The following is a 72,089-nucleotide window of genomic DNA, read 5'->3' on the forward strand; positions in this document are numbered from 1 at the left end:
CTCATTATAATCATTAACTCCTTTTATACACCAGCTGAGCTCAGAAGAAACACATGGGAGAAAAATATAAGGGCAAAAATGGTTAAATATATTTATCATTATTTTCTGTTCCTGGTAGGTTTTGTTGTGGGTTTTTTGGTTTTGGTGGGTTTTTCTGGTGGTTTGTTTTTTTTTTTTTTTTAATTCATAGATACCTTAATACATAAAACTTACTATTTATTAGGAAGTCTTAAAATTAGCTTGATCATTCAACTCCATGAGATGACACTTACATCGCTAAGGAAGAATAAAATGGCTTGACTTACATTAAGGAACATTCAACACAGTGCCTAATTTATTACATTTGTTCTCAAAAGCTTAGAAATTCCTTAAGGTTCAAACGATCACACCTCAACTACATGTGTGAGAGAACAGTTTCAGGGAAAGGAAAAGCTTTCTGTTTGTCCTGTTTGTGTGTTTTCTGGGTAACACCTAGATTTGGATGGGACAGGACTCACTGGTTTTTAGCCATTGAAAGGTCACATTTTTCATTCAAAATAATTTTCTAAGCTCCTGCTAGAGTAGGTGTGTGTGAGCAGCACCTCCAGACAGTAATTTCTACCCCATACATTGGACATCAGCATCACATAAATGACCTCAGGAAGGCACTTTTCCCTCTCCACTGACGCCAAGGCCAGCCTAGTGAGTACCTTGAAGCAGACCCTACCTTTCCGCTAGGTAGGTGAATCTGTGCATCTGTGTCTTTACACATAAACAATAGTTAAGAATTCATATGAAAGGATCCTTTCTACACTACAGATTCATTCAACCCCATTGAGGAAAAAGAGGTACTATTCTCTGTTACTGCAGCTAACGGATTGGTTTTGTGTGTGTGATGTGTATTCGAATTTTTTATTACTGTAGATTTATGTGGTTTTGTTGATCATTAACAAAAAAAAAAAAAAAAAGAAAAAAGACAGGGCCCCAATCTACAAATACATCCCCCATACTTGGGATCTTAAGACTTTAAAAACTGGTCTGCAAGAAAAGAATTTACAGCACTATTAGATCCACAGTCCTGATTTCAGTTCCTAAACCAGGGAGCTCTGACAGCTTTGACTATATTTCTGATCTTTACATCAAATGGGTTAAGTTTGAGAGGGAGAAAGAATGATTCTCCAACTGCTTTATGAGAAAAGTTTAAAACTTTTAAACCTGTCGTGAATAAGCAACCCTAAAACTCTTAAAAAATGGAAACAAGTGCGATAGAGAGTTTTAAGGTTACATACAGTGAAATATTTATTGTATCCACCTGAATTAAATAACATTAGAGAAACAAGGAGAAAGAGCTATGAAGTTCACCTGGCTACAAAGCCACGAAACTAAACCATACACGAACGTTAAAAACAGCAGAGAAACGCAGACCTGCCTCTCCAGGTCTACGAATTTTCTCCAACCGAAAATTCGCGGAGGCGTTTCTCATGCTCTTCAGCTGCGGGACTGATGTTCTGACCCCCATCTCCTCAAGGGCACCCCTGCGCTGCACGCTGCGCTCTCACACGGGAGCACCCCTTTCCCCTGACCATGCCCTCGGCCCCGCAGCGAGGTGCGCTCAAGGGTTGCTCTTCCACCCGGATGCGCACAGCTTCCCCCATCACCTCCCACCCCCTGCTCCCACCGCCCGCGGTCCCCGTCGGGATGCGAGGCTCCCCCGTGCAGGCCAAAGCGCTCCGCTAGCCCTTCGCTCTCCGGGGAGCAGCGGCGGGCAGCCAGACCCCAAGACGAGGGCGCCGGCAGCAGCGTGCGGAGCGCCGACAGGTGCAGAGACGCTCGGGGACGGAGGGCCCCGCGCTGCGAGGGCGCCGGCAGCGGAGCAGTGGGTTCTGCCGGCGCATCCCCGCACGGGCAGGCCGCGGGCGGGGGCGGAGGGGAGCCGGGTGAGCCCATCCCCGCACCGCGGGACGCGCGGCGCCACAGCCACAGCCCCAACCCCAACCCCAGCCCCAGCCCCAGCCCCAGCCCCGGCCCGCTCGGCCCCGCCACGCCGCCGGGCGGCGCCTGCGCACTACGTGCGGCGGCGCTGCTCGCCCGCCTCCCCGGCGCGCTCGCGGGAGCCGGGTCGAGCCGCATCGGGCTGAGAGAGCCCGAGCGGCGGGGAGCGGGAGCACGCGCGCAGCCCACCGCACACCAGCCCCTGCCGTCCCGCTCCTGCGGGAGCCCGCACGGCTCGGGAGGCAGGAGCAGCCCCGAGGGGTCGGTCCCGCCGCTGCGCCCGCCGGCGCCCACAGCAACTTTGCCAGCTGGCTCCGGCCGTTGTCGCCTGTCTCCGGCGCGGTGCGGGCGCTCAGGCGGCGCGGTGATAAGCCCGGCAAGAGTTTCGCAAAGCTCTTAAACACCCTAAGCTGCGCGCAGCAACCCGTGTTTGCCGTGGTTGCAGGAGAGGAGGAATTAGTGTTTGCGATCACTCGAGGAGGGGAGGTGTTTTCCGCAAGGGACCTTTCCTCCCCAATACAGCCACCAACTGTCCGCAGCGGCGGGAGGATGTAAATAGGCAGCACGAGGCCGGTGCGGCTGCTGGCGAGGAGGCAGCGGTCCCGGGAAAGGGCGGAGCGCCGGAGAGGGGTCTTCCCGGCGCTGCACTTGCCACATTAACTCGGCGCGTCGGAGACAGCGGCACAACTTTCCGGGTCTTCCCCGGGAGGCGGCAAGAAGAGGTTCCGTGCTGCTCCGCTCACCGCAGCCCCAACGCCGGCCGCTTCCCGCGGCGGACCCCGGCGGCAGCGGCGTCGCGGCTGCCCTGGCCGCGGCGAGGCGGGTTGTCCCCGGGACCCGGGCGGGCATGCCTCCCACTCCCAGCCCTGCCGAGCGGTGCGGCTGCCGCTTCTGAAGGGAAGCAGGCGAGCCCCGCTGCCTCCCGGCTATGCAGCCACTCCGCGCTCCCCTCGCCCTGCTCTGCCAGGTGCTGGGCGCCTGGGCTGCCTGCGCCCTGGCCCCCGCTGCGGCCGCAGGGCTGCCTGCGTTCCCGCAGCGCGCCCGCTCGCCGCCAGCCCCGACGCCCCTTGCTGCGGGCCGGCGGTGGGCCGCGGCTGTCCCCGGCGCGGCTCTCCCCGTGCCCGGCGGAGCAGCGGGGCAGGGCGGCAGCTGCGCGCCTCGCGGGGCGGCGATGGCCGGGCGACGGCGGGCGCGGAGCAGCGAGCGCGGAGCCGGCGCAGCGGCGGGGAAGGGGGCGGCGGGCGGCCCCCGTTGGCTGCCCCTGAACGGCTCGGCCGGCGGCGACGGAAGCGCCGGGGGCCGCGGCAACGCCACGGGGCGCCGCGCCCGTCTCCGCAACCCCTTCTACCCGCTGACCGAGGAGTCGTACGGCGCCTATGCCGTCATGTGCCTCTCCGTGGTGATCTTCGGCATCGGCATCATGGGCAACATGGCAGTGATGTGCATCGTCTGCCACAACTACTACATGCGGAGCATCTCCAACTCCCTGCTGGCCAACCTGGCCTTCTGGGACTTCCTCATCGTCTTCTTCTGCCTGCCGCTGGTCATCTTCCAGGAGCTCACCAAGAAGTGGCTCCTCGAAGACTTCTCCTGCAAAATCGTCCCGTACATCGAGGTAATGGTGGTGGGTGGGCATGGCTGTAGGGGACGCGGCTCCGAGCACCGCTCCCCGGCGCTTCTCCACCGGCCTTCGCTACCTGCGGGTGACCGCCCTTATCGCTGCCAGCCCGGGAGCGTCCAAGGCGAGGTTGGTCTGGGCTTCCTGGTCTTGCCCGAGGCCCCGCGGGGGCCGGAGGCGGCTGTAACCGCGGCAGGTCCGTAGCATCGGGGGATTTCTGTAGCCTCAGGCTGAGCGCGACTGGCTCTGCCTTCCGTTCGCGCGAGTTCTACCAAACTTTCCCTGCTCCTTGTGATCCTGAAAGGCGAAGATCCTCTCAGAATGAGCTTTCAAGCTTTTTTAGTTTATGTCTTCCGTTTTTCTAAGGTGAAGTGAGTCAGGAAAGCGGATGGAGGGGGTGACTGGGGACAGCTTGTAAGGTAGTTGTAGACAGGACCAGCAATCGGATGTATGTGCTCTTAAGTTGTACTTAAGCGTTCAAAACTTACACTTACTGATTTAGCTTATCTTAAATAATAATAATAATAATAAAAAAGACCCCAGCACGATTTAAATGGCAGCTTCTAGGCAGTTGTTCAGAGGCTCTGTCAGAGAAAGCTCTCAGCCAGCTGGCCGGAGTCCTGCCAGCAGCATTAAGGTTGTCCACCTTATTTATTTGCAGGGTGGTAGCCCATAATTCTGGCTGGCTCTGCTATATTCCCAAAACTTTATGTTCAACATTATTCAGTAACTGAAAGCTGAGGAAATAACTGTTGATTCTCCTGTCCCAAGAATGAGATATAAGGGGAAAACCCAAACAAAATCCACCCCCCAAAACAAACCCCAGGTTATTATTAATACAGAATATCAGTTTCAACAGCACATTGGTACACAGTAATACGTAATTAACTGTCAACCGATATTTTTAAGAGTTTAGAAAGATGTGTGATGTGTGTAGCCACTAAGTTGTCATTACTCCTTTCATATGTGATGCACTTTATTACTGGTGGTATCGGACAAAGGGTGGAGCTGTGCTACGCTTAGATGAATGCAAGGCCAGTAGTATAACACTAAAAACTCAGAGTACACTTAAGCCATTTGCATTTAAGAAGACAAGAAGTAGTAAGTATGTATTTGTTGAGAAACAGGTGGTACTAGGAGCTTTTAAAGTTTCTGAAGTGAATTCTGGGACTGCTTTTTAACCAATAAAATAAGTAGCACTGTTTCAGTTAAAGTGTAACCATTTCAATTAAAGTAGGTAATGTAGATTAAGTGTTCTCAGGACTTTTGTGTAGTTATGTATTTGACACTTCCCAACCTTTTTTTGGGAAAACACATACAAAATAAAAATAATTCTTTGGATGCTGGTTCTAATTAAAGATCAGTAATTGAAATGATGTGCATGGCCATGCTGTTCTTCAGAATTAGTTGTTTATGCTGTGCAGCTTTGGGCACTAAAGATTTTGTCAAACTGAAAGTAATTTCGTGAAATGGAGTTTCTGAAATTCAAAGCTGTAATCTAAAAAACATTCAGCTGCTGCTATGCCCCCTTTGTACTTCAATGACACCTTAATTTTTCACTTTAAAGTTCTGTAGATGTTTAGAATTGAAGTCTTGTTCAAGAACTGGCAGCAATCCAGTCATGATGAACCAGTTGCATGGTGTCTGTCTTAGATTTTATTATTACTGGGGTGTAAAAGTGAAAAATTCTTGTCCCTGAGGAAATGAAATTAATTTATATCTAAGGTACAGATCTGAAAAGATGCAGCCTTGGGGGTTCTGTATTGCTCCCAGAGTTGTATATTTTTCATTCAGTAGTCATTAAATACAATACTCAGGTATGTAAAGTATATTCATTACTCTGGGTGCAGTAAGTAAAAGGCTGGATTTCCCCCTTGAAGTTGTAGCCATGAGTAGCAGATACTGAACACCACTAGTGGATTGTGACCCTCCACAGCTCGCCTCAAGCTTTGCAAGAAGGGCATGGTCCTGCAAATCAGGATTGACCCTGCTGAGACGGCGAAGGCTGTTAAAGCAAAGGTGCCCCACTTTCCTAGTGATGTTCTAACCTCACAGGCATTACACAGAGACACTGACACCACCAGCAGCAATGCAGCTGCAGAGCACATCATGAAATCTGCCCCGTGAGCAGCTGCTGCTCCGTGCTCTGTCAGGGATTGTTCACAGCAGCATGCTCACCTGGCAGCTGAACAACTCTGTCTTCTCACTTGTAACTCACCTGGGCAGGCTCAGCCCCTTCTCTCACAAGTGGGAGGAGGATGAAGTCCTCTTAATGCCTTGAGAATTAAGCTATAGACAGCTTAACCTCTTTAGGAGAGGTTTCTAGACTTTTGTGGAATACAAATAGAATACGGACAAATTTTAAGCTGTTGCCTCTGTTTTCTGTAAGTTAGCCCAGTGTTTTGTTCTTTTAAGTGTCTCTTTGTTCCATGCTTTGCATCTCTTTTTTTCATGCCAGTTCTCCTCTCCCTACACTGTCTAGGGAGCTGTGTCAAACCCAGAGTTGTAGATCCAGAAACTTCTCCCTTTCAAACATCAGAGACCCTTATTGGACTGAGCACTCTGCCGTACCACTTTGTACTTTCACAACTAGGGAACAGAGGGTGTCTGATTATCCAGAGCAAGTGATATGCTGATCACAGCATTTTAACATTATTTAAGCATGCTTTGTACTGTGTTTGAAGGTTTCAAGTGATCTCAGTGAGGAACCTTGAGTTTTCTTATTAGCCTCATGTGGCCAATTGGTTTTTTATTTGTGCTGTTCAATGGGTATTGTGCAGAATTTCAACAAAACATCTGTTGCCAGTGATAACGCATATGCACATGGTCTGGGGAAAATGTTTTATGATACCTTCAAGCACATTTCTCTAGGTAAATGTTGAGCTTCCAGCAGCGGAAAGTCTCCACAGTACTTAATTTATAGGGCAGTTTTCCCATACCTAGTAAAGATCTGTTATGACCAAGTACATTAAGCAGTCATTTCAGTCATATATTATATCACAGTTTGGTCACTTCTAACTACCTTTTAAAGCTGTGTCATGCCTGTGCTTGTGTAAGGAATGCTGTACACATGAGTGAGGAAGAAATTGAGTAAATCAATTCTTCTGTGCTTCTCATGAGGTCTTTAAGTGGTAAGAGTAAACTGATAGAGAATGAAGCTAGCAAAACACATGGCTAGTGGAAGTGGATGAAGTTATCTCCACCAGGAACTTCACTTGACCCTGATGTTGACACTGACCCACAGGGGCAGTTTTAAATGCACTGAAAGGGAATGAAAGGGAATTAGAACAACTGGGGCAGCTACTCAGCCCATAAAGATGTGTGGAGACGTGCTTCTCCTTTGCAGTTTCAATCCTCTGCTCAACAGTCCTTAACATTTTGCCACTTTTCTGCAGGTGGTTCAGCCGCCTAGCTTTAGGCATGCATGGCTGAAGTGTTCACCTGCATACTGTGTTGATGACTTCCATACACTTTGCTCAGTATTGCTCAGACTCGGGAGATACAGGGTAAATGACAATATGAAGACAATGGTTTTGTCTAATTCTGTTCCACAAGCCCTGCCAATGTGGAACCCTTTTCTTTCAGTCTTTCCAGTCTTTCCAGTAAAAGACTGGGGGAAGCAGGGGGAGAAGAGGGGATAAAAAAAAAAAAGAGTACAGAACAATATAGTTCCAGTTCTCCTACTCTCCTACTTGGAGATTTATGCTACACTTTAATAGAAAGAAGTGTGCATGTAGACAAAATCAGTAGTTTTTCACAGCTGTTAAATACAGCAGTCCTGCGAAGTAGTATTTTTATTTTTTATTTAAATGCTGGAAGCCACTAGTGAAGGGGTTAAGTAGATTGTTTAAGGCCCAGAGCAGCTTGCTCAAGATGACAAATGGATTGTGTCAACTAGGACTAGAAATGGCCTTTTGGGCTTTAAAAGGAAGCTTGCTTGAGTTGTGTGCATTCTGCTCTTAGAGGTTACCCTAGAAGCTTGATGAATTTGAGGGGGGTAAATGGAAGTAGGCATCACTTTCTGTGCTGGCAGATTGAGACAAGCTACTTGTAGTGGAGTAAGGATTTGGAATTGGGGGATGGTTTAGAATGAGGGTTTGCAGAGGCTGATTTACTATCCTGTCTAGTCCAGCACAGAGCAAGAATTTGCCAAGGCCAGTGATGGTACTCAGCCCTGCACTGGCACTAATAAATATGAGGTCTTCTGCCTTTTTCGTACCTCTGACAAGGAAGAGAAAGATGAAGTTTGTGGTGTCCTCGTATGGACCTTATCATGCATACGGGGCTGGCTTGACTCTGGAACTGACTCTGAAAGCCTCTGAAATCAGATGCCCAGTCTCTGCATATGCTTTTGGCAATCAATCTGTGGCATCACTCCTGTTTCTGGTGGGTAACTTCCAGCTCAGGAAAGCTATGAAAATTAGTATTCTTAGTGGAAAGCATAAGGATTGATTTGGCCTGGAATATGAATTGCTTTCTTTCCCTGGAGCTGAACCTCCAGGGCAATTTGAGGTCAGGCTTTTTCCTCTTTCTCTCTTTTCCTTGGTAGAGGCAAGTGAGAAGCCATTCTCTGCCTGTTCCAAAGCTGTCAGAGGAGATCCTTATTTCAAGTTTCACTTTAGGGAAGCAAATACTTTTTTTTATGGGAGTTTATAAAAGCTGTGTATTATCTGTCTTTTCTGTATTTTGCTGTGCAGCATCTTCTTTATGTGTCTTCTTTGACTCTAGTCAGAGCTAGGCTCCTGAACTTCTAGTAAGTCCTCTGGGTTGTAGATGAGATCCTCAGAGAGGTATGCAGTTTCAAAGCTTCATACTAGGAGTTTTGTAGGGCAACAGCTGCATATGTCTGTTACTGAGCAGAATATCTTCAGGACTTATTGCAGAGTAAATAATTATTTAAAACAGGAATGTTAATATATCTCTGCCCTTTAGGTATTAATGACATGGTGACAGTTGCTGCCATACTGGCAGTTCTGTCAATCTTCTTTCCTCTGCAAACCCTGTTCTTAGGGACTTATAAGTTGTCCATAAAAATTTGCTTTTGGCTTAAACTTTGCATGTGGCATTTCAGCATGGAACTGCATTTGTGTCAGACTAGGTTTAAAATTGGGTCAGTAATATTGAAGTTACATATGTGTGGGAAGGAAAAAGCAACATCTGCTATCCCGGCACCATTGACTCTGCTCTGAGCAGTGGGATGTCATTTCTCCATATGACAGGATTTTTCTTGCAAAGGAGGAAGAGGCAGATTTTTAGCAGTAGTTCCATGTTGTTAATAATTAGTGCAGGAGTCCCTTGTGTAGCTTGATGAGAATTTGGAGAATGACACTCATTTATTTATTAAAAAAAAGAAAAAGTAAATTAAATTTACTTATATGGTAACATGGTAGATTGTAAACAGAAAAATAAACCAAAATTAAGTCCTCTTGTGTTTTGTGAGTTTTCCAACCCTCTGGATAATAATGTGATGTAGTAATGAGTATTTCCAGTGTCCTGACGACCTGATTGGCTTTTGCTTCCAACAAAATTCAAAAGCAGCTCTTGGAAGTGGATTCTGATTCTGAACACTATCACTCTTGAGTGATAAGGATAAGGATAAGAAACACTGATTTGAGTGTTGATAGTACTACAAAGAAAACAGCCATATAGTACACATTGTTCCACAGGTGTAGGTAATCTCTGTGATAGTAATATCAAGAACTACCATCTTGTCTTCTAGATAATTAAGGTGATGTAGATTTTCGTCCAGGATGCTTAAGCTAATTGCTAATGTCAGAGACATACCCTAGCTCCCATGCTCCTTAGCTACGGAATTACTTCTGCCTCAACTGGGTTGTTTTAAGTAGTGTTTTAACTGAGTAACCCTTACCTATTTTGAAGCATAAACTCATTAATGTTTAATAGCACTTTGTGTAAGAAAAATAGAGATATTTATTTATTTTTGTTCTTTTATAGTAATGACTGTTGTTCTTGGGTTTGGGGGGTTTTAAATGAAAGAACAGAAAACAGAAATCTAGATAAACAATTGAATGATTTCTTTTGCAGTGGGTTGACCTCATATTTTGTGGTAGTCCAATCTTACTACTGGATGCTGGATGCATCCAGTAGTATGCAGTAGGATGCATACTACTGGATGCAAGTGGAGGGTAGCACAAAAATTGCAGGCTATACTAACTTTATCTTAGGCAAAACTGACAAGTCTGCAAGAGCCATCGTGGTATGTTGCATTAACATGCTCTAAATCTATGAAGTCTGATGTGGGTATAGACCAGCTGTAACAAGATGATAGACTATAATGGCTTGGGGGAAGAAATTAGTCATTTATACAATAGTAATGGATATAAAGAGTCTATAGGGTGACACTGATTGCTCAGAGCTAGCAGTCATCAACTTTTTCTGTAGTTCAGCTTTCCTATTACAATGGGAAAATTTTGTGAATACCCATCCTGCTTGTAACAAAGGAAGGAAGAGTGCTCTGTAGTTTAAGAAACTGTTACCAACGTAAAAAAGATTCTGTTTTAGAAAATCCAGCTTCAGCTGGTAGAAGCAGCCATTTCTTACAACTCTTATTTTATCTTGTTCCATATAAACTCAGTCTACATTGTTTCCCCTCACTTCTCCATCAGAAGGTGTGCTCAAGAGTGTGATGCCTGAGATGATTAATGGTCCGTCTCATTTCCAGCTTTGAGTTGCTCATGGCTGGTTGATTCCCATTCTGTTATATTCACTGTCCTTTGGCTTAAGCAATTTTTATATCTCAAGATAGACTTATTTGTAGGTAGTAGTTATATCACTTCTTGATCTTCATCTTACTGAACTGAGTGACCCAACCTCTCTTTTATATATTCACTCACAGAATTTGGTCCTCCTCAACCTTTTCACCCACGTCACCTTTTCTGATCTTGTTTCTGGTTTTGTTTTCATTACCTTTGTCTTGTCAAGCAGATATTAGATAAAATTCAGAGTGTCATTTCCATTGGTGTTGCTCACCATACTGCATCTGCACAGCTTCCCTCGTCAGCCAGAGGCTCTGCTCCTAAAAGCCAGGGCCAAGAGCTGTGGGACCACAGCCAGGAGAAGAAGGAGGACAGGTCAGGGAAAGCCTGGGAACATTTCGGTAATTGTTAGCATTTGTGAAAGGGGAATTGGGTGTGTTGGAGGGACGGAGAGAACTGATGCAATTAAGCTGAGCATTTCATGAGTTTACTGTTGTTCTCTCTGGCCTCAGTTCCCCAAATGAGTTTTGACACAGTTGACTAACAGCTGCTAAGCTAATGACCAAAGGTTTTTGCAGTGTCTCGAAGGAGCATGACGGTGCCCACTAATATCCTTGTCAACGCTTTTAAAGGAGCAACAGTATCAAGAAAGCCTCTTGTAACAATTATGTCATCTTTTGTGGTATATGCTGTAGCTGGTAATCCTTTCAACAGCCCTTCTCTGCCAAGATAGTGCGGGCATCTCCTCAAAGCAAGGGTTACTGCACCACCTCCTCAAAGCAAGGGTTACTGCACCGCTCCTCAAAGCAAGGGTTATTCCACCACCTCCTCAAAGCAAGGGTTATTCCACCACCTCCTCAAAGCAGATTGGTGATCATTCAGTTAGAAACTTGCGGACTTTCTTCATATCATCTAGTAAGAGAAAGGTGTAAACTGGTCATCTTGAATGTCTGGAGTCTGAAGTAGAATCCTTATAGGGACCGTATGGAAATAAATCAGACAACTAAGTGATGAACAAAAACTGCTGAGCCTAACTCCCCCTTGCCTTGCCTCATTTCCTGCCAGGTTGTTGGAATTCAGACTTGTCCTGGGTTCAGCTATAGCAGTCATTTTTCTCCTGCTTAGTAGCTGGTGCAGTGCTGTGTTTTTTTAACTTTCAGCCTGGGAACAACGCTGATAACACCGATGTTTTTAGTTGTTGCTAAGTAATGTTTATTCCAACCAAGGACTTTCTCAGTCTCATGCTTTGCCAGGGAGGAGGGGAAGCCGGGAGGAAGCAGAGACAGGACACCTGACCCAAACTAGCCAAAGGGGTATTCCATACCACAGCACGTCATGCCCAGTATATAAACCGGGGGGAGTTACCCGGAAGGCCCAGATCACTGCTCGGGTCGGGCTGGGTATCGGTCGGCGGGTGGTGAGCAATTGTATCCTCTCCCCTTGTTATTTCACTAATCGTTATTATCATTGGTGGTAGCAGTAGTGGTTTTGTGTTATACCTTAGCTGCGGGACTGCTCTTATCTCAACCCGTGGGAGTTGCATTCTTCCCATTCTCCTCCCCATCCCTCCGGGAGCAGGGGGAGGAAGGGGGGGAGTGAGCGAGCGGCTGTGTGGTTCTGAGTTACCGGCTGGGCTCAAACCACGACAAGACTGCAACAGCATATCAGAAACTCAGCTGTTACAAACAAGAAGAGCACCATTAAACTCCACTCAGCTTCACACTACTTCAGGATTTGTTAATTTGTTCTTTACCTACTCCTCATCAAGTGAATTATCTTCATTCTGTGGTTATTTCAGGGCAGTGTAACAGATTAAAAAGGAAACTTTTCTGGCTTCTTCCACGTTTTCAGCTTAAGCCTAATTATTAGTATGACTGGTATGAAGAAACACACCTAAACTGAAATTGTGTGAACATGCAGAATGCATGTCCCAATTCTCACCCACATAAGCTATGAGCAGCACCCATTGATTTTTCTGACTATTACTCATAGTCCTCAGAATGGAGTAGGTAATCAGACTATTAAATATGCTGCCTTTAATGCAGTATATATCCTTAAATATACTGCCTTTAAGCAAGTCAGCTGGAGTGAATCCCTGTTCATCTGCGTGGGAGTATTTGCTTGTTTTTTGCAAGCTTTTCCATAGCATCACTAACTCCCTTAATCTACAGAAAATAAGAAATCTTTGCCTGTTCCAGAGAAACACTGGCTTTGTTTAGCTTGTTTCGTCAGTAAATCCACAGGAGAGTTTTCAAAGCCCTCTTCCACCGTTCTTAGTTATTTCTTCTTGCTCTGTTTCACGGTCTTAAACCTCCATGTTGTTGGTCAATTAATGTGACAGAACCCCCTAGGTTATGTTTGTTCATGGTAGGCATGTCTTCTTTCATTAGTCCAGCCTTAACAGCTGCAGAGTTTTAATGTCTTAACCACTGTGTAACAGCCTGTTTGCAATGAAATGCTAAAGCAATAAAAGCGTGTGCGTTGGGGGTGGGAGGAGAGGCTCACGTAAGAGCTGAGAGAGAAAAACCTCAAATTTTCATCTGTTCTGCTGATTTTTATTTCAATCCCTGTTCATTCCTGAATCTCAGTTATTTTCCTATCTCCAGCAGTTGTAGAGAACTGACCCTTTTGTTATTCATGTTGGATGTTCTGGCTAAAGGTTTTGCTGTCACTCTAAGGAGTTTGGAGACTGCACACACATTTAAATGTTTTGCAATGAAGTCAATAGTTTTTAATTTAAAAATTTGACCCTGGAGCGATATCTTCATTAGCTAAATTTATCACTTCATTAAGATTTCCCTGTAACTGTAATTTTTCTTTAATGTTATTTATTTTTTTACTATATTTACCAAGCTTTCTTTGAATCTTGTCAGACAGCTTAACCTCCTAAGTGAATAGGTTTGTCTATTAAAAATGTTTACTGTACTGCTTTGTCATCATTAAATATTCCTGCAAGTTAATTAGTAAGAGATTGCATCTTACTCATTCCATCTTTTAGGAAGCTGCTTCAAAGAATTCTCCAGCTAAGCCAATGTCTGACAGTTCTAATCCCAAGAGCCTAATATTTTTCAGTGATATTCAATTTTAGCAGTCTGATATGGCCATTAAATATTGAAGGCCGAAATTAATGATACATTTATATAATTGTGCATAATTGCAGAACTTTTTACATGAGATGCATGAACAGGAATGTTTCAAATTATGGTGGAAATGAGAAAGTATTTTATTTTTTTTAAATTTACCTATACAATTTTTTAATACATCATTGCACATCAAATTTGGGTAAGCAAAATTATAGTGAGCTGCCTAATATTAACCTTGATTTCCCAGTTAATTGCGCAGGCATGTTTTATTCATGATAAAAGTAAGCATTCTTTACATTTATTAGGAATATTATTTATTTTCTTGTGCATCAACACATTTTCAGCACAACACAAGCATGCAAACCCAAGAAAATAAATGAATTAGAATGCAACAGGGCACCAAATCTTTCTTGAATTGAAGTTAATGGGAGTTCTGCTTTGAATTTGAACTGTAGCTCAATTTATTGGAAATAAGATTAGGCCAAAATGTGTATAGTCTTCTTGCAAATTTCTTTTTAGGAAATTCAATTATAAACAGGATAAATGATAGGAAATTATGTTTCATGACAGTACAACATTTCTATTCATGCATAAAATGATGGTTATTAAAGCTAGAGAACATATGCATTGCTGTGTACTTGCTCCTGAACAGTATATAATTGAGAGCTCTGTCCAATCCATTTAAACAACGTTATCATTTAAATCATTTAAACAACAAAATCTCTGCCATTTCTCCTGGCCTGCAGTGTATTGTCCCACAGGATGTTTCATATGAAATTAAACCTAGATTTTCCTGTGAATTTTTTTCTAAAGGAAATGTTGAAGATAGATTATCAAAGCCTGAGTATTATAGTGAAGGTTGGTTTTGCACAGCCTCTGGAAGTCTGAAGATTTTGTATACAGTCTCTTTGAACTCACAGTATGGGATGACTTTATGTGCCTACATCCCATCATAATTTTACTTAAAAGCCTAAGTCCACAAAACCAGCTGTTGGACCCTACTCCATTCAGTAGATGCCCAATGCACAGGGTTCCTAAATTTTGTAGATTTGGCAGTTTTCGATGTTATGGTCCCCTGCATGCTTGATGAGCATGTTATGTGGGCCTAAGTCCATACTTCTGAAGGAAGACTCTCCCATCTCTCCCCTTTTGACTTAAATTCCAATCCCTGTGGTGGAAATGATATTTCTGAAAAACACCTCTTAGAAAAATGAGGGGAGGAAGGGGTTTAGTTTTACCCATTGGTCAGTTCCTCAATTTTTTTTCCACTGGGTGTTGCACAGATTCTTGCACGGGCCTCCGGGAGAGGGTGACACCAAGCTGAAATGAATATGTGCAGGCAGAAAACCAGGAGGATGTATTCTTTTGGGGTGCATGCTGGATAGTTCAGCACTGGAAGCTAAATTCCACCCATGATGCTCCTTTTGATGGTGCTCAACACCACGGTGCTTAACTGTGTCCTACACTAATGCCGCTAAACTAGGTTTTCCTTCACGTTTGTCAGTCAAGGGGCTAAACTTGACTAATGTTCAGAGTACAAATTGAGCTGTCTTGAACTATGAAAGAGCATAGCTTCCTCTTCCAGAGAACAGCTCAATGGTAAAAGCCTTCGCCCAATGTACGATACATTAAAACCCTCTCAGCCTGAGTGAGTTCAGGCCTTCATCTTCCATCTCTAGGATGACTGCCATCAACAGGGGACCAGGGGACTTTTGAAGGAGATGAAGGAAGTTTTCCCACTCCACTGATTAATGGTCTATACCATTATAGCTGTCCTTTTTTTTTTTACCCCTTTTTCCTTTTTTATTGTGGTGGTTATTTTTCCCAGACAGGCTGGATGGGGCTTTGAGCAACTTGGTCTACTGGAAGGTGTCCCTGCCCATGGCAGGGGGGTTGGAACTAGATGATCTTTGAGGTCCCTTCCAACCCAAACCATTCTATGACAGCAGACAGCATCTGTATTAACTCGCATCCCCTTTTCTCCTTCCCAGGTAGCCTCTCTGGGAGTCACCACCTTCACGCTGTGTGCCCTCTGCATCGACCGATTCCGTGCCGCCACCAATGTGCAGATGTATTACGAGATGATCGAAAATTGCACATCGACAACGGCCAAGTTGGCAGTCATCTGGGTGGGTGCACTGCTGCTGGCGCTGCCAGAGGTGGTGCTGCGCCAGCTGGCCAAGGAGGACCCTGAGTACAGCGGCAGCCCGCCCGGGGAGCGCTGCGTGGTCAAGATATCCACCGCACTGCCTGACACCATATATGTGCTCGCGCTCACATATGATGGGGCAAGACTCTGGTGGTACTTTGGCTGCTATTTTTGTTTGCCTACTCTTTTCACTATTACCTGCTCCCTGGTAACCGCGAGGAAAATCAGGAGGGCGGAAAAGGCTTGCACAAGGGGGAACAAGCGACAAATTCAGCTGGAAAGTCAGATGAACTGCACAGTGGTGGCTTTGACCATTTTATATGGGTTTTGCATCATTCCTGAAAACATTTGCAACATTGTAACTGCCTACATGTCCACAGGGGTCTCTCGGCAGACTGTGGACCTCCTCCATCTCATTAGTCAGTTCCTTTTGTTCTTTAAGTCCTGTGTTACCCCAGTTCTTCTTTTCTGTCTCTGTAAACCTTTCAGCAGGGCCTTTATGGAGTGTTGCTGTTGCTGTTGTGATGAATGTATCCAGAAGTCTTCAACAGTGACAAGTGATGACAATGACAATGAGTACACCACAGAACTGGAGCTCTCCCCTTTCAGTACCATCCGTCGCGAAATGTCCACTTTTGCCTCTGTGGGGACTCACTGTTAGTTGACCCTAGAACTTTATTTCCTGTATCTTTTTCCTTTTTTTTTTTTTTTTTTTTTTTACTTCATGTTTTTCTTCTTGAAGCAAAATGATTCCTGAAAACTACTCTGGGAACCAATCTGCTTATTAACAGTCGTGCTTTGGAAAATTGTTTGGTTATTAAAATGAAAGAAAGTGAGAGAAGGGGAGCCAGCACTCAGTTTTAAATCATGGTATTTTGTATGGTGCTAGGATTTTATTATCTGGGAAGGAGAATCCATATCAATCCACTTTTATTTAATTCCATAGTATCTTTTTGATAATCACTGTAAAATGATTATATAGACATTGTGGGGTTTGCAAGATGTTTCATGTGAAAGATGTGGTGGAAAGTATTTGAAGGTAGTTTTAATCCAATTACCGTATGCTATTGTGAGAGGACTTGGACTTCAGAAAATTTATAAAGTAGCATAAAAATAAATGAGGTTTTATTCTTTAACTTCATTATCAATCTGCATTTAATAAAGACACCTATAAGTAGTATTAAATTCCTTTAATAAGTAAAAAAAAATTCTTTGCTTTGCATACAATAATTTAAATGGCCATATTTAATTTACTATTTGTGTACTTACCCTTGGAAGCTATAATTACGGTGTTTAAGGAAGATGGTTATAATGGTATTAGATTTACATGAGTGATTTTTTTTAAATGTACATTACGAAGGTTCAGTGTGCCTCATTGAAAATTTCCTTCTTAACCTGCAGGTATACAAAACCTGAGCTGTTTTGTACTTCTTACAAAGAAGGATTACTTTCTCACTTAAGTTTTGTCTTGTGTGGTTTCAAAATCAAGTTTCTTTCTGATTTGTTATTGGTTTAACATTGAGATTATGTCCTCAGTCTCTGTATGTATAGCTCCTATTGGCTTCAGCAGGAGCCCTGTTGCAGAGAAAAGCATTCTTTTGCCAGAGGTTTGCTGACAATAAATGCAAGGGACTGAAACATGTGGAGAGTGAATTCCTTCTTTTTTAAAAGGTATAAACAAACTTGTATGCTTGGGGCTTGACCCAGAGCCACTGCAGTCAATGGAAAGGTTTCCATCAATTTCAGAGGGCTTTGGATCAGACTGGCATCTCCTATTTATTCTGGGATGTAGCATGAATATTAATCACAAGGGCTCTGTATACCGATTATAAATCACACTGCTCTCACAGAGGCTGCTATTCATGAGCAGCACACAGCTCTGAAGCTGGTTTTGAGAACCACGGTGTGTTTTGCGGGTGGCTTCTTGCTGTCCAGAGGGTTATTAAAATGAGGGTATGTCAATGCTGCCAGCAACAGTGTGATACAGTGAAGTCTAAAGTTGTTATAGGCAAGCTGGGTTGGAGACTGGAAAGTGCCTATCTCTACCAGTGGAGCTTATTTGCTCCGCTTCTTGGCTGAAGCAGACAGGCTGTTCTTGGCAGGCAAGCTGGCTTATATTTACAGGGCACCGAGCTGAAGTGTGGGCACATGCTAAGGAACTGAATTTGTTATAATTAGCTTATATGTTAATATGATTAAATAAATAATAAAATTACAATAGTATGGGCAGAAGTAAAATCACATGCATTTGTCCTTTGAAATTAACAGTGATCATAACTGATGTAGTCTTGCATCCTGATACCTGCCTCTAAATATGTGAAAGAACTTGCTGTAACTTCTGGAAAGGAGTCCTTTTTAATCATTATTTGTAGATTCTGGACTTAATATGTTTAATCTTTGTATCTACTTGGGCAAGCAGTATTTCTTTTTCTTCACCATTTTAACATACAGAAATTTCAACTGAAAAGAATTTGAAATTAATTAATCTGAATATGAATCCAGCATATATGCACTTGAGTTCTTTTTCTGACTTTTGAATCAGACATTGGGCCCTAGCAAAGCAATCTGCTTTAAGCACAGGCCTGAATTTAAATATTTTTCTGTTTAAGACTTGTTAAATTACCTGAGTTTTTTTAAATCCTTTTGTAACATGGTCAATCACTTCTGAAGGTGGGGGAACTATCCCTTCTTTATAAACCCTTCATTGACTTCATATTGTTTGATTACATTTAATAAACTATGAAAGGGATTAAAGAGAAAAGATAAAACCAAAATCTCCTCACTGTGGTGCCTGTTTCTCTTCAAATATTTATTCCCATCTGTGCATTTTGATTTGTACTTTTATTTTTTATGTACCAATGTTTATAAAGAATGGGAATAAAACCTCCCTTTTCGTTCCTTGATGAATTGTTTCTCTCAGGTGCCTTTTCAGTCACAGCATGAGCAGTGGCTCAAGGACCTGGGAAAAGAACAGCAGAATAGGAGGAAGCACTTTTTTATCTTAAAACTTTATATATATATATATATATTAAAAAAAAAATAAAAGAAAATAGAGAAATTACATGGGAACATTAAATGATTGCTGTCTGGGATGTTAGGTGCTTCCAGCTTTCTAGTCTGCGCTGGGTATGTGTAAGCTTTGCTAAGGACTGCTGCTTTCTCCCACGTTAAATGCAGTGTGTCCCAGAGTGGTGCAGTTTGCTTCTCCATTGAAATATGTCCACAATATGGGTATGGGAGTAAAAAAAAAAAAAATCAGCAAAAAAGAGGCTTAAGAAGTCATTGGAGAAGGTAGACTTTGAAGATCAATAATGCTGTGTTTGGAAATGCATCCTCCTTCTTGTGTAGTGCAACCTTCTCAAGCCTTGTATTCAGTGCGGCTTCTTTGTACCCAGTCTAACTGCCTTTTCTGCTGCTGAAAGAGCATTTTTCATAGCTAGTTCTCCTTGCTGCCTTGGACCTCCACAGCAATTGGACATGTGAGACAACCTTTATTCTAATTTGTTCTCTAAATTGTTTAAACTAATCCCACATTAGCAGGTTTGCATTATCACAGCCATTCTGATGAGGTGTGTCATGATGAATATAGAGTTAAATATAGAGTACTGCATTGTTTTTCCTACTTTTGGTACTGATCCTCTGAACTCTTGAAATTTTCCTGGTGTTTGCATTTCTCATTTTTGTTAATATTCTTAAAAGCAATTTCTGTCTGTTTAGAATCCAGTTCTGTAAGACATTTGTCTTTTAACAAGATGGCATTTAATAGACTGATGAATGAAGATTTTGAAATGTTTATGACAAAGATTTAATTCTTTTATGTAAAATAGAGAAACATGCAGAACATGGTGATCAACGTAAGAGTGGTGGAACTGAAAATTGTGAGGCAGGAAAGCCTTATACCTCTCAGATATGTGAACCTTTAATACATTAACACTTATCATCCCAGCCCTGGTCCCATTAAGAAATTAAAAACCATAAAACTCTAGTATGAATTCCAGTTTCTCCAATGAGATAAGGTTTCATGGCCACAATCTTTGTGGAGGTCAAAGTCCAGATGGTAAATTATTGAAAAATATTGCTCATTTAGAAGAAATCTCTTATTTTACCCTTTCCAAGATAAAATTCCTGTATCCAACCTTGAAAAACTCCTGCCCTTAAATGACCTCCTTGACTTGCTCAGCTCCTATTCTGTCTTTGGGACCCAGATGTAAGCTTCCACAGCTGCTGCCCCAGAAGCTCTGGAGATGGCTTTAGAGCTTTAGAGACGATGTAGAGGTTTTCAAGCATGTTGTCCTACATGTCCTCATCAGAAATTGTATGATGTTAGGGTACATGGTGAGGTTGTCATATTGTGCTCATGGCATTCAGAGGCAAACTAGATCCCATGAAATGTGAGTTAATATTGAAACTCTTGAGTCCTGACTTCTTATGTCTTCATTCTGAGAATATCCTTATTTTGCAGGCAAGTAAGGTCCATAAGCACTGAGAAATGTGATTAGGAGTTGTATCAGGCATTTTCTGTGATAATGGCTCTTTTCCTTTTCTTCTTTCCAACCATTGTTTTCTCCTTAAAAGCTCAGCCAAAGTCAATGTGAGCAGATTATGTGAATCATTAAACCTAACAGTATCATACATGCACTGTCTCATACTTCAGGAATTGTGTTTTTTTTCACTACTGTTTAGTATTTGATGGACTCATTTAACACCTATGCTTAGCAAATGTCAAATTTTCAAAAGCTGGGTATGTTTTGTAGTGAATAAGAAACAATGAAAAAGGACTGAGATGCACCAGGACGCTCAGGCATCTCTGTTATAGAAACACCGACTCATGTTGAGGGCTGTTCATCAAACAGCTGGGAGGAGAGCTATATTTAACCATGTACTGCATTTAACCCCTGAAATCCAGGCTACTTGCTTTCCCTGTAATACAATTTGGTAGGTTCAGGTTTTGGTTTTCAGGCAGTGTAAGCTGGGACAAAGACTCCCTGGCATTTTCAATGTGTCCGTGACAACACTGAGAGCCAGTACTGTGCCTCAGACTGGTGACACATTCCCTATGTTGTGTTACCTGGAGGGCCACGATCCATATGCCTGAAACTATCTCAGCCTCTTTCAAGGACGAGTCCAAAGATTCCTGTCCTTGTGCACTGTAGCTTTAGTTTTGCATCACAGCTTCTTGTTACTGAAAAGTAGTTATTACTGAGAAGTAGAAGATATTACTGTCCTGAATAAAATGTTGTATGATTTTTCTTCAACTAGTAATCTGGCCGGTGAGAGTTACAGAACTGTCAGTTTACGACATTTAATAGAAGTGCTAGTGGCAGCATTATTAATTAACTTACAGCTACAGGGAAATCTTTTATTTTGGTCCTGGCTTCTTATTTTTTTTATCCTTCATTCTTGTGTGATTACAAAGTTGTGTTTGTTGTTGTTTTGTTGGGGTTTTTTCTGAAACAATATTCAAAAAAACCCACACACACTTATTCTTTTGTTTTGTTTAGTTAGAGAAATTCCACTTTTAACTTGTATCAAGTGTCTTCATTTGTATCCACAGTGAATGTAGTCCACTGTTCTTTGAGAAAAGAAGCCAAAAGCACATTAGAGACATGGTCATGACTAACTTGACCTTGAAGAGATTAATTTGAATATGATTCGAAGGCTGGGATGGTAAAGTGATAACTGTATATTTTTTTTTAATAATTACAGTCTTGCCAGCTTAATCTTTTTAAGGAGATGGGAGATGCATACTGTTCAACAATAGCTTGTTTTTGAATTTCATAATTGTCACAAGGGACTCCGGAATACATACAGTCTTGAATAAAATGATCTAAGAGCAGCTGGATATGCATGTGATAATCTTCTCTGAAGACAATACAACTATTTAAGTGAAGAAATACATTTTAGCCTGTTAGCTATTATACCAGAGAACTAAATTCTTCTCTAAGATGTGTTCTAATTTGATTTAAAATATATGTGTGCTAGAAGAAAAATCCATTTAGCATTTTTAGTGTTGTACAGGGAATACAAAAGCTTAAGAAAGAAAGTATCCCATCTGTAACTGTAGGCAGAAATTGTACTTCACATTTTTTCTTCTAAATTCTTTCCTTCCTCTATTTTGAAACAATTTCTGCTGGTTGTTCTTATCAGCCCTTTCAATGTCTTATTCCATTTACTAACTGTCCCCTGAGCAAAGGAAAATCGTCTTTTGTTTTTCTGATGATCAATTCTTTTAAATTGAGTTTGTAGGTAAGTCTCATTCATTTTGCCCAACCTGTCCGCTGGAAAACTTGAAGGTGAACAATCCTTCTCCCTGTAGAAAGTATTTACAAACAAGGAAGCTGCAGTCTTTCTTTCTGTAAGCTGGCAGAACTAAAAAGAAATCTCATCAATCTGTATGAGACCTGTGGCCAGAGTATCAGCACTATAGCGTGAATTTCTGACTTAAAACTGGCTTACCTACATGCAAACCATGAAGCTCTGCCAGCAGGAACAGCACTGACCCTTGCCAAAATACAGGAGGTTCCTACATCAGATAACACTGGTGCAGGTATCTGTATTTCATATCGTGATTCTCTGCTGAGTCTCTATTTTCATCTATAAAGGATCCTCTTGCAGATTGTTAGATGCCTCTGTGTGCTCTGAGTAAAATCTTTGGATTCAGGGCTTCATTTAACAGATACCAGTTGTGAGCTTAGATTAAGGCTTGTATGATTAAGCTGGGGGTTGACATTAGTTATTGACCTATCTATTGTATAAGATATGCCTGTGTATGGATGCCCCTGTTTGAAGCTGCATCTGCAAGTTGAAAAGATAGGGATCTCTCCTAGACAGTACAGTACACCTGCATCCAACCTACTGGTAGTTGATGGCAACTTGATGACAAGCCTGTAAAATGCTGGAGCTAGTTTTGAGATGTCTGCATAGCACTGTTTTAAAAAAACTCTAAGAGGTAGGCAATCTATTAATTCTTCCTTCAGACATCCTTTTTTCATATGAAGGAAGAGTTGCCTTTGGCTTTTGACAATAGAAGAGGAAGAAAGGAAACTCAGGTGTGGATTAGCTTGACTTTTATCTTTTGTGATAGAATTTTGTAATTGTAACTGTTTCTTAGCTTCCCAGGGTTAGAGCAGATTCAGCAGCACACCGAATCCTTGATTCTTAATACAGACCTCCACACTGCTGCTGGATTTGGAGCCAGTGCCCTGGTAATGGAGGCCTGAAATGGCAGAGAAAATACTTGGCTCTGTTTCACCAAACATGGGCCCATTGAGTGGTAAGTCCATTCTGATAAACAGAGCATGGATAGCATGCAGGTTAGCCTGCTTTTTCTGATAATATCTCCACTTGGTGTTGAAGTGGTTAACTATGTGAGCATTTACTCTAGCAGAGCCTGGTTTTAGATGAATAGGGGCAGTTTGTGCCTTTTCAGTGCCAGTTTCAGGCTGTCCTTGTCCTGCACAAGGCAGCACTGTATGTGTTCAGATCCTGAAGATTCCACTGCCTGCAGGGCTTGACTTTTTTTAACCTTTTTTGGTAAATAGAAGGAAAGAAATAAAGTCTTTATTAACTCTTTGTGGTTTGAGGGCTTAGCTTTGGATACCTTCTTCCTCCTGGAGTACCACTGCAGCATAAATCAGAATTTGCAAACGTGCCCATGCCTAGCAACTAAACTCAGAAGCAACTACAGAGATTTGAACACTGCAAATTATACAAAGGAATGCAAAATTGTGGGTTTACATTAAATCTGCAGAAGGTAGTCAGCCAAGTGAAAAAACACCCAAAAGCTACCTCTTTCTTCTTTCAATGCATCACTCCCCAGTTATAGAGTAATATTTGTTTTACTGTCAATCACAATATTACTGCTTAACAATTTTTAAAATTTCTTATTCTTGCTTTCTGATTGTTTTCTTTCCCTTTGTCATCTTCTTTCATTTTATTTTCCATCTCTGTTTTTCTTGTCACCTGGAGAATTTTAACTGTTTGTGCTGTCCTCTATACACCTGTATAAACAGGGACCCCTGTTTAATTAGAGCTTCAGTTCAGTGAGTAAAAGGTGAGTTAAAGAAGCCAATAAGCACTTCCAGCTCATTACATTACCATGTGCATATGTGGTTTGGGTCTTAACTGAAAATAACTCACTATAAAAGCCAAAAAATAAAGCAGCCTGACAGTAAACCAAAAGCTATCAGAACTTGGAGGCTGGTAAAATAAGCTGCTTTGCTCCTGTTCAGCAGCCAGCTGCAAAAGCCTGCCCTGGGATGGACCTGTCAAAAACACAGGTGGGCGTCCCTTGGAACTAATCTCAAACACAATGAAAATTAAAATAGGAGGTATTTTAAATGAAATATGCTGTGCTCAGCAGGGTATAATTTGAAACACCAAAGTCTGTTTCATCAGAGCATACCTGACCTGCTCTACCCCCAAGCCAATGGCAGACTGTCAAACTTCTGGCCCTGCCAGAGGACAACTATTCTGTTGATTCTGGCATCTAAACCAAATATTAGTGTCAACCTAAAAGTATTAGATGCAATTCCTTATGGGGAAAACTAATTCCATCCTGACACGTTCCTAACAATCACTAGCACAGAAGGACATTCCGTGGTAAGATTTATGTTTGCATCTAGAGAAAGCTTCTTTATTCAAATGAAGAAGAAAGATTAATTTGAGGTAATGTTTGAACTTATATACTAACTAATTTAATGTATGTTATATAGGAAAAAGGAATGCCTCTTGCTTTACATTAGAGCTAAATATTCAGTGACATAAAAATCTAAGGACAGTAAGGCAATAAATTAGGCAAACTCTTGCATAATGAGCCCCCACAATTTCACCCAGTTACTATAGCGCAGAAGCCCTTGTTCACTTTTGGGTACCAGAAGCAGATCCAATTTTTCAGTCAAGATGGAGTCTCCTGCACTTCCATTTGCTTCTAGTGTTAATTATGCTCATTAAGAAAACAGCAACCCTACAACCTCAACAAACATTTCAGGATTTTGATAGTACATGTTCAAATAAATCTAGTTATTTAAATGGAGTTGGCTCAGGTTACACTGGAATAACTGAACACAAGATTGGATCTCTTTCACACTTGATTTCTGAAGCTGAGCAATTTTCTAACCTGAGGATCCATGAGGTCATTACTGAATATTTACATATGGGTTTTGATGACAATGCAAGAAAATTACCAGTAGTTCCTTCCACAGCTAAAACTCTGTTAGTGTTTTCTCCTCCTCCCACGTAGTCCCACTCTTACAAATGCATTTTAAAAGTCTTGTGCATGTTGCTCCATTCAGCATGTGCCTCTTGTGTGATCTCAGGACAGCATATCATTGTCATTTAGGCAAAGTATTCCTTCTAACTTTAAAGCTATCAACTAAAGATAGTACTATTATTTTTATTCACCTATTTTCTGTGTATAATTTTTTTCTACTTCCAGTGTTTATTTCTCAGATAAAGTTCAAGTAACTTTTCTTCAGTTTGTTATAGGAGATTGTTTACTGAAAGGCAACATCTGGTAAGTAGCAAAAAAGCTCTAGCTGTCAATAAGAAAGTTAATATAAATTCATCAAGGACATTTATTCTTTTTATAAAAATACATACCTCATAGTCTGCTCTCTTATAGATAAAACTTACTACATTTCAGACAGAATTTCTGCTAATAATAGGGCTTAGAATCAGAGGCTGATTTGAGTTGTATGAATGCATGTTGCAAGGGTATTACCTCAAGATTGTTCTGTTGTAAAGATCCTTCATGTATTGAAGGGTCAGATCCAAAAGCCCTTTGCAAGGTGTCTAGATATGTGGCTGCAACCACATATCTAGATATGTGGCTGCAACCACATATCTGCCTCGAGACGAGTTCTCCTTGTGACTGCATCCCCTGGCAGTACTGGGTGTTGCACTGCACAGGCTTTCCAGACGGCGCAGACCTGTGGCTCCTGCTGATGGCAATGCTGTATGCAGATACAGTAAAGCACTTCTGTCAAAACCAGAAATACTGTGTTTCTATGGTGTGAATATGCTAAACCACAGCAAAGGCAAAAAGCTAGATTGTGCTGTTCAATCTGCATCACTATTTGAGTTCTCTGCTGAGCACCAAGTCCAGCCCTCCAACCCATGGAGATTTAAAGAAAGAGAATACTTGGACTGAACAAGCTGAGTAAGTCTGCTGTTGCTATACTTTAGATATGCTAGGGCCTTGGTGGAAATAGGTACTCAATCCTCTTTGTCTCTGACTTCTTTAATCTCCTTAGGCTATACTGATTTATACAGGAGATCTCTGCAGAGAAGCAGGTGCCTTGTCGTAATCACCAAGAGCAGCCATAGTAAAAAGGAATACATTTTCCATCAATGAGATCCCAGGTCTCAGGGGAGGAAAAAGTGGTGCAGGTGGTCAGGAGTAAGATCGGTGCAGTGGTTTTCAGTCGACCTTCATTTACATCATAAAACCATCATCTTCCTGAGCACAAAGGAACAGCAGGGCTGGCAGCCTGCTCAGCCCCACAGCAGTAGGCATGGTGCGGGTTGCGAATCGGGAGTGCTGGCTGAGCTCATGAGTGATGTTTCACACATTGACTCTATCTTCTGAAACACTTGGCTCTAGACAGTGCTGTTCATCTCTCACTTTTAAGAGTGCTAAAAGGTTTTCCCTCCTCTCTGTGGGGGGTGACCAAATGCAATTGAAATAAGTGCGTTCCTGCTGAAGCACCAATATTTTTTGGTTGCCATTCATTGTTTCCATTGTTACAAAGAACGATCTTCCTGTTAACCTAATCTAAATGATCATTTGGAGGCTGCAAAACTATATGTCATTTTTAAGCTACGGAATCATGACGGCCTTAGGGAAATTCTACAGATGCCTTGCCACAATCCATTTCTTCCCCATGATGAGTTACCGGGCTAGATTGCTTGGATTCATTTGCCACAGCTGTTTACCTCTTTGACCCCAAAGCTACAAAGGTATGGTGCCAATGAAATACAAAGGAGGCTGGCTTTTAAACTACTGACTATAAACATTAATTTCTAAAGTAAAAAGGGCCAGGAGATTGTATTCTTCTAGCTGAATTAAACTACTTGGCTATTTTGTCTTCAACTTTTAATGATTTTCTTCTTTCTTTCCTTTTTCTGTTAACCTGTAGACATAGATAAATGAGCAACACAATATTAATGTGCTTATTAGTCTGGAATAATTTAAGACAGACTAATATATCCCTGACAGAAAATTGTCAGCTCAGGTCTATCATGGTATCAGTTGTTGCAAGCTATTAAATTTCTGCAGCAGAGCTACTAGGTAGGTACCTTCTTTTATTTATTTCTTCAGTTCAAACATACCCCATTTCCATTCTGACCACAGTTGTTCCTAGCTGGTTGTGCTTATTTACTTGAACTTATTTATAGGTGATACTGTCCCCACCTAACAACTCAGCATGCAAGAGCTGATGAATATTAAATTATAATTTGTCTAAAAACCAAAGGCAACAAATCTAGGTCAAAGATACTGCCTTGGGCAAAGTCCACGCAGGTTCTTTTGCATCACTGAATATTACATCTCATATCTTTCTGTTTAAAAATGCTTATACCTGATTAGGCAAGTGCCTTTTTATGCAAGGGGCATATCATTTAAAAGCATCTCAAGAAGTAAGTGCTCAAATCATGGGCTACGCATTACAGAAAAATACCCAAATGTTACCCCACAATACCCATTAATCTGATGACTGATCTTTGAGATGTGGGTTTGCTTTTGCTGCATGTCCTCTTTTAAGGAAGACACTTGTGCCTAAACATTAGGCGACTGATCTACACAAAGAACTAGGGGAACTTGAGAGCTGCTCACATTCTCACTTGCTGAAGTTGTTACTTCATACAAAAACCCACTAAATGCCTCTACTCTGTCATTTCACTTTTATATCTGCTTTGCTGTATAACTAGTTAGTTTCCTGGTCATCCGTGCTGTGCTTATACCACTCTATCCACAGTCCCTCCTCTGGAGGGAATTGGTTCACTCATAACATAGGCTAATTTTCTTCTGGATCCAGAGAGAGCATGGCTGAAGCCAGCCTTCTGCAGGAGGTGCTAGCTTTGAACACTAAGAATGTGGGCATATCCACACCAGGTGTGGCTTAGGAACCAAGGTTTATTCCTTCACAGTCTACAAAGACCCTGTAGGCACACCCAATAAACAATTTCAAAGCCTGATGGCAAGGATATTAATCTGGAAAATAAAAAAACTGAGGTTCATTTTTTACAGTCAATAGATGCAGTTTTGGCATTCATTTAAATGGAGAGGAAACCTGCATCCATGCAATGGATTCCTCTGTTGCAAGAAATTATGTTTGCCACACATAGGTATGCGGAAAAAATAATGCCACAATGAGGAATTCTTTCTGTTTCTTGTCATTCTCCAGAAGTCTAGGAATATGTCCATACCTTTGTATCTTATGGTTTTGAAACTTTTCTTGATTTCATGCCTTCAGTAGTAATTCACAATACAATTAATTCCTTATTTTGGATTGCTAGCAGGACTAGAACAGGGAAAAGCAAACAAAAAAGATCATAAAAGTATAGTATAGACTTTTTTGCCACTGTAGTGACATTTTTATGGTATGAAGCATTACCACAGTGTTGAATTGTTCCCTCTTTGCTGAAAGGTGGGGACATACTATCACTTTCTTATGCCTGAATTATGTGCTGCTGTCTAGTGAAATATGCAGTAGGAAGGTTCTGTAGGTCACTACTATGACTTACTCTTGACAATGCAAATAAAAGAACTGCAGCTTTTGAAAATATCAATAAACATTTTTAAGCATCAGTTTCAAAAGGAATGTGTGTCATATTCTATGTCACAGGATGTCACACATTCCCCTGTGTTTCGTGTTCGTTCCTTGAAAAGTCTTTGATTGCCAGTGGCTACAAATGCCTTCAAATGCTTATAAAACAAATATCTTTCTGTATATTTAAAATAAGTTTATATAATAAAAAAGTATTTTTGTATGTATTGGGTATTTATTATATAGGTATTGCAAAAGTGGTCCAAACAATTGTTATTCTTGCTACTTGCCGCCTTGGTTCAGAAAGGATACCTGAGACGAGCTGCATGATTGAAGCTGCCGGAGTTCTTGAATGATGGGAGAGGAAGGTTCTAGAGCTGTTGATACTGGGTAATGGATAAAGCAGATGACCAGGAATGGCCAAGGACCCTGGAGTGCTAGTAGTGGCCACTGGGAGAGACAAGCCAATGCAGAGATAAAAAGAAACTAGAAATGGAATCCACAGCTGTCCATGTCTGATTGCAAACTCCAGCAGAAGCCTCTCTGGTGAGCAGAATGTTTGCTAAGTCACCAAACCAGTGTAGATTGTCTAGTGTCTAATAAGATGAATTCACACATCAGCCCCTTTATCAGCCACAATCAATGAGATCACTCCCATTTACAACTTATTTTTATGGCTTTGTTGCTCTGTCAAATTTGATTGAAAGTATTAGATGGATTAAAGTATGGAACACTGGCTGTTGGGAGGTGTGAGTATGTGGACAAATACACATACTGAAGTACAGTCACATAAGTTTTGTTGCTTTCAGAACTTAGATTTAAAAGACCAAAGTAAAGTAAAGTAAACAAAGTCTTTCCTTGAAGTCATAGAATGGTTCTCCTAAGCCAACTTTCAGTGAAAGGCTTCTCTTTAAAATGTCATAGGTAACATCTGTCATAGAAATTGCTGAGGTCACCAAAGGTGTCTTCAAGTGGCAGACACTGAATGCTTTGATTCTCTTTAACAAAATAGACTATTTACTCACTACACTCTTTCTATAATATGGCTCTTGAAAGTTTCTATAGAATTTGTTGAATCTGACTAAATGATTTAAAAAAATTCCTGACTTCTTAAGTAGCCATTATAAAGAGAAAAAAATACATATAAAAATATATTAAGCAGTAGAGAACGTCTTTGGTTGACCCTTCAAATGACACATGTCTTTTTGGCTCTCACAAAAGGTTTTATCTACATACTCACATTTTTTTACATACATCCAGATTTGAGCACTGTAGGACATGAAGTGGAAAACTGGCTGAAAACTGACTTTTTACATAAAAAGTGAATTTCTTTGTTCTTTTTCTTTTGTTGAACATAACAAGTTACCGAGACCCAATCGATCAAATTCCTGTTAATGAAAAAAAGGACTGAAGCAAACTATTTAACTGCATGTCTACAATTTTTCTGATTGTGCTTCCAATAATTTAAGGTATTTACATTCTTTGGTGATGAAGCATCTTCTGCACTCATCTATCTTGGAAGATCATAGAATGGTTAGGGTTGGAAAGGACCTTAAGATCATCTAGTTCCAACCCCCCTGCATTCACATAGGTGTCTTCTGCCGTTGCTGTACCACCAAGTGAAAGAGCTGGAATATCCCATGCCCTGACTATACACTGACCATTCACTCTAGCATAGATTGGTTGTTTGTTGCACAGGAAAAATAATCACATGTTATGTGGCAGAGGAGGACTGCTTTCACTTTTCAATTCTGTGGCAGAGGGTATTTTCCTTTTAAATAGCATATTTAATAGTTACCGAGAATGCCATAACACCCCCCTTACAATATTTTGTACTGTAGCTATTCTTAATGATCTCAGACAGATGAAGGACATGTTTTAAGATATTTGAATATTGCTTATGAATGTTTGATCTTGACTATGTATTTATTAAAGTTATTTTTGTTATTCTAACTCCCTGCTGAAAACAAAATTGTGTCTGTATCTCTATAAACACATTTTTTAATACACCTGTCAGCCTTCTTTCTTCTAATGTATTGTTATGTTTTTTCCTCATTAAAACTGAAATAACCAGCAATAATTATGATTATATACTTATTTTTAATACATGAAAAGCTGGTAGTTTGGATAGTAGGTGTGACTGCAGCACATGCACACTTTCAGAACTGTAACCATTCTACTTCCTCCATCCCCACTATTTACCAAAGCATATATTAAATTCAACATTCCTAAAGAACTTCTATTTTAATAAATGAAAAGCTTTGTCATGCATGTTTGTAGCATAACCAGCAGGAGAACTGCCACTCACTTTAATGAAGCAAGATCAAGGCTGTAACTGTTACCAGGATGAACACACTCTTTAAGAGGATTCCTGCATTGCCCACTAAATACAGAAGTGTAGCAGTTTAAATGATTAAAGTTGGTATTTAGCAGTTGTTATGTCAAGAATGAAGATGGTGATGGAAGAGTTCTTCCATCCGATGAGAGCTGCCAGAAGTCCATGTGCTCTGCTGGACACCATTTTTAATGCAAAGCCACAGAGTTCCAGACCAGAAAGCAGCACACCTGGGGTAACAAGTCACAAACGATAGCAATAAGCTGTGGCACAAAGAGATTGTGTATGAACATAATTTTGCATATCAGATTTTTTTTGTACCTAGATTATCTTGTATTCCCCAAATTCTGAAGACGTTGCTATTTTGATTCACTCAACTAAATTGCCTGTTATTTTCAAACAAAAACTACATTGGATGCATGGACATTTGCAACCCAAAATATATCAGTACAAAATTTTTTTAATTAACTATTTTTAAAAAATGATTCATGGACTACAAATCTATGTAATTTCCCTGAGAAAAACTTTGAACAAGTAAATAATTGAAAATATAGGGTTTCCTTGCCCAGGTAATTTCATCATAAGCAGAAGCAAAACTTCACGCTTAAGCTCCAAGAACAATCTTGAAGAACAGATCTTTGTTTAAAAAAATTCTGACTCTGAAAAGAGATCCAAAGAAAAAACAGTCCTATAATTGATCACAGACTCATTCTTTCTCAACAGTAATTTGTAGGCTGACGTCTGCATGTTATCTGCAATAATATGCTACGTCAGATCATTTCAATTTGAGCTTTGTACACTTAAAATTTTATTTTCGGAAGTGGCTTGAAGTTTGTTGCATTAGAAATCTTGTGACTCTGATTCACCACTCTGGCACATGCAGCATTTTCTTATTGATGATAATATGGTGGTTATTTCACACTTGGAGCATGTTTGTTAATGTTTGTTAATGTTATTTTTGATCCTATTATTTCTATTTGTTATTGTTGATTATGTTTTATATTATTTATGTTATAATGATACATTAGAAGCATAATATCCAATAATGTGTGGTGATAATCAGTAATATAATAAAACAACAGCAATAGTTGTTTATTATATTAATAATTAATATAATAATTAATGGCATTTTTATAACACTCAAAGCCTCCAATCAGAAGTGAAGTCTCATAACGTTCTAGAAGCATTTAGAATGTCACAGTCTTTCTCTCACAAAAGGTATATGTAAATTCTTTTGAGACAGAATTCATGCCAATCTATAGCATTCTTAATCAATGCAAATTGGATTTTTTTTTCTCTTAACCACAGGATTGTCAAGGAAAAGATATCTCTGACATGATGCATGTTGCTGCTTATTCTCATCCTTATGCAGTTTGGTTTTCCTGAGAAACAGCAGTAATCCTGCTCTGAGCATGAGGCAGCACACCACAGGGGAACTGTTTCTCAGGGCCTTTCTGGAGCACTTGTTCCTCCTGTTCAGCTGTTGCTGATGGTTTCATGGAGTCTCTCTCTACCAGCTGGCCTGTTGGACTTACTGAACAATTCTCATTGCCTTCTCACCACCTCTTGCTACCAAAGATAAGTGCAAACAACTATATTACATAGGTTTTGCCTTAGGAGTAAATATAAAAGTCTTTAATCAGAATTATAGGGATTTTTAAACAGCCTCCCAAACTCTGCCATGTCTTCAGGCAGCTAAGAAACAAAAAACTCACAGCTTTCCTAATTGGAATACTAGAATTATTTAAAGTGAATAGAGCTCTTGGGTTTCTCCTGCCTCAGAGAATATTCCTTTGAAAATCTCAGCCAAGGACTTTAATAATTTAAATGCTATATCTTCCCTTTTTTTTTTTTTTTTTTTTTTGAAATTCTGTAGAGTGGAAGATCTCAAATATAGAAGTCAGTAATAAAGAGATGATGGCATTGTGGACACATGGGCCTGCTTGACCTTAAACTTTGCTATTTACTTATTTAACATTTATTATGTGTACAATATGTGAGGCGGATTCCTTTTTCCTGGTATAGCTGATTAAAACTGCTGAATGTGGAGAGGCAGGGGAAAGGGATGGTATACCTGGCTTAGGTCATTAATTGCTCTCTACCTCAATCAGAGCTCAACTTAAAAAAGAATTGACTTTACAGTCGGCTCCCGTGGGAACACTGGGAATAAGCGATATGCTCAAGTACTGATAGGTGCTGGATGTTCAGCTGGAAGAGCATTGCATTTCAGAGAGCCGTGAAAAGCTGAGATGTACACTCCATTGCTGGGGCTGTGTGGTGTTCTGATGACCTGCAGAGGACCCCCAACAGAAAAATGTTAAAGCTGAATTGTCTTACTTCTCTAACAAATCAGGCCAATAGAGAATCCCAAGTCACAGATCCAGATCTTAACTGTCCAAAAATCTGAGGTAAAGTTTATCCTTGGATTATAGGATTTGGGATTGCAGGTCCCAGCCCACAACACTGATGTATATCAGAAATACTAACTGTCATTTGAACATCAGCCTGGAGAGTCAGCTCTAACTCAAGCAAACCACGTGAGTTTCTGGATTAGGTTTGTTACAACTCAGTTCCAGTTTTGAGAAAGAAAATATGCTCTTGATGATCTATTATTTATTATCTATCTATCTATCTATCTATCTATCTATCTATTTTTTTCTATGCCTATACCGGCTGATTAGGGCAGTCATAAGGTACTGCTTAGGAATGTGGGCTCAGACGAAGCAAAGTAAACATTTTCATACCTATTGGAGTAAAGTATGCCTTCTCCAGGATTGCTCTAGGCATTCTTACCCATATGCTATGTTGCCACATTTTTAGAACAGTCCTGGTCACAATTATCTGCCAAAGGTATTCTTGGGATGACTAGGGAATATTGTTCACTGATCATTCCCAGATGCCCTGCACACATTTCTACTCCGAAAATTTAGGTATTTAATAATATGGACACAGGTTGTTCTATGCCAGTTGGCCTTATTGCTAGGGTATGTTCATCTTAGACGTCTTTCTTTGTTTTAATCATATTTTGTTGAAGGGGGCTTGCTAGTTGAGCTGTTCAGTAGGGAGCCATGTCAGTAGAGGTTTAGAAGGAACTGAGGCTCTCAACATGAAAAGGACATGGAGCTGTTGGAGCGAGTCCAGAGGAGGGCCACGAGGATGATAAGAGGGCTGGAGCACCTCCCATATGAAGACAGGCTGAGAAAGTTGGGGCTGTTCAGCCTGGAGAAGAGAAGGCTGCGTGGAGACCTCATAGCAGCCTTCCAGTATCTGAAGGGGGTCTACAAGGATGCTGGGGAGGGACTCTTCCTTAGGGACTGTAGTGGTAGGACAAGGGGTAATGGGTTCAAACTTAAACAGAGGAAGTTTAGATTAGATATAAGGAAGAAGTTCTTTACAGTGAGGGTGGTGAAGCACTGGAATGGGTTGCCCAGGGAGGTTGTGGATGCTCCATCCCTGGTGGTGTTCAAGGCCAGGTTGGACAGAGCCTTGAGCCACATGGTTTAGGGCAAGGTGTCCCTGCCCATGGCAGGGGGGTTGGAACTAGATGATCTTAAGGTCGTTTCCAACCCTTACGATTCTATGATTCTATGATTCTATTCTCTTGGTTGGTGAGACACATGTGGCTTTGTGGTCGCAGCTCATGATGTGCAAGACTGTAGCTGAATGAGGAACACCTTTGCCTCCAGTTTTCAAAATTTATACAAAAGTGCAGATGAATATGAATAAATATCTGTTGGATCCTCTGTGACTTTTCCTTTTCTTATGACTCACTCTGTTTTTCATGTACAAAGCAATGCCTGACAGCCTAACACAGGATTAACGGATGTAATTGTATTTTCTTCCCCCAGCTATTTGTGATGAATCTAAACGTAAGATCATTACATAGAGGAGGAGAGATGTTATGCTCATTATGGTAGAAACAAGAGAGGCTGTATTTGTAAAAGTGGGGGAGAATGAGAATACTTTCACTGCTGGGAACGTAAATGTCTCTCAGCCTTGCACATATGTAATCCAAGAGCAGAGGAGTGAAGGTTCCTTAAGAGCCCTGATTCAGCTGGTTGTTCTTCTGTGCTGAAACCCTCTGGAGATTTCAGTCCAGAGCCAATTCCACAACATCTGGATTAGTTTGAAATTCACTTGGATTCACTCTAGCAACCGTAACAAATAGCCTGAGGAGGCTTAGGAGTCTTTGTCATTGGAGGTCTTCACCACAGCTTGTACAAAACGCCTGTTTGGGACTGACCTAGGTGTAACAGAGCCTGCCTTGGGCCAACCACTGAACAGCTGATCATCTGAGGTCTCTTTCAGACCCGTTTCTCCAAGTTTCTATGAATATAACGTAGCTGGGTACGAACATGAAAAGAATGAGTCCTTGACTAAAGTCTGAAGAGAAACTCCTTTCTTGTTCATTCCAGAATCCGACCAGAGTGTAATGGATTCATATATACATTATACAATATATTAATAGCAGACCATGTTTAGAACATGTTGACATTTCATGGTATCAGCAGAGTCAGAGAGATTCGAATTGCTGGAAGACAAACAAACACTTCAGTATTTCCCTCCCTTCCCCAACTCCTCTTCCCCATTCTCTAACAAAGAGCTTGCATGTGGAAAAGATAACCACATAAATTTTAATAGCACAATAAAAATAGCTATTCACAAATGTTCAAAGGACTAGCAATTAAGTTGCGCACTCCTTTTTTTTGCTTGTTTTATAAATGTACACACCTTGCCTTTATTATATTATCCTCTCCTAGCAAGTGACTTTAAACATTAATTACCAAAAAAATTCAGGTCAGGTGCCTAGCATCTACCTTACAAGATACTTTGAATTGAAAACATCTTCATCCAGTGTTGGTTAAAGGATGTGGGATAGAGGTTGCATTGAGGTTCACAGAAAGAGACTGTAATATTAAAGAGTTTCAGAGAAAGTTTTTGGACACAATTGCAGATTCTTCCTGTTGTGAAAGTTACAATTGCTTTTGGCAAAGCTCTGCACCTTGAAATAGACTTTAAATTTTTTACTTGTTGCCAAGTAAACAGGCAACAAAGTCAACAGTCACATTATGATTAAATCATTTGAAAGCATGCATATATCTGGGTATTCTTATCTGTCTGTATGTGCAAATATTCTGTATTAAGAATTATCAGCATTATAATTTAGGAGGGTGGCTAAAAATATTTGAGGATGAAGACAGTAAGTAAAAAAATATGTGTGTCTCATTCGATATGAAACAGTAGTATTGGTAACAAGTTTTGTCCTTGCAGGAAGACAATTGCACCTTAGAAGAGATTAGGACTTTCAAAATAATGTTCACTCATTCTACTGCAGTAATGAAAAAGAAAACAATGGAAACTTTGATTTGGTACAACTAGAAGACAAAGAAATCATACTGAGTTCAGCAATCCCAGTGTGTGTCCATGAAAGTCTCTGGAAAGACACCTTGCAACTCTGCCTCCTAGAAAGACACGTTAGTGACTGACTTGGGAAAACTAGTTATGGAAAAATTAGAGTTGCTGATGTATTTCTGAACTATATGCATATGGTCCTTGCTGTCCTTTATATCCACCATAATGACATACCCATCCTGTTGGGGAATCAAAACCATGGCAGGCATAGGGCAAAAGGCACTGATGTGGTACATACTTACTTTGCTGACTCAAGTTTATTTTAAAATATTAATAAGCTAATTTCATATTGCCAGGCTGTCTGCCAGATCAAATATTATCTGTCTGTACCTCTCTAAGTTTATGCCAGATCAGGCTTTTTCCCTTCTTTCCTAATTGGCATAAAACCAGCATAAAAGAGCATAGCCAGCACAAACCCCATACGGAGAGGACATTTGCCATTGCATGATCTAAACCAAAGCTGTTTTGTGTAGGGTAGATCCAGTTCTAACACATGTAGGACCATAGCCTAACAAAACTACCTGGAAGTCTCTGCAAGATACAGCCATTAACACTGAAGGGCTCCAGCAGAGCCCAGGGAGCCAGGAAAGCCCCAGAAAGCCTATGGAAAGAGACATCTACACCCTGGGTCCAACCAACATGTAGAATCCTGTTTCTTCAGGTTTGAGACTCTTTGTGTCATAAGAAGCCAGGGACTTCTGCAATTTAAACTGTATATGTCATGAGCACAAACCTGAGTCAGCTTCAAACCAGCCAGCTTGGATACCGGTAGCAGATTAACTAGATTGCCGCCTATTCTGGTGTATGTCCCAGGCCCATAATATATCTCTTTGCAGTCTGAGCTGTATGATTATCTGTAACTGAATGAGCTGGTGTAGAGAGCTTGCTATGCCTACACGAGTGGCAAGTTGCCCCCCTTGAGTACAGTGAAGTACTCAATCAAGAATAACAGAGTTGCACGACTCACTGAAGTAAGTGTAAGAGAAACAAGGTGAAGGCTCCAGATGACCATTTTTATCATATGGTTTGAAACCTGTTTTGTGGGAAGGTAGAATCTATCAAAAGTAATGTGTGTGTGTGAAAATTGTAAATAGTGACCTCCTACTATGTGAGGTGCTAAAAGTCAGGAACCACAAAAACATCTACCTCACAGAAATAGTGCTTGTTGTTAACAAAATAAATGTTTTTATGTATGAATGTAAATAGAGCTATATAAAGTACAAATAGAATTTATTCTTCTAAAGAAGAATAGAGATAATACTGCTAAGATTTAATGCCAGAATACTGAGTTGTCCCATATTTAGATTTATTTTATGAGTTGTATTGATTACCATTCTGATGAATCAAAAATCTTAAATAACATTTCAATATTATAACAATTTTTATAATTGTTCCACACTAACAATAAACAAAAGTTTGCCTCCAGAAACAACTCAGGCTTCTGGCTTGTTTTTCCTTTCTTTCCTTCATTAAAATGATGTCACCAGTTAGATTCAGTGATAAACATAGCCTCTGTATTACAGGCCAGAATTGTTTTAAACTATGAGTACAAAAGCTGCCATTGGTTAATGTATGAGGAGATGAGTAACTTGAATCAGAAGTAGTAAAAAGACTAAAGAAGCTTAGAAAGATTTTTCTTAATTTGTTTGCCTATGAGGTAACACGAGGTAAATTCCCTGTTATTTGACTTACCTGTTAAAATAAAAGTGACTGTACCTTTGAAGACAAACATTCAGTTTGAACTGAAAACTCCAATGTTTAGAAGAAAGTTTAGCCAAGGTGCATCTGGACTAGCATAAATTTTGCCCCCTGGGGCTATTACAGGTACACAGCATTGCTGGAGGGAGAATTATTCAAGTTAAAAACTTCTTTATTCACCAGTCCTGAGAAAGAGAAGTGTGAAAATAGGATCTTTTTAAAATGGAAAGTCATGGCTAATTATTCAAGCCAATGGAAAGTGATATAGAAATAGACAAGGAAACTCCATTTTAACAAGGCATGACATATCAAATTATAACACCATAACACTGAGGAGTTCGAGTTTCTAATACTACTAACATTTTAATACATTCAGTGCTGTGTGACTGGCTTTTCTTTGCTGTATGGCGTGGCTGAGAATACATCAGCATTGAGCAAATAATAGTAGTGTTGCTATGGGCTTCAGTGAAAGCAGGCCTTCGTTTAATACATTAAGACATCATCCAAGTAATTTTCTTCTTGCTATCTTCAATTTGGTGTAATACATTATCATAATAAAGGGAGCTAGGAGCAGCAAGACTTGATTAAGTGTCAAAATGCTCTCAGAAACTCAAAAAATTGAGAGTTTTAATGTCAGATCTTTGGTTTTCAAAGCAGGCAATAGTCTTAAAGGACAAAAGAAAAAGGGGCAAGAAGCAAGCTGAAGTACTCATATTTAAAAATAAAAATACAAAATAAGGTCCTTGAATTCCTGCTGTAAGCAATAAAGGAGTGGGAATGATTGATATACACCCGTTTGTACTGTTGAGTCTTTGGTCAAGACCCTCAAAAGTGACCAGCTTGTCTCAATATGCACTAGGCTGGTAGCTGAATGCAAGAGTTGGGGCCTTCAAAAACTTATGTTTCTGCTTATCTACATAACAATAATATTTTGCACTAGAAGTATTCAGACTTTTCTTGAAAGCTAAAATAAGGAATCTTAGTAACATTTTTGTAAATTGCTTAATTATTTTATCTTCATTTTGGTTATGAGAAAACAGAGTTACAGAGCAAGAGTGATTTGCCTGAAGTTACCTTTTTTTTTCTTTTTTTGACCATTGCTTCTCCTGAGGAATACTAATAACCCCTATCTGCAAGCAGCACTGGAAGGATAAATTAATTAATATTTGCAAAGAGCTTTGGAATCTTGAGCTGAAAGGTGGTAGATAAGTGTAAAGAATTATACTGTAAATTATGTATGTGTTGTGAATGCTGCTTTTTCAGATGTGTCTGCTACAAAGATCACTCAGTAGTTCAGACATCTAAAACATGGATGAAGCAAGACTGTTGAAGAATTGATTAGTATACCTTTGGGGGTATAAGAATGGCAGTCTACTGCAGTGCAGGAGACAACAGCTCCTATATCATAAGGAAAATGACATTTCAATACCATAAGAAGTTCCTTGCACCTTTGAAGTTGTATCTTAATTCAAAGTCAGTCAGTATTCTTTATTTTTCATATAATTATGAAAGCAGTTTCATGTCAATAAGAGTTGTTTGGTTTGGTTTTTTTTGAAGTGAAAAAAACCTCGATGGAGCAGTTATAAATCCAGGAAAACTCTCTCTTCTCCCCTGCCATCAGCCACAATTCAGGCTGATATTCCCAGCTCTCCTGAAAGCTACTTTAGGAAGCTTCTTAAGCAGCTATCCATAGTTGTATTGCTTTAAAACTGGGGCTGAATGTGAACTACATTCTTTTCTTCAAAGGCCTAGAGAAACAAGACTGCTAATGAGACAGAAATGACAAAAGAAGGAGCAAAATGTGCATCTGAGCAATTAATAATGAAGATTTCCACTATGGGAGTGATCAAAGAGCCCTGGGTAAAAAGGACAGGTTTTGTCTGAGTTCAGGTCTATGCAATGAGCAAACTTATTCCAGAGAACCACTGACTACATTGACTGTCAACTAGACCAGGCAGCCCAAGCAGGTCTAGGGCCCTGACTTCAATGCTGTGTTGAGACTGATTGGTACTAAAATGAGATTGACTGGTCCTGGTATGGGATTTTCATGCCACAGCAGGAAGGAAGGAACTGCATGTCTACTGATTAGCATTAGCAAAATGTATTTCAGTAAATGTTCTTAAAAAACTGAAAATATGACATAATTAAGAACAAGGAAGATGGAGAGGTTTGCTAGTACTCTTTTTTCCAGGGCAGTGGATGGGCGAAAATGTCCAGTTGGTCTTTGAAATACATCTTTATCAATGAAATATCTGGATATCTGGTTAAAAGAAATGTAAAGCATCTGCCACCAAACCAAGAAAAAAATAATTTCTCAATTTAAAAGAATTCAACATCGAATCTGTCCTGTTCCCTTGACAACCTCAGTCTCTCCTCTGCTGGCCACGAACTTTCTTCATCTCCCAATTAACACATTAGCTCCTGTGCCTACAGGGCTGTCATCTCCTGCCAGCTGAGTGGCACAAATTCAGAGTCTTTAGCACAGTCCTAATGGATGTATTCAAGCTAACAACAAAAGGTGACCTGCTAGGCAAATAGCAGTATGTATGTAGGCTTGGAGGACTGCAGTGGTCTTAGCTTCAGCTAAAGCCTAGATTTGAGGGGGGAAATAAAATTTGTGAAGCTGAACATTAAAGCAGGAAAGAAATACAAAAGACAGAAACCCAAAGTAAAAACCAGAACAGTACAGCAAAACTGTCAGGTTAAACCAAGATCTTTGCAGTGGACTAACAGCTATGTAGGAAAGGAGGAAACAACAGAAAATGATACTACAGAGAATGTTGAAAAGAAAAAGCCCAACTAAATAATTGGGTGGAAGCTGGAAGGACTGCAGGAATAGGAGTCTTCTCATGCTTTCCTTTCTAATGCTGTATTCTTCAAGTAACGATGCGCCACCGTATGATTTGGGGAAAAGAAAAGAAAGAAAAAAAAAAGTACGTGTCTTGGCTTTTTTATTTCAAAACCAAAGAAAGTAAGTCTGAAAAACACAACCCTGCCTGTGAGGTTGCAGCAGCTCTGTGGCCTGCATGAAAAGATCACTGAGCTGAGAGTGAATTTCTCATTATGCCCTGCTGTGCCCAATAGCTTTCCATCAGCCTTCCATCAATATTGACAGTATGTAACAACCCTTCAGATTTCTCATCTCCTACCTGTGGTGAGATAACTTCTTCAGAGGATTTGAAAGCCAGCCCAGAAAATGAGAAGCAGCCTGAGTCCTGGGTCAGCCTTTCATCCAAACTTTGTGTGATCACCCTGGCAGAGGTGAGTACAGATTATAAAATCCATCTTGAAAGGGGAGTTTGAACACAGCAGCATTTCCAACTCAGGAGGTTCAAATTAGTGTCTAAATAAGAAGTTGGGTTCTTCTTTTTTCAAAGGCGACAAACAAAGACAAGGTGGTGGAGCATCTATTGCTGACAAACAGGCCAGTGGTATTTTAGATTGTTAAAGGGATGATGTCCACTTGTTTGAGTCATATTGAAATTGCCCAGCTTCAACAAAGAATTAACTGTTTTCAACGTGAGTATTTTAGAAGTAAAAAGAAAACAAAATGCGTAATACCATCTTGCCGTGTCCTTTTCAAAACACAAGAGAATTTGTCCTGGGATCAAATGTTCATGTAATGTTAATGATTTGCATAATAAGGGTGACCTGAAGGAATTTAAAAGGGAAACAATGACTACATGAAGTTCTTTCAAATGTCCTAGAAAAGCAATCGGGACAGAAAGAATACATGCCTCTCATTTTCATTTCCCTTCACTAGGGAACTTTTGGATTAAATGTGACTGTGTTGGACTAGGTCACATACTAGCTAGATACTACTATTTCACACAGCAAATGTATCATGCATAGTGTGATAATGAAAACTGGTTGAAAAAATAAGATTATCACTAACATGCTTTAATATGGTGCCAGTTTATTGTTTTGTTGTCTGTTTCTTTTACCTATACATAGAAAAAGTTACCTATACTAGTGAGCTTGTTAAGAAATTATCAGCAGCTACAGACAGAGTGAGCAAGATGGTTTTCTGCTATGCTAGATACTTCATTGGCCTTAAACTTCAGTTTGTTATTGAAGACGTGTATGTGAACTGGAAAATCACATCCCCTTGCCACTAATTTACACAGAAATTTAAAATTAATTTTTCATGCAATGCCAAATGCCTTTGTGCATTCATAAGCTACTAGGCCATATGCCACACATTATTTTGCCAGGTGTTAACATGGTACAGACAAATTACATGGCACCTAAGATATTTAAGAGATTTTGAGGGACAAAAGTGAAGGAACAACATAGGATGAAAATAACAAGTTTTAGAAAGAAGTAAAGATTTGAAAGGAATTAAAAACAATGTTTTCAGTAAGAGAGCAACTTCTCAGTAAGAACTACCATATATATCTTAATCAACAGACTTCAAAGATACAGGTGTATAGTGTTGATGAAAGATCTAATTTGATCTACTTTGTCTAATAAAGTTCTGACTGACTTACCAGCTTCGTTTTAAAAAGTCCATCTTTAAATGCTTAAAATGGAGAGTGTAGCAGAAAAGGTGGTCCAAATAGATTGTACTAGCATAGTAAATTGTTATATTGGGATAGTTGCTTTTCCTATCTTAAAGTTTTACCTATTAGAAAAGAAGTGCAGTTCAGTAGCCTATGTCTAGTCCAAGAGGGTGACTGTCAGATCCCCAGTTCTCATAAAATTTCTAAATATTGAAGTAAAAAAAATATTGTTTTAATTCCTCTCTGCCTGTAGGTCAAATAGAACTATGTACATAAATCCACAGGCAGTGATATAAAAATGCCATACCTTTATTATTTTCTCATAACTTGATCATCTGAAACTCATGTATATTTGCATGAGGCCATTTAAAGATATTAAGATGAGCACTATAGGATATCCTTGAAGCAGGAAAACAGATAAATATATCCTTCAGGCATACAACTGGTAACAGAAAAACAACCCATCAGCAGAGGTGTTATATAGTTCATTCAATTGAACAGATTTTCAACCTGCTTGAATACTTTTCTCCATCTCTTGCCTAATCTTAAATTATTGTAGTTGTTAACATAAAATCATTTAGTTGTACCATGCTGTGATTGCCTGTTACTGAAAAGCCAGAGATCTAATCCATGAGCAAATAATTATTAGGACACTGGTTCGCTGTTCATTTCATAACGTCTGCCATCAGGTTTGAACCACTTTGTCTCCAGGCAAATATTAGTGGTTAAAGGTAAGATTCACAGCACTGTCTGAGATGCAAGTAACAAATAATTAACAGTGGAACGGTAGGGACTCTCTTCAGCTCAGACCTCTGCTAATTATTCTGTGCATGTCCCTGCCAAATCTCACCAGGTTCTGCCTTCTTTCCCCACTATTAATATAGTAGGATTACCTTCAGTGCCATTACGAAGTATAAAGGATACTAAACATCTCCTTTATGGCATTGGCCATACTAGTGTATTATCGGCTGCTTCAACATGCTTTAGGCTGTGATGCTGAGCAAATTGCTTCAGCTCAAGCAGTGGTTATGGGTACAATGCCATTTTTCTGGGTGAAATTCTGTCCTCTATGTGGTTCAAGAGCCTTTGGGGTTTGCTTCTGGGAATGTCAATACAAAAGGAGTTTCACAGTCTGTGAACTTGATTGTTAGTCATCCTTGCGAACATTACTTCACACAAGCTCCTCTACTGGGTCCAAATGAATACTGCTATAAATGAGTAACAGGTTGCACAGTCAGATCCAACAAATTAGAGAAGTAGTACAGAAAAGTGCTTTACAAAAATACTTATCACATGATGGTTTTTTTTTTTTTTTTTTTTTGCTCTTGCACTGAAATTGCAGTAGAGGTTGATGCAGCAGATGGTATAAAAAAATAGTTACCAGACAACAGAGAAACCAGCAATGGCATTTATTTTCTAAGGGTCACTGACAAGAGAACACACTAAAATCTGAGGTAGGTTCAAGCCATTTTTTACATGGGATTTGAGTGTGTTTTACGTGCTCTTTAGCCATTGCCAGCGAGTCCAAGAAGCCAGTTACAATCCATAGGCACAGCTTGGGCAATGGCGTGGCTCAGCCCCTTTGCCAAGCCTTGCTTCCTGCTCTGCCTTCACACGTGGACTGAAAAGACCTGGGAGGAGATGGTATCTCAGGCTTTAGGCACCTTCACTGTATCTCCAAGGAGAACAGGCACCAGAGAAACTTGGTGGAGTTTGGACAGGGCACCACAAAGTAGATAGGAACAGAGTGGATATACAGCCCATCAAAGCTTAGATCTATCTGTCAAGTAAGTTGAGTTTTATCAACCAGTGATGGCGACCTTGCTGAGAATTCAAGAAAGCATGAGGCCACAGCTCACTTCAAAATATCTTTTCTAGCACTGAGAGTAGCAGCAGAAGTGCTATTTTTGTAGTGTGAGGTTCAAATCTTTCTACAGCTGGCAAGAATCTAGAGAAGAAGAAAAATACATCAATATTCTCAATCACTTCTTACTCAGACCTGAATAGCTGAGTATCATGCTTTCTACCTTTAATCTCTCAATCCAATTAAAAATTCTATAAAATGATAGAATGTATTAGATGAAGAATAATTTACCAGCAAGAGTCCCATTGATTTCAAAGACACGATGCTCTCCTCTACAGTGCAATTTTGATCTGAAATATGCGCTTCATGAATCATGAGTATATTTTTTATTGGGCAAAAGCCCAACCGATTTTGAATAGGATTTCAAGATAGTCACTGGAAACAAAAAGGACTAGATCATGTCAAAGTTCTCTGCAAAGAATGAAAAGTGCTTTTCCCATATTTCATGTTCCCAATTATGATAAAAATATCTGTATGTCACATCATATGACATTTTATTCATAAGGCCAAACTTTGCTGGGAAATCTCTGTGCTTTGACTTTGGTAGGGTCACCATAGGTATATGTCAAAGTACAATTTGTGCTATAACATTTACCGCTGAATTTTCCCCTGCATTTAATATAATTAGGTTTAGTTTGCAATATCTTTATATCAGCAAAATGTCACTGGGAACTAGATCCTCATGCCTTTATATACAGTGAACAGAATAGATGCATTGCCACTTGTTTAAAAGTAAGGTACAATTAACTGTGACTTCAGATATGAAAGTTTGAGTGGAGCCTTTGAGCCATGCATCAGTGATTCTTTTTAGGCCAAACGTGAAAGTTGTGAATTTCAATAAATTTCTTTGTAAAAGACCTTTTGATATGTCATTTTTAGGCATTACTGTTGAGGAAAAAAAATGCTCATTATTTGATATATAGTGCTATTCTAACACTGGCATCTGGAATTCAGCTGCACAAACAGTGGTAAATTGACAATGTCTGAATTCAATTTAATGTTGCCTTTTTTACTTTTCAACATCTTTATCCTCAGAGAACATTCAATAAATAGAGTATCCATTGTTGGCGTCTTCCTATTCCTATCACTATATAGTAACAATTTTAAGGCACTGCCCAATATTGAAGATAATTCAAAAACCCATCTTCAGAGATGCATCTGAATAAATGTAAATCATAATCATTATAATATTACATATTTTTATAGTCTTATAAAATTATACCATATTGTCTAAGCAACAGCTGGTTCCACAACTAAGGGAACATATTTCCTGAAATTCATGGGGAAAAAAATTCTGAAATATAAAATTTTGTGCTTGAGGAAATAAGGCAACCATGCAATGGCATACTATTAGGTGATTTTTCTGTGTGTGGTTTCCTCTATTATTCCTTAGTATTGCTTTTTCTGCAGATTGATAATATGGACAAAACCAGACCATTCTTCTGTTCTGCTTTGGCAACTCCTTTGTTCTTTGGAGAATCTTATGATTGTCTTAGATGGCCCATATCTGGCATTGTGCCCATCACTATGGCCCTGTGGACTTGACTTGTGGTGATCACATTAAGAATCTTTCTGAAGGGATATGCTTCAGAAATACAATTTATTTTGGGTAAAGCGTTACTACTAGGGCTGATCAACAAACAAATTGTGATTCAGTTTTCACGTTGCTTTTTGTGAGCAGTAATGTACTTCAGTCCTTCATTGAGCAAATTAGTTAGCCATGCGTGCCTGCTCACTGTCTCTCATTCCTCAGGGAGGAGAGCCTCTGCTTTTACCATTTCTAGATAAATGAGACAGCTCATGTTGTTTATCTTCTTTTCTTCCTTCTTTTTGGGAGGTTGTATTTTTTGTTTTTGTTTTTGTTTTTGTTTTTTTTCTTTTGTTATTGGTAGCTGGAGAAAGGAAGTGCTTTACTTCTCTGTGCCTTAATAGATCCAGTAACACTTTACAAGAACTTTGGTCAGGTGGCCTGCAGAGGCCAAGAGCAAATCAAAATTCATTGTCAATAGAGCCTGCCCCTGCAACCCTTAACGTTTCTGATTTCAGAAATATGTAATATTTAAGCAACACTCCCTTAGAAGACTCATACTAAAATTAGAATTGAAAAGATGATTGAGTAGGACATGATGTTTGGAAGGTTGGTACTGGATCTCAGTCTGTATGTTAGTATAGATAAGAGGAAAAATATACTCATGAAATGAATGTGCAGCTAGAAATTCTTTGTTGTCTACGTGGGTTTCAGGAGTAATTTTTTGGGAAAGAAAAAGAAGAATCTAGCATAGGGCCCTTTTTGTTATTTGGATTGTTTAGGTAGAAGCGATGAGAGGAACAAGAATGTTTTTTAGGCAGACAAAATTTTTAGAGGCAGAGATAATTTTGCCTTTGAGTGGGGGGAAAACAGAGTACTGCAGAGAACAAGAAACTGAGTGATATCATTAGTGCACTATGAGGAAAGGAGAAGTAGTAATGCAGAAGATGTTAGTACAGCATGGGCATTTTGAAAAGTTAATTCAAGATGATGGGAGGGATAAATGTCTATCAGTTTTGCACTGACATTTGAAAAAGACTGGCAGAGAGTTTGCCTGAATAGGAGAGTGCTACTGGCTGCTCCATATATGTTATGCAGTTAGAAGAACATCTCTTTCTTTCTTTCTTACATATTTGAGGGGGAGGAAATATCACCATTGGACTTCAGCTTAACAGACTACTTTGATCCTGAAGACACCTCATAAGGAGAAGCTGAAAATTTCATATGGTTATGGAGGCATACAGGATTTAGATGGAAATCCTATAACGTAGGCATGGACTTTTCTAAGAAATCAAGTAAAGTAATTCAAACATTTCAATGGCAAACTTTATGTAGGGACCTACAAAATAGTTCTGACTCCAACATGCAGCAAATCTTCATTGAAGACTTGGAGGGTGCTGTAAAGCATACATAACTTTTATATGTGAAACTTAACATTGAAATGGATCTAAATTATTTTGGAGGTTAGGATTAAAACATAGAATACTCTTCTTAAACTGGAGCAAGTGCCTAAAATCAATGAGGATATTCAGTAGAAACAAATGGAAATTAGTTTACACATGGGAGAGTAATCAATTCAAGAACACAGTCAAATTGGGTTCATCAAGGAGTGTGTAAAGATTAAAGCAAAAATCTTTATAACTCAGCAGTCATAAAAAAAGGCAGTTCCTGTATTGTCTTGTATCAATAGGATTATCATAGTAAATCATGCTTGACGGGAACACCTGTAGAATAGTGCTGCTTGACTTGGTGGCTTTGCTTGAAATAACACCCACATTTTGGGATGCTGCATTTGAAAGAGAATAGAAATCTGCAGAGTATCAAAAGAAGAGCAGCAATCTTCCTAAGATACTTAAAAACTTGGTCCATGAGGGTGTGATAAGAGAACAAAGCAATGAAAGAATGTGAATATCCTATAAAATAAATTGTAAAAAACCCCAAAATGCAAACAATACAATTTTAGGAGGAAATCTTATGTCACAAGTCATTATCGTCTGTTAGAAGAGAAGAAAAGGAGTTGTGTCCTGGCATGGGATAATCTGATTAAGTATTAGACAATGCTTAGTAGTTATTTCTGGCAGAATGATCAGTGCAAAGAAACTGACTGAAGTAAATTCACTTGAAATATTCACAGCTAGTCCTGGGACTAGGAAGTCATATTTGCATCAGTTCTACCATGACTCAGGAGGATGAGCTACTATGGGTAACTCATTTGAAGTCTCTTCCCACTCTCATAATTTGCAGAAACTCATTAAAGAGTGTTTGCTTATTTAAACTGAAACACCAGACTGAATACCAACCGATGCCTCAAGTTGTTCAGAGAGTTGGAAGTATAAACTCTATCAATTTAAAGTTTTTCAAAGAGCAGTATCTTTAGGGTCAAACCAATACACTTTGTTTTAAAAAACAGATGGTAATGGTAAAGAATCCTGTTTTTTTCTACTCCACTCCCTACTAACCAGATTTTCCCTGCTAATGTAAAGCAACATCTGTTTCTAATTCCAAAGCAGTCCAGACTATTGTGGAATCATAGCAGATGTACTATTTTGGTACAGATTACATCTTACATGATTTATTAAATCTGTATGGTGGCATCTGTGATACTTTATTATCTAGGAAATAGTAGTAATTAGAAACAATGGAGTTGCACCAAAATGAGTTTGGGCTTAATCTAAATAGAAAATCCAAATATAGAAGTGATAGTCCAAAGTCATTCAGGAAGTTATTAACAAATCAAGCAGAAGGACAAATCTCTGAAATATCAGTCCATTATTTTATTCATACATGGTTTAAATTTGTTCAGCTCTTTTCCACCAAGAGAGGACTCTTGGAGAAATGACAGGGTCCCATGTATCAGAGACTGCTTATAGAAGATCAGTCTTTCTTACTACTCATTAGGCAGTCATTTTAGACGTGTAGTGATATAACTGTATGAATAGAGTTAGACTCAGAACATATCTTAAGCACCAAATGTAGGATTCAGAAGTAATTTGTTTGTCTTTATCCAGAATATAGGTATTCTAACTCCTTTTTGACTGTGTTGGAGACACCAAAAGTCTCCAGGTGCTACAGATTTTAGTTTGAATTTTCAAAGAAATTGTACTTCTGGAGTCTTAACTTTTACAGAGCTGAATAGCTCTGCAACTGCCTTATGATTATACACAGTTAAGAGCCACCTGACACCCATTTTGGGCACTAGCTAACACAGCCCCAGGCCATGCTTTTTTCAAAATACAGAGTTTGTCTCTGTTTTCTTTCAAAACATTCTTGGAAGAATCATAGAATGGCTAGGGTTGCAGTATGTACATTCTCCATTGCATTATAAAATTCAGCATTACTGAAACCTTGGAGAATCATTCCTCATGTATATATGAGAATACATTCATGTTCCTCTCAGAAGAGTTATCTAGATATCAGGCTACATTGGAGATCCCTTTTCTATGTATCTTCTTGAGGCTGAAAAAGAAATCAAAATGGAAAGCAACTGTCGTGAAGCTGGACAGAGAGAAGTAGTGTTAAGGGGCATTATTTAGTATATAAATACGTAAAACATTCGGCTAAGAATGAGGATAGGTGTTTCTGTTGCTCTGCAAAGTCTGTTCACGTTACTGGGGTGAAACAACTTTTGGAAAAAATATAAATCACCATTAGAAGAGAGATGAGAGCTTTTCTCCATCACCTTAGTGCTTTATTTGGCTATAGAGTTTTATCTCCTCATGGGTTCTTTTTCTAGGATAAAATGTAACCTTTCCAAGCATTGAACCACATTTTACAGAGTCATTTGATCAGTCAGTCTTATAAAGCTGCAGATATGGGTTTGAATCCTTTCAGGTGTAAGCAATATTTGGTTTCTAGCATCTTGGACAGGAAATGAATTGATAGCAAAAGTACAAATAAACAAAATGAACCCTCTTCAGTGAAGGAAGTTGTACCCACATGGAGAAAGTCAGAGTTGTGTGTTCTGAATATACAGAGGTATCTTTCTATATGTCTTTGGACTCAACTTTGAGTTTTTGTTTTCATTAACTAAAGGTGACAATACTCCTACGCTGTCAGGCGGGTATACATCAGGCAGGTCCTTGTTTCGACTTCCCTTTCGAGATGCTGCTGGCCAAGCCTATATGTGGAAGGAGAAGTGTTCAGGAGTGTTTGTCATCATTCTAGTTAACAAACTCTTGAACATTTTGACTCTACCTCAGGAGGAGGCTGGGCTGTGCCTGCACACCTGACTGTCTTTGCTATCTTACAAAAGGATCATTGTTGGATGAAAAGTATCTATGCAAAAGTAAGTTTTTGCTTCTGCAAATATATCCTGAATTCAGACCATGCTGTGATCTGCCACTATCCTGGACTATTGACACGGTGCAGTTCTTTCTCAGCTCCATGCAGAAAGGCTCAACTGACAGGCCCAGCTCCAACAAAATCTTTACATTTTTATTTTCTAAGTCATATTTATTTTTCTGTTTAACAGAATGTGAAGTTAGGAATTTAAATGTGAGTTGAGGGACTGTGTATTTTCAATTTGTACCTAAATGGCAATGTTGTAGTCCTTAACTTTGAGGTGCACAAGGCTTTTATTGCACTGATCCATTATAGTTTTTCTTTATAACTATCAGCCATATGTTCTGAATTAATTCTGGAATACTCTGGAAAATGACAATATTTCTCCAAAGGCTCTGCAAGCAACAATCCTTTCATTCTACATATCAGTAGACTACAGTTAATTTTCTCTTTGGATTTTGAAAAATATTTGAATATGACTACGTAGGCATCCTGGTAAGTACTGGTGAAAATTGACCGTTTTAACCAAAACGATGAGATTTTTCATTTTTTCTATATTTTTAAGCATTCTAGAAGGGATAAATTCACTTCTTGCCCCCCCCAAAAAGTTATTCCACTTGCAGTATGTGTGAGAAAATTCATGAAATATTTGCCTGTTAAAAAGATTGCCTAATGTATAAATTTTTTACGTAGGAATTTTATCCTAATTTGAAAAATAATAATGGAATTTAAGAATCCATAAAAACTGGTATTAATATTTTTTTAAAATCTCTTCTAATAAAGTGTTTCAATTAGGTGTTTAAGAAGAATAATACAGTAAAAAAGTAAAAGTATTCATTACGTTTAGTGTTAGACTGACATATGGGAAGGTTGGTGTGTATTTGGATATAAGAGTCAAGATGCAGGAAGAAGGGAATTTGAATATCAAAGCTATACCATAGACAAAACAGTGAATCTATTGTCTCAAAATATTTCATTAAGATAGCATAAAAGCAGTCTCTTATTTTTGCTCAGTGAGTGTTTTTATAGTCTTCAAAACAGTTTTTTAGTAGTCAGTCTGGTGAACATCAACTCTGTCAGTGAAAATGAGTTGATGATAATGTAATTCTCCAATTTAGGCAGGCACCCAAATCCTAGTGTCTCATTATTTTTACTAAATTATAGGTTTGAGATAAAGACAAAACCATCTCCCAAATCTAATTTCCTGTTGAACTAATAGATAACTAAGGACTTTGATATTTGTATGACTACATTCAAATTTTCAAATGCCTAATCATTATTAGTGGAATTTATCCTCAAAATTGCCCTGTGGATAGGAAAAAAGTATGCTTAGAAAATAAGGGCTCAGGAAAAATAAATGACTTACACAATGTTACATAAGAAGCCAAAGATGCCTGGGAATACAAAACCCTTCCATTTAATCCAAACCGCTTCCTACAGGTTGCTTTCTCTTCCTTGGAGAATTTTGTGGTGTTCCTATCAACACACAATATAAAAGTGTATGTTAGTTCTTGATCTGTTAATCGAACACTAGCTATCATAACTGTTTCACCTTTCACCCAACCACATCTTTGGCTATAAATGCTTCTAATGTCTTCGTATTAGATATTTTTATTATTATTAAATTTTCAAAGGTTATCGAGCATTGGAACAGGCTGCCCAGGGTCATGTTTGAGTCACCATCCCTGGAGGTGTAGATGTGGCACCTAGGAATATGGTCTAATGGTGGATTTGGCAGTGTTAGATTAACGGTTGGACTTGATCTTAATGGTCTTTTCCAACCTAAATGATTCTATGATTTTCTTTGTCAATGGATGTTTATAAAAGATATGTGCTAGTTATTCAGTTGGTATAGTTTTGATGCCAAAAATCACATGGTGTCATATCCTGTATGGTGTTTTGGGAAAAATAGTGCTAGATGATAGTATCAGGTGGTTTTTGTTTGTTTGTTTTTTGTTTTTGTTTTTTTTCCCCCTGCATTTTTATCAGCATGAAGTATATATGTCACAGGAATAATCAGTCTATCAAGGCATGGCCAAGTGCTGAGTGCATCATGCTGAGAAGTGACCTTTACAAATACTGCCACCTGGAAAATAAGTAAATCCAAACTATCACAGTTGATCTCCCAATCCAACTAATCTGTCGTTCTATCTGGCCTACGAGATTCTTACGTCATGATAAGGTGTCAATTCAATATTGTGCAGATGCATCTGCTCAGAATGAAGTCTTTTTTTGAGATTAACCGAACCATGTTATAGTGGGGTAAGATCTGATCCAAAGGTGAATCTACACCAACTTTCCAGCCTTGTCTATTCACTACAAATTTTTTGGCTCAGCCTACTAGCCGTGTAGAATAGTTTTCTTTGGCTAAGGACACCAGAGAGGACTGTCAAACTCCAATACCTTCTCACCATATTTTCACCTACCACCTGGCATAGCTCCTTCCTCCTGCTTTGAAAGACAAAGTTATACAGAAAACCAGAGCTGTCTCTCTGAGTCATGAAATATTTTACCCCTGAGAGGTAAAGTCTTGCTCTAGACTGGAATTAACAAAGCTAAAGATCTGAAATCCCAAGAGTTATGAGGAAGGTAACGTACTGTCTTTGCTATATTACTATCATTTTCTACATTCATTTCTCCATCCATTAAATGAGACGAAAGAAATAAAAGAACAAGCATATTTTGTGATAAAAACAGGAACATGGTTTTGAAAAACAGTTTATAAATAGAAGACTACATTATAACGGCTTCGTAAAATCTCATGAACCCTTTGGTAACGATGGATGATATATTATTTTCAGTTGTTATTTCTATTCCTTATACTGACACATTTTTCATCTAACTGTACTGAAGAATGGAATCATAATTAGTGAACATAAAATTAAGTGTCCTGTGTTTGAATAATTGTATACCACTAGTAATCGTAGATTGCACAAACCTACATGTTCGGTTTGATAAAAAGAGGACCAGGAGAGAAATATTTGATGGGGTAATTTGTTAGAGCAATATGTAGCAGTGCCAGACATGTCCTGGAAATAAATAACTCTCTAGGAGCTGTTTACAGTTCTAGACCATTTACCCGTGTCATTATTAACGGCCATGAAATTCTAAGCTGAGATGTCCTCACTACTATTTAAATATTTTATTATTATTATTATTATTATTGGAGTTTTTGTCTTTTTCTTGATAGAAGACTAAGAAATAAGGAGAAATGAAGAGAGAAGCTCAATATCATTTACAGTGTCAAGAAAAGTGGGTGCAGTAGACATTTTTTACTAGGATTTCTCTCCCTTGTTGCTAAATAGTCAGGGCCACTCTCACTTGCTTAGTGGGGAAATCCTGATTTCCCATAGCCATGTAGGCTGTTGTAACATTTTAAGCACTGTAAGTAAACCTTTAGAAACCATCTAGTTACTTAAATCAACTAAAGACATCAATTCTGAAATGTTATTATACACCCACTAACCTAAGGAAGTCTTCATGATGTGAGTCTTGAAAGTCTGGGATCCACTGGTACTTCATCCACTGTGTCCATCCATAAAATTCCATAGGGAGAATGCAGGTTTCTTAGTGTGGAAAGGATCTAAACTGTGATTTGTTGGATTTCTTTCACCAAGTTTGTAACTTGTGCATTGCTTTATAGTGCCAAATAATGTACATTCTGTTTCCATATTACTGTGAAAGTCCGGGCCATGAAAGGGAAAACTCTGAAGCTATCTTTGTGATGGAAAGAAATTGCTTATTTGGTACATTATCATAACTCCCTCTGGCTAACAGGTATGTAAGGGCCTGTGAAAGTTACATTTTTCCATATATTGACTAGATATTAGTCTATCTACTTACACCTTTAATCCACTTTCTAGAGTCTGAGCACAGAGAAAACCGTCAGATGCATATCAGGCTCTGGACTTGTCCTAATAAAGCTGTAAATTTTTCTCTTATCCTTTTAAACTAAAATGATTTAAGTATGGAGAACATGAAAAAGGGGCAGAGGAGAATGAATGCATCACCCGCTGAAATAATATAGCCAACTGTGGAAAGAATGAGGTCCTCCCTTTTTATTTACAAACCAAGTAATCTATCTACAAATAATCAAAAGCTGACTGTACTGTCAAGTTATTTTGAGTACATCTACATCATAGTCAGTCCAGAAGGGATTTCACATAGCTTAGCACCAGACAGAGCCGCTAGAGCAGTTATAATTGAATTTGGTCTCAAACAGCATAAGCCATTTCAATCTCAGTTCACATTCTGTACCTCCAATGACATTTCTGTGGCCACTCTTTTGAGTGACTGCAGGACCATACAGAAATATAATTTTGTATCAAATCACCAAAAAGTTCCTCTTGCTGATATAAAAAGCCTTATTCTGAGTTTTATCGTGCATTATTTCCCTCTATATGCTACACCGGAAGAAACTGTGGAAGAACTAGCTTATAGTAACTTGCATAAAAGAATTTATTATCAAGCCCTTCTTTGGTTCCATTGAAAATATTAGCATTTTCAAACTGTTTATGAAGTATTAAAGGGAGTCTCACTCAGAAGCTTTAAAATGAAAAACAAAGGAATGATTACTGTTTCTTATTATGTACAATCTGCAAAGCATGGGGTTGATTCTTAAAAACCCCACAGTTTATATAATCAATAATTTGCCTCTGAAAACTAAGCATATAAATATGCTGTCAAACCATAATATTCATTATACTGTGTTACCATTATAATCTGCCATGCAAAGATCATCTGCCTCTGGAGGTTAGTTATTTTTTAAAAGACAATATCATTCTCATGCAAAAAGAAAGAGAAAACTGAAAATATGTTAAAAGTTTCTTCAGGTTATAATGAGATGTGCAGCTGCTGGAATCTTACAAACAATATTTTCATAGGACTTTTCAGAAAAAATTTCATTTAAAAATGGCCAGCATTTCTTTATAACAATCTGAAATTAAAATTTCATTTTTTAGAAAAAAACCCCAACAACAGACCAACCAAACCCAAGAAATCTACACCCACACTTTTGATTTCTTGTTTCTTTGAAAAAAAGGGAGAGAAGGAATGAAATGAAATGAAAATTTCCATATAAGGTAAAAGAAAGGAGATTTTCTGATTGACACAGTTTTGACTGAACACATTCCAATCATCTCTATTTATGTGGAAGATTAGCTCATTTCATTGCTATTGTTCTGTGAAATCCTCCTTGGAAATTCAACCAGAGACATGGAGAGGTAATGTTATTGGGATTGGTAATATAGCTGCCAAAATTATTTTCTCATGATTTGCTTATTAAAGCAAAACGTAGTCCATAATTGGCATTCAGTTTTCTGCTAATGGCTACACAGTTGTGTCACAGAATAGCAAAGGTGCTTGTAAATACAGTGTCATTTGAAGCATATCTTAAAAATTAAAGCTTTCCAGGAGTATAGATGTTCAGCTAAAGCCAACTTTCTTTAGTTTCCATGCTTTAGGTATTTTCATGGGCTTTTTACTGTTCAAATGTTTTACCCAAAATATTTTAACAGAAAGGTATTTTGTAAGAAGGCATGAATGTAATATTTAACCAGCAGTTCCTGGATATATAATAGAAAGCAGTATAAATATGTCTTGCTCATTCAAATTCATAAACACTGTAAAAGTATTTACCTCTGTCTGTGCTCATCTCCATACTACTACACACAATAGGCATAAGCCCTCTGTCCCTTCATCCCTGTCAAACTGACTGTGACTGCACCAGTCTCTTCTGGCATTTCCAAAAAATTGTTCATTATTCTGAATTATTAAAATAAAGTATTTATGCCATTAAGTGCTCAATAGTATCCTGTGCATTCCATTTTCCTATTCATGTACTGTAACAGAATAGCAGGAGCTTTTATGATAGGAGAAAACTAAACAGTTTTGGAGTGACAGTCATGCATGCAGGACACTGTTTAATACCAGGACATGAAAAGGCAATTTGTTCACTTTTTAAATTGATCTTGACATTTATAGCACACATATTATCCATAAATAGGGAAATAATTGAATACTCCAGGTAAGTGGGTTAATGCGTTTTCATGAATATGGATTATCTTATTTTGCTTATTCTTTCACAGTCTACGTAGCTTTTGTTGAATGTCTTGATTGCAGGCTATTGAAAAGTTGCATTTTCCTACATTAGAAATCTATAAATAATTTGCTGGAAGAGACTTTTTCTGCCTCTATCTGCCAATTTACTGTCAGTGTTAGAGCTGAGACCAGACATTTAAATGAAGGTACAATAAGCTCTCCAGCAGAGAGGAATTATGGAAGAACTACACGAAGGGAATTGTCATCAGTTACAGGTTAGATTCTGCCTTGAAGCCAGTTGCATTTATACTGCTTTCAAAATACTTATTGCATTTTGTTTGTTTAACCCTTATTATTGCAATACATGGTGTTTTCATTATCTAACTGAACGTCTAGCCCTTTAGAGAATATTATTAATGTCATAATACCTTACAGCTGACTGTGTAATGCATGCCCAATAGTAACAGAATTTAATGGTCTATTAGAATGACAGGGATCAGCAGGATCCCATAGCTTTGCGAATACACCTGCACCTCTGTGCACAAGCTTCCTTGACATCTTATGCAGAGAACATGTTAGAAAAAGATGATGCCATTTGGCTTGGGCTTTGGTTTATGTATTGATATTAATGATTTTTCAGCTAAAGGGAACAATTTTCTTTCAACAGCATTTTTGGGTTGGCTTGACAAAGAGTCTCTGAAGTTGGAAATAATAACCTCCTTTATTTTCATAGTTTTTACCTAATTTGACGTAGCTCTAGGTAGGTAAAATAATAAACTTTATGCCCATATTTCCAACTTTCCCCAGTGGTAACTGGAGGAAGAATATGGTGCAACCATGTTCCCTACAGTCAAAATTCCAATACAAAATTCCAGTAATATCTACAGAGTCAGAATCCTAAGCAGGAAGCAGAGCCATGTGGGAGACCAACCTTCATGCAAGTCCAGTACTGTGAATGCTCTGGATTGTTGTCCCGAATTACTTCTGCTTTTCTCAAGGCTGTCCGGAAAGGTTTTCTGTCTTTGGCTGTTCTGTTTTAAGATAAAAGATGAGAGAAAGTGTATGACTGGGAAGAGGAATAATGTCCACAGAAGAAATAAATGTCCTTGGGTTTGGTGCTTTAGAAGGCACACAAAGAATGTCATGGGTTATGGCCTGGCTCATAGATCATAGCCTGGTACAAACAACAATAAATATCTACAGCTGGTCTACATCTTAGGACAGAAGATGAATGGAATTTGTCCAGAAAATACTACTCCATCTTGTGTATCTGGGTACATTTCTTCATTTTGCAGCCACCCATTCCTGTTGTATAAAGAAGTGAACGCTTTGATTAGTGTCAGAAAAGGGACATAAGAATTTACACTGGTGGTACATGTTAATTAGATATTTTAAAATATAGACCATGTTATTTTTCTTCAAGGAAACAATAATAAATGGAAAGTACAAATTGTTTTTCTTTCTGCTATTAAATCCGGATTATCTGGGGCTTGGTCCAGTGATCGTGAGAGCCATGGGGGTGGGGCTTTGAAATCTTTGTGGCAAGTGTATGCTGTCTGCGTGTGTCTGTGCATTTATGCTGGTAAAAGAAAGTGTGTGTGAGTTTTTGTACCAAAAATTTTGCTTCAGAGGCAGCCTTGCAAGTATTAATGGTATTCACAAGGGACGTGAATGGGATGCCCAGTACAGACAGGAACAGCCACTAAAACATACATCTGTGAGTTCAGAGAGATTACATCTTTGAACAAGATACACAACAGAGGCCTCAGAGTATTTTAACCACTGCTGAAAATTATCCTCCAAAGTACAGATTTATGTAATGATGATGTGAGTCAGGTTTACAAAACTGCCAGGTATGATCCCTTCCCCCAGAATTTGGGTCCTGTATTCCATGGCTGATACATGATATACTTTTTCTTTCTTTCAAGTGAAGTAGTCTTTTTTGTTTATTTCTTGCCTTGTGCTATGTGCTGTATGTGTATGATGCCTCTCACCATGGGAAGACAAGAGTTTCCTTGCATTTAAGAGCTTATCAACAAACAAGGCTTACACTGAATTTCTTTTTTTGTCAATGAGCTTATAATACCTAATTCAGGCACACTAGCAAAGACACAGTGAGTCTTTTCTATGTTGATGTTGCTTATTAAAACAATAGCAACAAAATAATTACTCCAAGTACAGTGAGTGTCTTTCGTGGCACAGCAGCAATTAGAAACCCTGATTAAGTTCAGAAGTCTACTTATTAGGAACTCTGTGTGCACCTAATAAGAAACAGTTGCCATCCCAAATGTTTTTGTAACCTAAAGGTAAATGATTGTAAAAAAGAAGCCATATGAGGAAACTAAGACACAGACTGTGGTGCTAAAGTACAGTATGTCAGTGGCAAAAGTGGCAAATTATAGAACGGCTGTATTTACTTGTTAATGACATTTGGGGTGACTTTTCCTCAACTTTAGACCTTGAAAAATTAGGTATCTATATCAAAGCTATGCTTCCTGTGCACATGTTATAGTTAGATGAATAAGTTAGACAACCAGAGAGAAGCACCTCTGGAGAGAGAGTCATCTGGCCTATTTTAGTCATCTGTCCACTACACACCATTTTCATTAGAAGGAGATCAGGATTAAAAGATTAGATTTAAATTTATCTTATATTTAAGAAAAAAGAGTCCCAATTCTAATTACCACCCATGTTCTTGAAAATGTGACTTTCCCAGGGTTGTGGAATTGAAGCAGCTCACCGCCCAATGCTGCAAGCATTGCAAACCTTCCTCTAGGCACACCTCATAGTCTATAGCAGAGCAAAGATGATGCCACCTGACTACAAATTAGTTTCATATGAGGAATTTTGTAGCCAATACATTGGCTTTTACTCTGCACAGTGCTTTTCAACCATGACATCTTCCATTTCATCCATAGTCTGAGGTTAGATTATGGCTTCATCTTGGAGAAGCCATCTTGAGGATGGGCTCGAAGTCATGTTTTTTTCACATCTGCATTATCTATCTGCAAAGTAGACAGAAGGGCTGGCTTTAAGCTGATCCAGCTGGAGTGTCCCTGGAAGAAAACTGGAGATAAATCAGGAGCTTTAGAGCACAGAGGAAAGCAATTTTCTTTCACATACTGAGATAGATTTGAAACAGCCATGGAGGCTGCTGCTGTGGTGCTGTGCAGCGGAGACAGCCATGGAGGGCTGTGCAGAAGCAGGCTCTTGATGTTCTGCCTGAAAATGCACCAATTTTACCTGCCACAAAGGCAGATGGGATTTACAGTAGACAGAATTTAGGCTGATTGCATGCTGCCTGTAAATGCAAGATGTGTGGTCTGGAGAGCTCCCCTGATAGTCCAGCCTCTACACAGCTCAGACATGGGTAGCATTTAACCTTTTTCATTCTTTCTTCTTTTCTTTATATATCATAAACATTATCTCAGAATGAAATTACTGTGCCCCTCTTTTTCACTGGAAAAGTTTAGAAGGTTATCAAGATTTATGTGTCTGATTTAAATCACTTTGCAATATCTATACATGGCTAAAACTCCTGCAAAAACCAAAGTGAATTAGACAGAGTCCTGCTTAGCCTTGACACTTCTTGCTTCTAACTCTTAGACTAACTAAGGGTGTGGAAAATATCAAAAATATGTGCCAGGACATGGTTCTGAATCCAGAGTTACAAGTCCACAAATCTCAGGAGTGGGTGCATTTGGGATTGTGATTTGAGCCTCTGTTAACATAGTGGAGCCAAAACGCACAATGGAGATGAGCTACTTTTTGTTTTGCTGTCGGACAAACTTGTCTGCATCAGGTGAGAAGAGAGGTGACCTTTGTGTATTTATCTCATAACAACATAAGAGTGCCTGTTTTCACCTGTCATTCTCATCCTGGGACAGTTAACACTCCTGAGAAGCACTGAGGCAGGAATTCACAGATCTTTTAACAATGAAGACAAACCTGGAAGCTGGTATACAAGTGTGTTCTCCTGTCAGGACTTTAAGAGCACTTCAGAACACACTTTGTGCCTAACATGGTGACAGAAGGTCCTCCTCACTGTCAGTTTGCATCAACGAGGGTGGCTACAGGCAAGTGACATGCGCATTTTGTATACTGCATCAGCCTGTTGATCAACAGCTTTCCCAGGAAAACTCTTCAGGGAGAGGCTTTAATTGGTACTGTCAGAGAATGTGTCTTGGTTGCCTTTCTCATTCAATAAAGGTGCAAAAAGCACTAAAAGCTTCAGAACAGCAGAAAGCCACATCATCAAGAACATGGCATTATAGAAAGCTGTAGATGCAAAATAAATCAACCATGTTCAACACTAAACAGAGTACTTCATGCAATGCTTTGCATCTACTGTTTTGGGGACACTAAGTAGTCCTGCCTGTATTTGCTATCACTTCCACCACCTTTCATATCCTGTTTTTCCTCACCTCACATAGAACCAATATATTCCTTCCTGTGGCATTTTCCTTCAGTTTCAAGTTAAAGGCCAAAGACATTTCAGATAATTTCCTGTTCAATTAATTTTTTAATTTTAAAAAACTTTGTCCAAAGCATGTGATTGCTAATATCTTTTGTTGATGAAAGATCAGTGAAGCATCCCTGGATTTTATAGATGTGCTTGCATCCAGGTCATTGCTTGAAAGCAAATTCATGTCTTTCTTTGCAAATATTGATTCTTTAGGATTTCCAAAGTCACTGAAATTCAAGGTTACCTGGTGCACCAAAGATGCAGGTCAATAAATTTCAGAATGCTTGAGGAGAGTGCCTTGTGTAAATTCCCTGTTTTAAAATTCCTCTCCTATCTTTTAATGTCTACATAGGCCAGATGGCAATTTCCTTTCTAGAAGTCTATTAAGAAGAATGATAAAAAGGCTCATGTTATTTGGAAAGAATGGTGTGTTTTGAAGGGTTAAATATAGTTTAAGTTAGATAATGAATATGCTTAGCCACCTACTGGTTGAATTCAGAGCTCAGTATAGAAGGTGTTAGAGGAATCTGATATTAATTACTTCACTGCTGTTCTGTGTCACATTCTGTAAATTCTGGCACCTTCATTTCCTTCTTGCTCCCTGAGATTATCTAACACACAGCCACACTCACGAGTGAGGCTCCGTTATCCGTTTGATAACCCTTGCAGCTGCCTACGTTCACTTACACTCTTTGACCTCCATTGAAGCTTTAGTTGGAAACTTTCTGTAAAAATCTTTTTTCAAGATATTCCATTGAAAGACCTGAACAAAAGAGGGGAAGTGACTGCTTACTGATAGTTTGGGGTTATTTTCTTTTTTGGCCATTTTTTTTTTCCCGGCACAAAACCAGACACTAGCTTCTAATATCTATTGTAAAAAGCCACACACCATACTTTGCTACCCCATCCATGAACTGGAGAATTATTCAATAGGGGAAAAAAAAAAATCTGACAAGCAGTCTTACTTACCCTCACTCAGTAAATGCGCTTAGGAATCTATCCTGATGTAAACATCCTATCAAGTGACCAGACAGCAGTGTCTATCAACAGAGAAAAGTTTAACTCAGACTATTTAGGGTTTAATTCACACCTTCTTGTACTTTTCAGCACTTCAGATATAAATACCTGATGAATTAGGGTTTCAAAAGTGATCCTATTTGTCTGCCTTTCCATGTTGGCCAGTTAAATGTAGACAAGTACCTGGAACACTCTCGCCTCAATGGTGTTTATAATGGCAGTCCACATGTCAGCTGTACAGTGGAAGCACTCCAGGATTGTAAAGGTGATTAGGTGTCTGCTGCTGGTAGTGTACACAAAAAGAAGAGTCATTTTTAGGCAGACTAGTATAGAGGTTAATGATTATGTATTCTGGATTCAGCCAAGAATAGCCAAGGCTGCATTGATTTGTGACAAACAGTCTTTAACAAAGAGTTTCTGATAGCTTGTGGTAGTTCCTGGTATTTTAGTATATGTATTGAAGAATAAGTCAAAACTTGGTTATTTTTTGTCTTTAGAAATACGCAAGGTCTTTTTTTCTGTTTAAATGACATTACAGCGAACCACTTATCAACTTACTTTTTCTTAGCCTTGCAGCAAAAAATGCTGGATGCATGGAAGTGACAAAGACTGCCTTTGAAATAACTTATTTTTACATGGAGTATGTAATTAATAAGAAATGAGAAAAATGAATATTCTGACTTTAGTAACAAAAGGGGAACTGAATATTTTGTTATATGGATTATGGCGAAAACTGCATAGAAGATATGTTTGCTATTGAGTTTTGATCCAATCATATATATACCCACAATCTCACACCTGCAGGAACAATTTGCTCTAGTTAAATACCCTAGCTCCTGATTGAACATCATGGAAATGGACATACACATGATGCAAACAGGACTCCCTATTATTTTAATCCATAATAGCAATATTCAAAATTCTGTTTCTAGTTCTCATAGAACACCAAATTAGATCTGAATGCTTAGTTTAGTCTTGGGTTTCCTGATCTAATACAATGTTTTGAAGTTAAAATTTCCCTAGTGCCAATCGAGGAAATGAGATCTCAGCAATTCATGGAACATCTTTTAACCTGCCCTGATTCCAACGAGCAATCTGCTGAAAATAGTTCAGACACAGCTTTTGTAGAATGATAATTTGGATGCTTCCACTTCTGAACTGGGAATCCAGACTACTGATGCATCCTCAAGGAATACACATCTGTGTCTGAAGCTGTAATGCACTATAGGTTGTCATTCTTACACAGTTTAAATAAAACTGAATTGTAATAGGTAAAATTTACCCTGGGGTAATGTCTTTGCAGGCAAGGGCAATGAATTTGGCCCTAAGTTCCTGTCTGTGGGAAATGTGACTAGCAATTCAGCATATTTCATAACAATTACAGCCACAGAAAGTAAACAATTGCTTTGACCTAAATGCCTAACAGAAGCCGAATATACTTAAAAGGATGACTTGATTTGTCTCGACTAGGCAGAAAAGGAAAAGAATTCTGAACATTCATAATCCTCTTGCTTTGTGATTCCATTAGGGAATTAATCTATTAGCTAAATAATTAAATGTATTGTGAGCCAAATCCTGCATAAGTTATGACAGCAAATAGGCCAGTAAATCATTTATGCTCTTAGTTACACCGGTATAATTGTAGCAGTAAATAGGTATCCTGGGTTTGCACACTGTGGTGTGTGTGGGATAGTTTGTGCTTTCACAGGCTGTACAGTGATAGAAACACTGTCTATTGGCAAAGGTTTCCACCACTGTAAACAGGAGCAGAATATTAATTTGAATACTAATGCTTGTGCACTGTGAAAGAACAAAAAAAAAAAAAAAAATAAAATCCAACAAACAAAAAGAAACCCCAACCCAAACAGACACAGTATCCAATCTAGCCTATGTATGAGAATAGGCAAACTGCTTGGGCCACAGTGTGTAGAAAAGTGCCTGTGTCCTGGGTTGTCTGTGCATGTGCTATGTTTCTGCTGCTGGTAGAGGTGAAAGGAATACAGGTGAAGGGCATTAACCTATTCCTTACATAGCTGCTGTCTACCTCATGACACTGTATTGCACTGCATTGAGCTTGCAATACCAGCTCACCAGAGCTGGCTCCTCCTCTGCTCCATTCTGCTCCCATTCTGTTCCATACCTCTACTGCACCTTTTCCCTTGTCAGGAGCAACCCAGTAACCCAGGAGTAACCTGACCCCTCCACCTAGGGTAGAAAATTCAATTCTGTAACACTCCTGAGAACAACTGAGCTACTTCTGAGGAGTTCCAAAATACAGTCTAGTCACTGAAGCAATGTTTGCTAACAGGATGCCATAGAAAACTCTGAAAGAAGTACTAAAAGCGAGCTGAAGAGCCAAATAATTTTTAAAAGGCAACAAAAAACTTTCAAACATTCCAGCCAATCCATCTAATTTTAAACTGAAGATTGAATCACTTTTAAATTTTGTTTATAATGCAAAAATTGCCTAAGAATTTATCAGCTAAGAAACTTTACTTGTACTAAGGACTTTGACACTCATCCCAATTATGATGCAATGATTAGAACAGTTTACGAATATTTCAGAGTCTGTTTAACATTTTGCTCATGTAGCAAAACATTGTAGGGCCTGAAAAGAAGACCTTAATCCAGACTGCTCAACTTTCCCTTTCATCATCTCTTGAAAAGAATGCAGCAAAGTACAGTGGACTAATTCTAGATGCCAATAAAATAGTGCTTCATTGTTCTTCATGGAAATTCGTGATGCATAATAATGTATGTCATTACTGCTAGTGAAAGCCATAGGAAAAATCATTACTGAATTTTAATGAATGAGTTAACTGCTTGGGATTGTCAGACACATAATTATTGGAGAAAAATTAATTCTGGCATTCTGTAATTACTACTTCAAATATTGTAAGAATTCACTGAAAGGACAATCTGAAAAAATTCCTCTTAAAAAACCAAAGGACATACTAGGAAACACTTCATATATGCAAGATGTTTGATTATAGGAGTATGAATGTGGTGGAAACATAGCACACAAACACTCTCTGACAATAGATATTCACCATCTTATGTCTGCAGCTCTTCTAACAAAATACGAGCAAATACAGGTGAATTTTGCAGTGGGATTTCTTAATGTCGCTTCTTACTGCTCTAAAATTGCTGTTATCTGTAAGGAACTCTTATTTTATTGTTTGTACAACCATTTGCAGGCTAAATTCCACCCCAGGATTTCCTTATATATGCACTTCTGTTACTTCAAAGACATATTGATGGTTTGCCTGATCCCAAAGCAGAAATAAATGTGTTTAGAGTATGCTCCAACATACAGTGAAGTCAGAGGGGAAGAGAAGCAGGCTCAGGGCCAGGCCTGGGAAGAACTGGCTGTAGCATGGGCTGGTAAAATGGCCCACAGCCCAGCTGCCTGCTCTGCCTGTGCCAGGCTCTGAGGTGCTGTGCTCCAACTGAGGAGGATAGCTTTGCCAAGATGCTCTGCGTTGACTCATACTATCACTTTAGAAACACTCAAACAAAATTTCATCTTAGAAGCCTAATACCATAACCTCTGCAAAGGTAACACCAAGCATAAAGGAGAGGTCTTACAAGAGTGGTCCAAAAGATTCTGATAATGCAACTCAGAAGGGGCTATTTCTCCACAAGCATAAGAAAGGAGAAAATCTCAGTGACAGAATAGGGGCCGCAGGTACCTACTTGCAATATGCACTCCTTCTCTTGGCATATGTAACTAGAGTGGTGCTGCAAGTCTTTTCAGAAAGGCACCATGCAGTACCATACAGAACACCTCAACTGAGACAGGTACCCAAGAACATGGGCAATGTCATCACATGGTCATCATCTCATCTTTTGGAAGACGTATAAACTTGCAAAACCACAAACATCTTTTTCCACTAGACCAATCACCTGTTCGTTAGAAAGGAAGACTTTCATTCCTATAGCTCTTTCCTTCTGTTGTGCCATAATACTGCTGTGTTTGTGGTCTTCTTAGCCCAGAGGTCTTCCGTGTGGTGCTGCGACCATAGCCTTTCAGTTCACTCTCACCTCCTGTTGGCTGCTTGTCTTGCATTTTTAAATGAATGCCACAATACAGCTGATGGTCTGTGGTTTGATTAAGTAGAAAATGCAAAGCCATAAAGGGAGGCAATCCACTTCAGGACACTTCTAACCTCCCTTTATGCTCAGGCACCTTAGCTGGTAATGCACCTAAATCTATTTAAGCACTTTTGGGGAATGTGGGTGAGCATGGTGTCCCACAAACAAGAAAAAAAGATTTGGCCCATGAAGACATCTTTCTCTGCAGTGGATGGGCCTTTCAATTTGAAATTCTGACCAGAACTGGACAGCTTCAAACTTCATTACATATGAATAAAATGTTTTCTCCTGGAAAAATTCAGTTTGTGTTTGAATTGAATTGCTGGTGTTTCATTGCTTCTAAATGTTTCACTTGTCCTATTTTAAACTTGAGAAGAGCAACTGAAAACTAACCACGTTTCTAGGGAAATCCAACACAAATAGCTGATGTGACTTGAAGAAATGAGGTTTCTAAAGCAGCAAAACCAGAAAAGTGGCTCTCTCTCTCAATGTAATTTTTTGGGGTCAAATTATAGTCTTAGTTTCAGATCAGAAACTTTAAAGTAATTTATTTCTGTGAAGGTAATAGCACTACCATAATAAGGTCCTGCACAGCTATAAGAGTGGTCATTAGTACTTGTTAATTTCATTGCATCTGTATTACTGCAGGGTTTTGGTCTGGTGATCTGTGTGAGCATAAAGAGTTAACAGGAAAATGTAGATTTATACATAGCATGAAACTGGTGATCCAGATGTAAGAAGACAATGCTACTCTTTGTTATGGAAACTGCCATCTCATTACTTTATTCCCACGTATTTCTGGTGACATATCAGTAATTGGATGCATAAGCCGTCAGACACCAGTGTTCCCAAGCTCCTTTTTAACTTGGTGTTTCATAGAACGTCAAGCTTTTTTTTCTTCATTTTAATAAAATATGGTGTTATATACAACACTTTCATTGCATTGTGTCATGCTAATGTTACTCACCATATCTGTATTGAAAATGAGTAAAGCCACCTTCTTATTTTGAAGGAATAATGATCTCAGCTTCTATTCTCCTAGTGCAAATAAAAATATTCAGATGTTTATAATTTGGAAATATTAGGAAAATAGACTTGGAAATAACAAAATTGCAGACCACCCCTGAAAATACTAAAATCCGATCACATTTTCCTATTAAATAAGATATCAAGTAAAGCAAACAAGGTCTAAAAAAATTGTTTGAGTTCTCATTCTGTGCCACTGTGTAGAAGAAAAACAATGTTTTCTTTACAAATTAGATAAGAATTAAGACCCTTTGAAAGAAAAGCTGATTGTGTTTTCAAACCGTGGAGCTCCTTCACATTGTATTCCTCTCAGGAGACAAGTATTTACAGCTGATGGAAAGTGACCTCAACTTTTTGCTTATTCATTTCTCTTGAAGTTTGTTTTGCAGCATGAACAATCAAATGTGAAAAGTGATAGCCTCAGGAGGAGATTCTCATTTCAGTGTAATACTCTATTAGAGTTTTTCTAGTACCTTAGAAATTGTCAGTTTGGTAAATACTGGAAAACTGGTGAATTTGGAGCATTATCTGCAAGCTCTGATTCACTGATGACTTCAAAGACTCCTTGGAGAAGTCTTGTTCTGCACTGTCAAAGGGTGGGGAATGGAAGCTGTAATTCATCACAGGTCACACAATGTCATGAAGTTATTATTGTGTTTGGACCAATCCTGGTGCTTGTCTAGCTCATAACCTCAAAAAAAGTAGCTATGTTCAACATCCCCTTGTTTAATTTATTTAGAAATTTACCACAACTTTCTTTAGCCTTTATAAGTAGGCACTTTGGTGGAAAACTTGGAGAAGCCTTTGGTGGAAAACTTGGAGAAGCTTGATATAAACTAAGAAAAAAACCTTTTTTTTTTTTCCTTGATCTCAATTAAATCCACTCAGGACATTTCAGCTTTAAAGAGAAACTGTGATTCTGCTAATGGAAAACCTATACATTGGACAGAATATTTTTTTTAAAATGAGACATGAAGGATAGATGCTGTCATCCCATATCATTGTTTGTATCTTAGGAATATGCAGGAAAAGGGGAAAGTGAGAGCTAAGGAAGTTTTCAGGCCCCTCGACAGTCCTTAAATCCTCCCCAGTGTGTGAGTTAGGACTCTATCTGCCTGAAGAACACTTGAAAATATCTTATATTCCAACATGAGTTTTAAATGAGTAGTTTCTTTTACATTTGTTTAAAAAGCGTGAATGAAATACCTGAGCACTTAAAATTTACCTTATCAGCTTTGAGCTTTGGTACAGGATACCACACAAAGGAACTTGACCTGGCTAACAGGATGGAGGAGAATATCAATTACACAGGTCTTGAAAGAGCTGTCTAAATTTTACTTTGAAAAAAAGGAAGATTAAAGCGTGGCTCCAGCAGTTGCAGTACTGTCTGAGCCCTCCAAACCAAGGGTGAACTAATTATGGATATCAATGGTTTGGAGACCACGAGTAAGAATTTTTTTTACAATTCGTTAAGTTATACATTAAGTAATGCAGGAGTAGCAGGTACTTGTGGCTTTCTCAATCCTCACCAAAAGGGAATGTCTTCAGAGCAAGAATATTGGCATGTCCCCATAGCTATGTATGTGGCAGCCCTCTTGTTCTTCTGCCAGCAGTCCACTGGGTACCTATCCACATGGCCATTTCACTACAAATACAGTATTATACACCAAGGTAATAACTGCTTTTGTTCTTTTTTTCCAGTCAATATCAACTTCAGTAGGACTAAAAATAGACATAGAGGTGAAATGATCTGGGGCCGTACAGATGTCATTTGCCATTATTGTGATGGAATAGTTATTTTTTTATAGCTGAGTGTTTGGCTACAGCTAAGCAAATTGTATACAAAACCCCCATACTGCTGGGGCCAATTATTCATTCCAATACACAGCTTCAGGTACAATAAAACTCCAAGGTCTCAACAGTAGCATTATCCTCATCTGTCACAGCTGAAAGTAATGACCATACAACAGCTTGTAATTGTGGTGAATCTAAACAATTAATTTCACACCATCAATGCTCTTTTACACAGCTGCTAATTTTTCTCCTTTTTGTCACAAATAGTCTTCCAGCTCTTCAACAAGCATATACTTCTTTCTGGTAATGCCCTCCTCCTGCCAACCTCAGCAATCCAGCTTGACAGCTCTATTTTTATATCAGGGTGCAATTTTAAACATAACCCTGGTTCTTGTCTATGTACTATTTACTAACTGCACATCACTGACAGAAAAAAAATGGAAAGGATTCTGTTCTGTGCTAGAAAATGTGTGGCTTTCAGTCCTGATTCAGCAAATTGCCTCTCACCAATTCCCATATGAGCAGATTTCTGAAGAATTTTTCATTTATTAAATCTTAAGATTAGAGTGTTCATTAACTCATGCATGAAACTGCCATTCAAATGCTGAAATACTGGTATTGTTGAATGGAGCCTGTAGTTTAGCCAACACTCCTCTTATGGGTTTGCTTAACCCTAATCATTGAAGTCACATATAAAACCATGTAAGTATCTTGGATTACAAGCTGTTTTAGCTTTCCTGAATGTCATCCCTCTTACAACAATATAATAATACACAATACAAAGAACTTTTGGCTTCTCTTCTTGTCAAAGAAATCAGCTGTGGAGGCAGAAAGCTAGATGATTTGGAGAGTTTCTTCTACACCCCTTCAGAGGATATGACAGGAGAGAGGCAGTGGTAAGAAATCCTTCTCTCTTACCCTTTCTCTCATCTGCCCCTCCATCCCCTGTTTAATTTTAGATGCAGGGATACCTTCTAAGGAGAACTATTAAATCTTCCATGTTTGTTTCCAATAGTGACTAATGCAGAAGTGAGCTATGGGATGGGAAGCATAGCCTGTAGATAATTTTTGCAAGCTGATAAACACGTGAACAAAGAGGAGAGAGATCACTGCCCTCTCTCCTCCTGCCTCTGCCTAGAGGCCTGTCCTGTACTCCCCCTTTTGTTCTTCTGTGCCACAAGGTATCCAAAAGGAAGACACAGAGGACTGTTTGCCCTCTTTCAGGAAACTTTGTTAGGGGAAGCTTTGCTTTATATGATGCAAAGTAGTGGGAGGCAACACTTTACACAAGTGACCAGGATAACTAGTGCAGTAGCTATGATACTTTCAGGGCGATTGCCGGTGGAAAATTGGTCAGTGACCTACAGAAAAGTTTTATAAAGGATGTTATCAAAACTATGCACCTGGATCACTGTTGATTGACTGAAAGACAGGATGGAGAAGGAAATGAAATGGCATACTAGACTACACGAACCTGTACAGCACTGCAGCTTCCGTGAGCCAATTGTCTCCTCATTAGCAGTGGTCAGTTATCTGATGCCTGCCAGTCAACCTTTGCTGCAGCTGTAGATTAGCATCCCAGCTTCTTCACTGTGCTCTGTCTTTCCTTCATGACCTAGACTGACCTTGTCCCAGGGGATTGTTGTCACCACTAAAAGAAAGAAAACAGGTAAACCAAGGAGTCTCGAATGTCAGTTGCCTTGACTCCCCAGGTTGTTGCAGGAGACAAGCATCCTGCTCAGTGGGTCCTTGGCATGCAAATACGATACTCTTGACACTTAAAAGTTGGAGAATTCATATCTTCAGTTATTTCAGATTCTGGGGAAAGAGCGTATTTTTAAAAAATTATCTCTTACTAAGAACATGGACACTTTGACAAGGAGCCAAATTCAGTATTGTAATGTGCATTATATAGCTCCTATCAGCATCACTACATCATTGGAAAAGGAAGACTCACTGGAAAAGCAGCAAGAAAATATTTATAATTCTGAAACCTTTTCTTACTGTGTGAGCTTTCTTGAAAAGATGTTCAGACATGCACCTGAGGACAGAGTTTGCTCTGCTGAGTTTTAATGTTTTGGGGCTAACTTAGATTTAGCAAGCTAATGTCTTCCAGTGCAAAGAAAAATGTGCTTTTGTAAAGATATTTATGACAACTGAATATGCATTCAAGCCAAGAAATTTAACAATCACAGGTTTGTTGGTTAATTTATTTCTTAGGTGTAATTTGAAATATAATTAAATTGTTTGCTACAATTCTTATGATTCTGATTATTCTGGACCATTATGCTCTTCTTCACTCCTTTCAAGATCTCCAGTGTTTTTCTCTGTCTTTCGGCATTTTATTTTAACACTGTTATTTTGAAATAAACATCTTCCAGTCTTCCACTTCATCAGTTTCAATTATGCCGAAGTATTACAGGGCTAGCTTGTTCGCCTGAGGCATTATGAATTACTTGGGAATAAGATCACATTTTATATAAGCTGAAAGCAAATATGGTGCCAGGTAATTAGCAATTTAGCATGGATTCCTTTGTTATTCTTTGATACTCCCATGTTCCTGGCCTACTTCCTCCAAGCTGGAAGTTGCTAAAACCAGATGATATGTCTATCACTGTGTTTAAAAGAGAAATAGATATAATACTGTGCTGAAAAATTATGCACCAGGACTTCAACATATGGTCACTTTTAGTGAGTCAGTTAAGAAACGACTGCAGTGGATTATAGCTAGTGTTGCTTCACCACCGTTCAGCATCAGACAAGTAAAGGGAAAATTAACAAGGAAAGAAGAGGTGTACGAGATGGAAAGCTTCATTGAAGGCAACATAGAATGGTCATAAAAGTTCTTTAATACACTAGAGATGCCAGCGTGGTCATAATTCTAACTTTTGTGAGAGAAACTTCCAAAGATTTATCCTAGTAGTGTCTGAAAACACTTAGGTTAGTCTGCATCCTGATTTTATTCCAAATTCCCTAACCCATCCAGATTTTATTCCTCCATTTAAGCAGTAGAGAGGGAACCTTGTAGACATATGTTATTGGGATTTTCTACCAGCTTTTATTTTTAACATTCACACCATTTTGTGGCAAAGGCTTTGATTGAATAGGTCTCTGGTCCCTACACAATTGAGTGTTGTTTTAGCACAAAGTGAGAAGTCATTCAATTCTTTTCAGTCAACAAAAAAAGTGCCTAGCATTTCCTTGGTCAAAGTTCATCCACCTAATTTTAGCCTCATAACTAAGGCACTTAATATTAGCAGCCATGGCTCTCAGTCTTCTGCTACAGCTGGCATGGAGAAGGCAAAGTAGCATAGAAGGCAACACAATTCACCTGTTTCTATTCATTAACTAAGCAGTTGAGGACCACTTGATTCCTAATTTTATTACTTTGCTGAGTTACTAGAGTCAGGTAAGATAAATCCAAGCTTTCTAAATGAACAAGGTATAGTTGAAAATGAGCCTGCATGAGAAGATGCAGAGTCAAAACTAACTGTAAGTCACATTCTGACTCCTTCCTGTTATCTCTTAACCGCTCTACAGCAACATCACTCTCTGGCCTGTTCATTATTTTCTTTATTCATGTTCACAGAATAAATCTGTTCTGCTCATATCATGCAGGAGAAAAACCTAACTATTTCCCAATCTTTTTAAGGAATTCTCAAGAGAGCTGAGAATATTCCAAGCAAGGAAGTTGATAGATATATTAATAATATCATCTGGTCCTCATCT

The 72,089-nt window shown here is 39.1% G+C and overlaps 1 protein-coding gene across 1 annotated transcript; it reads left to right on the forward strand.

The window, feature by feature from the left end:
- The first annotated feature begins 2,899 nt into the window (after positions 1 to 2,899).
- Positions 2,900 to 18,311, forward strand: GPR37 (G protein-coupled receptor 37). Its single transcript, XM_030479183.1, has 2 exons — positions 2,900 to 3,586; positions 15,380 to 18,311. Exons 1-2 carry the CDS (start codon positions 2,900 to 2,902, stop codon positions 16,196 to 16,198), a joined length of 1,506 nt encoding a protein of 501 aa, XP_030335043.1. The 3' UTR covers positions 16,199 to 18,311.
- The last annotated feature ends 53,778 nt before the right edge of the window (positions 18,312 to 72,089 follow it).

This window comes from Strigops habroptila, chromosome 3, assembly GCF_004027225.2.
Source record: "Strigops habroptila isolate Jane chromosome 3, bStrHab1.2.pri, whole genome shotgun sequence".
Classification (NCBI taxonomy): domain Eukaryota; kingdom Metazoa; phylum Chordata; class Aves; order Psittaciformes; family Psittacidae; genus Strigops; species Strigops habroptila.

Coding starts and splice junctions, on each gene's coding strand:
- GPR37 (XM_030479183.1), top strand. CDS start 2,900: ATGCAGCCACTCCGCGCTCCCCTCGCCCTGCTCTGCCAGGTGCTGGGC. Junction 3,587..15,379: donor AAATCGTCCCGTACATCGAG/GTAATGGTGGTG, acceptor TCTCCTTCCCAG/GTAGCCTCTCTGGGAGTCAC.